This window comes from Callorhinchus milii, unplaced genomic scaffold (genome assembly GCF_018977255.1).
Source record: "Callorhinchus milii isolate IMCB2004 unplaced genomic scaffold, IMCB_Cmil_1.0 Scaffold14, whole genome shotgun sequence".
Classification (NCBI taxonomy): domain Eukaryota; kingdom Metazoa; phylum Chordata; class Chondrichthyes; order Chimaeriformes; family Callorhinchidae; genus Callorhinchus; species Callorhinchus milii.
Genome location: NW_024704755.1, coordinates 9,746,554 through 9,818,642, shown reverse-complemented (window position 1 = coordinate 9,818,642; position 72,089 = coordinate 9,746,554).

Here is a 72,089-nt window from a genome sequence, read left to right as displayed (position 1 = left end):
GCCACTTTGATCTCATGCTTCCAGATTATCCCTCCTTCTGCTCTCCCATCACAGCATCAAGCTGTTTCTTAAATATATCCAGTGTCCATCACCTCAACCACCTGAAATGAAGACCTTTTTTTTTTGCAACGTTAATTCAAGTGGGTGACAGACCCAATGCTTTCTCACTTCTTTTCCCAAATTCGATTCCTATTCCATGAAAAAATTCCATCAGAGTAGATGGTCACTATGGCCTCTTAAGTCGTAATGTTGTGAAATCAGCTAATTCAGTGGTAATCATTTTTTTACTCGTTTGTATGATGGGGGTTGGTGGGGGGATGGCAGGGGATTGGTGGGGGAAATGAAACACAGCTTCCATTTCAAAGCTTCATGGTGAGGCATCTCTAAATGTGTGGCCCTTCTCAAGTTATGTAGACGGTCCTTACTTTCCTCCATAACCAGTGAGCAGTGAACAGTGTGAAAGGCGCTCTATAAATGTAATTTTGTTGTTGCTGTGTGTTTGGCTTATCTTTAGCCAAGGCACCTCACCATTCAGAGCAGATCTAATGGTGTTTTGTAGTGCCTTCAATTTGTTTTATGAGGTAGTTTTCCTTCTCTCTGATACATGGCTTTCAAATCAACGTCACTGCCAAAAAGAGCCTGTATGGCTTCAGAGGAAAGGATCCAGCACAATGATTGTTAACCAAGTAACAGCTGGAGCAATGTAATAGGGAGGGGAAAATCTAGAAAAAGAGCATTGAAAAGCCTGTAAAGACTGACAGACATAAGCGATAAACTGCTTTTAGGGTTACTGACGAGATTCCATGAGAACAAGCTGTACTAGAACATCTGATAGAATTAGTGCACATCTAATAATAATCCTTGCATTTGATATACAACAAGAACAAAAAAATTACATTTATGGAGCGCCTTTCACGTCGGGAGGACGTCCCAAGGCACTGGACAGTCAGGGGTCAGGACCCGAGCATGGGGGAGGGGTGGGGTAGAGGTGAGGGAAGGCAGAGAGGTGGGAGGGTGACTGAAGGCACAATCGAAGAGGAGGGTCTTGAGACCGGCCTTGAAGGAGGCAAGGGAGGAAGTGAGGCGAAGGAAGTGTGGGATGGAGTTCCAGAGTGAGGGGGCAGAGAGGCTGAAAACCTGGCCACTGATGGAAGGGCGGGTTGGGCGGGAGACATGGAGTAGGCTGGAGCCCGCTGAATGGAGGGAGTGGGCAGGTTGGTAGGGAGTCCAGTTCAGAGAGAAAGGAGAGGGCAAGGCCATGGATGGCCTTGAAAGTGAGGACGAGGATCTTGAATTCGATCCTCTGAGGGATGGGGAGCCAGTGGAGTCGGGCAAGGGTGGGAATGATGGGGTCACGGAGCCTGATACGCGAGAGTACACGAGCTGCAGAGTTTTGGATGATCTGCAGCTTGTGAAGGGAAGAGTTGGAAAGGCTGATGAGGAGGGAGTTTCCATAATCGAGCCTTGATGTTATGTGTGAGTGGGTGAGGGTTTCGGCAGCCTGAGGGGTGAGGCAGTGGCGGAGTCTGGCAATGTTGCGGAGGTGGTGGTAGGCAGTGCCGGTCATGGCACGGATGTGGAGGAGAATGAACAGTTCAGGGTCAAACAAGACACCCAGGTTCCTGACTGGCTTAGTGAGGTTGAGTGTGCAGCCATGGAGGCTGATCCTGCCAGTGCCCGAGGTGTGGAGGTGCTGGCACGAGCCAATCAGGAGAGCCTCGGTCTTGTTGATGTTCAGGTGGAGAAAGTTGTCCCTCGTCCAGGACTTGATGTGGGACAGGCAGTCGGTCAGGACGCCAGTAGTCTTGGAGTTCAGGGTGGACGCAGAGAGATAGATTTGCGTGTCATCCGCATATATGTGGAAATTTACCCCGTGTTTGCGGATGATGTCACCAAGGGGGAGCATGTAGAGAGTGAAGAGGAGGGGACCAAGGCCAGAGCCCTGAGCAACACCGCATGAGACGGTGCAGGGGCTGGAGGAGAAACTGTTTGCTGCGACGAAGTGGAGGAGGTGTGAAAGGTAGGACCTGAATCAGTCAAGGACAGAACCTTGAAGGTTGAGGTGGGAGGAGAGACGGTGGAGGAGGATTGAGTGATCCACAGTATCAAAGGCAGCAGAGAGGTCGAGGGACCCCTGGTCAAACATGGTCAGGATGTCATTTGTGACCTTGACCAGAACAGTTTCCGTGCTATGGGCAGCATGAGAACCCGATTGGAGGTGTTTATGGAAGGATTGGGAGGAGAGGAAAGAGCGAAGCTGGTAGGCGATGGACCTTAGACAGAAAAGGGAGGCGGGAAATGGACCGGTAGCTGGATAGCTGTGATGGGTTAAGGGACGGTTTCTTCAAGGTGGGAGTGATATTGGCTGTTTTGAGGGAGGAAGGAACAATGCCAGATGACGGAGAGGTTGATGATGTCGGCGAGTAGTGGGGCAAGGAGGTAGAGCTGGAATTTAAGGAGAGGGGTGGGGATGGGGTCCAGGGAGCAGGTGACGGGCTTCATGGAGGATATGGTGATGATGACAGAAGAGAGGGTGACAGTTTCAAAACTGTGGAAGGAGCGATGGGTAGTGGTCTGAATGTGGGGGGGTAGGGAGGGGGTGGAAGTTGGGAGGGCAGTGGTGGATTCCCTCGATTTTGGACTCGAGGAAGTCCAGTATTTTCTCGCAGTGGGAGTCGGAGGAAAGAATCTGCGAGGTGTGGCGGGGAGGGCAGAGGAGCCGGTTGGTGATGGGCATATAATGCCTTATCATGTCTTCGAGACGTCTCAAAGAGCTTCACAGAATATTCTGTAAAGTGAATTGATGGTATAATTTTAATATTTTAATATTTATGTATATTTTTATATATATTTATGTATGTATATCTATCCTGGAATTTAAGAGTTATTTATTTACTTACATGTTAAGAAAAAGATAAACTCGGTAGCAAGCAATTGAAAATTTGTAAAGCAGAATCAAAGGTACACGATTTCTTTAAATTCTAAGTTGTTGTGTTACAAGTTTGTTTTACTGTAGCGTAACAGAATCTTTATCATTCAAGTTAAGATAAATGAGGTGAGTGGAAAGTCGATAGAACAGACTGTATTGCAGTTCATACAAGACAAATTTAGTTTTGAGACTATCTGGATCATCGGGAAGGGACTGGCTTTGACTTTACACGATGCATTTTGAGAGCTTGGTATTGACAGACATAGTGTTTAAGAAATACAGGATTACAGGAAAACAAAACAACAAAAAAGTTACTGCGTCAGAGGGAAGGAATGAAACCAAGGGCCTCACTGCAGCCGACAGATTAAATTATTGATCGGTTCTACACAAACATAGACAGCTTGGAGTACAGCTCCATCAAGATGTAATGAAGGTTTTGTTCACATTGTTGAGCTTGGGGAAGAGCAGGGTGATGGATCAAAACGTTCTTAAAATACTATTATTAATAATAGTAGCAATCCTTGCATTTGGACACAGATTAGATACAGCACTAATAATAATAATCCTTGCATTTGATAAAGCGCTTTTCACGTCTTCTAGACATCTCAAAGTGCTTCACAGAATAGATTGTAAAGTGAATTAACTGTATATTTGTGGGCAAAAATTAAGTTAGCGCAAATATATAGCATGCTCCACTCTGCGTACAGCAAAATGAGTTTTCCTAAGTTTCTCTGCGCTCCAGTTCTGGGCAGCAAAGTTTGTGACCATTAAGAGCATTGAAAACTTGGAACAACAACAACAAGATTCCATTTATAGTGCGCCTTTCACGTCGGGAGGACGTCCCAAGGCGCTGGAACAAGAGAAGGTACGTTCGGTCTCTGGGGCTCAATTCCTTCAGCAGTCAATTTCCACTATCATAGACTGTCTCCGCGTTACTTCATCTTCTGAGGAAAGAGAATGATCACAGGTGAAACTTCCAAGAAGGTATAAATCAGCGGAATTTCTTCCAGATCTCCAAAGGTCAGCTTGAAACAACTAATAGAATGCTCATCTATTGTTACAAACCAGATTAATTCCATCCCACAAATGACACGATCCCCACAGCACACTAACCATGGATTTGTTTACATCCACAAATATTCTTGCAAACTTCAATCCCATTTCTCATCAAAGCACAGCATTCATTTAGCTGCCTTTTAAAAGAGTTAATCAACATACAATGTATTGCTTTTGAAAGGAGTGTATTCCACATGGCAACTATTCTATGGAGGAAACAAATTCTTCCAATCTTTAGTATTGCTTGAGGCGTGTTAATTTGTACCGCTACCCTCTAGTTCTGTAATTGCACTTAAACAATTTCCTTACATCTGCAGTATCCATCCCATTCAGTATTTTAAAAGGCTGAGGCACATCCCTTCTCAAGTCGCTACTCTCCAATGAAAACAAAGCCCATGGCTAGTTGGCATAGGCTATAATCACTAAAACAGAGGAAGACAACAAGTGTAAACGTGAAAGCTCCATTTTACACATGCTGGAACTGAGGTTAAGGCTTCATTTGACTTGTTAGCACATAGAAGGAGAATTTCCTGGGCACATGTGAGTAAGCTAGAAGCAATATATTCAAATACAGCAGCAAGTCAGCAAACATGTACAGCACTCAACACTGCATACAGCGAAATGTCAATACTCAACTCTGATAAAGCTACTGTCGATTTATTTTTCCAGTGGTCTCTTCGGGCTGTTTCATATTATTTCATTATAACTTTGTATATTCTTCATCTTCAGATTATTCACTTTACTAATTTCAGTTATTATATCTTATTGTAGTGACTAGTGACTAGCTCAAAAAAGGGGGTTAGAGCAGAAGGTAATTTATTCCAGAATAGTATCTGACCACTTTATTCAGTCCAAGGATTTAACTATAACTTACTAGGAGACCACAACTGCCCTCAGATACATTTACCAACTTCTAAGTTGGATCATCCCAGAAAGGAACAGCAGAGTGAAAACCCCACTGGATACAGCAAGGTTCCAGAAAGTAATATCTAGCCTCATTAAGCCTGCAGCCCACATCACATTCAATGCTTTGCCATCTATGAAAACTATGTCAGAACCAATACTAGTGTGCCAGTTCGGCTCAGTAGACAGCATACTCATTTCTGGACCACGGTTTGTGTTCAAGCCTTTGCCAGGCTTTTAAATCACTATCTAGACTGCCACTCAAGTACAGTACTGAGGGGGTCAAAATACTATATTGCTGAAAGTGCCATCCTGATCAATATTAGACAAAGGTCCACTCTGCCTGTTTAGGTTATTGTTAAAGTTTTTTTAAAAATTTGTTTTAAATTGCTCTTTTTATTAACTACATTTTCCAGTTCTTTACCCACATTCCTTTATTCTAAGTACCCCTCTTGCTCGGGTCCAAATCCTTGATTGTCCAGAGCCTTGGGATATCCTCCCAACATGAAACGTGCTATACAAATGTAAGTTGTTGTTGTGGTGTATGATTCTTTCACATAAGTGGACAGTTCCACAATGAATCACCAAACCAACAGCTAATACTGGCACAGTATAATACTGTATACACACTAATTCAGTAATTTGCAACCTGTTTACACAAGGGAGCTGACAATTTTGCAATAATGAAGATACAGAAATAAAATTTCAATCTTTAACTCACCAGTTTAAACTGTGATTTAAAAATGCCATCTGAACAAATGTGGCTAATTCAGGATGTTAGGGTAATACTCATTAATAATAATCCTTGCATTTGACATAGGGCCTTTAATGTTGGGAGGACATCTAAAATTCTTTGCAGAAATTACCTCAAAGTGTAGTGACTGTTTATAATGTAGTCAAACACATTATTATACAAGGAAATCCTTCCTTCACCAGTACATTTTCTGATCTGAACAACACATTCATCCATTCCTGGTTACCTTGTGCCTTTTTTTTATATAAAAATAAAATACTTTCTACAGTTCATTTAACAACTCAAAATAGCTACGTGTAGAAATTGGCTTTGAGCAGCAGGGATCAGCACGATGTGACCAGTGCCATCAGTCTCCAACAGTAAAGATCATTGTCTGTTTATATCACACAGCACACACTCTCCACTGCTGAGCAAAAGGATTGAAAGATTTTTTAAATCAATATAGAATTTAGTTGATGGTCTACTATAAACCAAAGTAGAAGTGCAACTGCAGACTTTAGTGGGAAAACATTGCCTCTTGGTTAAAGAAGTAACTACGTGTGAAATAATGCACTTTGTCATATGCCTTGGGCACTGACATGCAGTTTGCTACTTATGTAAACGTTAGCACAATGTAGCTGATTCTCTGTCATAAAGCGAGTGTTTTTTATGGATGTGATCAAGTACAGTTGCACACACAGTGTAAATTTAAACACCCTCTGAAACCCTTTAAAGCCATGTTATGTAAGACTTAAGACTAATGTTGACCCAATAAATTATTTCCATTATCTAAAACGTGTTGCATTGGTCTTGTCAACCATGCGTCAGCTGAGTTTAACCAGTGGATTGCAATATGTAATATATAGAAAAAGCAAAATTCCTTTGATTTGTGTGTGCTGTGACTTGTGCCGTTACTCTGTGTGCTTTCCTTCCTGCACCAAGGTACAGAAAGCGATATTTTGTTTGTTGGTGTGAAGCGCCATTTCACACCACGGAATAAATATGCAAAATTTAATTTTCTAATATGTAATTTTTTGTTGTTCAGGCAGTTTGGTGGCTTTGTGCCTGCTTGTAACTCACTTGGAGGTACTGTAATGTGTCTTGTATCCATCCAATATTTGGGGAAAAAAACTTTGCTTCACCCTGTCTTCCTGGCATGTGATGATGTCCCACTGGGAGTGTTGAGAACAACAATGGTTGTTGCAGTTGCAGAAGATGCAAGTCGAAAGAGCAAATCCTGGCAGCAATAGCAATCATAGAATTCTGTCCTATAACTGTTAAATGATTGGCACGCTTTGGTAGTCATTTAACTGTCATCGCTTTCTCAAGATAGTTTTCTTTTTATGCTTTCAATATTTAAGATTCTGATTCAAAATACCACTACTTATTACGGTATTCGCCTGCTCTCTCCTCACATGTTCAAAGCTGCTTCAAGACATACCACTTTGGCCGAAATTTTGGTCATCTTTCCCTTCCCCACCATCTTCAGTTTCCCCTCCACCCCAGTGGCGTGAAGCACTTTGCAGATTCCTTCTGACATGGAAGAAGCTATTTAAGTGTAAATTGTACTGCGTCAAAGTTAAAGCTGGCTTCTTTGACCTGACTTCTCTACTTCAGTTGCATAGCAAGGGAAATTGCACAGTGAAAACACACTAACTACCTCCCATACCTTTCCTTGAAACAATTAATGCATGGCACTGATTTACGTATGGATTTTAATATCTAGACAAGTACTAAGATTATGTAGATTAATACTCATTGATTTTAATAGTGCAAGCAAATGGACATTTTGCATATATCATTTTGATATAGGTGAATTTGATTGTAGAATTAGTTTCCAAAAATGAGACTGTCAGATTGGAGATATATAGTCTCCAGGATATTGCCAGGTGGTGGAATCCCCTCATCACTTACTGGCAGGTGTAAAACAATTGAAAGAGTTTAATTTCTTTAACCTTTCATTCCAGCTACAGGTGCCAGCAATTACCTGTCTTTCCAACATAAATGCACACCATGGAAAGGACCCAGAGAACAGAGCCTGCGTGTACAAGAGCAAATTGGTCCAACAAGACAGTAAGATAAGCAAGGTCTGTCCCTCCATGGAGACAGTGCACACTCCATTCCAGAGAATGTTTCAGGTATAGGTGGCATATTTATGAGGAACTCTCAGTCAGGTTTGGTTACTCTTAAACACAGTGATGGGTATTTACAGGTCAGACACTTGGTTGACCAAAAAATAAGGCAATAAGGAACTTCAATTTGCTTCATCATCGAACCCTGTTGCAAACAGAAAAGTGTGAAGAAAATCACCTTAACACAAGGAGGGGTCTATTTGTTTCTATTGCAGAACTTAATCAGATACCTTTTTAGATACTGAAAATTTGGGGTGGGAGTTGTGGAAAGTGGAGGATATCTGAAAAGTGTCAACCTTCCCTGGTTTAAAGCCGTGTTAGAATTTGGAACTTTTGAGCCATTTGTCATTCTGGAAAGTTTTTCTTTTCGGGCTGAATAACTAGTTGCTGGAAAGCTGGTACATCCACTGATTATATTTGTTGAGACTTAACAAAATGTGCTCAATATATTATGTGTTGACTGACCTTACAAAACTTTAACCGAGTTACTTGGCAGCTGCACTTAAGGGACTGAAGGAATAGTGTAAGATTGCTTAATCAATCTTGCTTTACTGGTGGTGACCTTGTGGGACTTGCTGCATAGCAAAAATCAGTGATTGATCATTTCTCATTTGCTAGCAAGTATTTTTTACCTTTGACCCTGAAAAGCACCCTTTTCCATTTTCCAACCTGTGAATACTCAAAGCAGTTTGATTATTAGAATAACATGTTTATAACCAGAATTACCGAGTTAAAGGATATTTTTCCTAAAGTCTACAAATGTTTTTAAAAAAGCCCCATTAAAGTGACTCCCAAGCCCAGCAGATTATGGTCCTTGCCGCGACAAATTATCTTTCTGTTAGGAAAATGAAGAGAATAGTTGATGTGTGATTGTTTTCATTATTAATGTCAGGAGATTTAGTAAGTGTGGCTATACCGAGTGATATGAAATATTGCACCGAGGCTTAAGCTAGAAGATCCAGATTTGAAAGCGTATTGCTGCTTGTGCACAGCAGGCAATAATGATCCATTATCCTGGAGGCGGAGGAGCTTGCAGCAACACATAAATAAGAAGCAATTGGACCATCTGCTTTGATTTCAGAAACATCCCTAGAGAACGGGAGCAGGAGCTGACACCACGCTCCATCTGCCCTTACATTATCAATTACAGTTAAATTATGCTGCGTGCTATCGGGCTGGCAGAAATGGATTGAGCATGATGGCACTAAAAAAGAGGGAGAGAATGTGCACATGCTGCATGCCAGCTGTTTATTTACAAGACCTTGACATTCTTCTCACTTTGTCTGGTGCTTTTTGAAAGGACACACTTCCTGGAGACATTTCCTATTTTTGTGCGAACTCGAGAAGAAATGATCTATAGCAATCAAAAAGATCAAATGTACAAAAAGGAACTTGCACACACGTTTAATCCGTATGTTGCATCTTCATTAATTTTCAGTATTCGTGTCTCCCAGTTTCTCTACACATTTAAAGCCTGTTGGGTTCCTTTATTTATAGCGAGTTATTGCTGAGGACAATGCTGTGATCCTCGAAGCACATTGGATAAGTTATAGATTAGTTGATGCGGTTGCTAAGGTTTGTCTGCTGATAAATAATGTGTGCTGTATTGCAGTCTCATAATATACTAAAATTAAAGAGGAAGTAATTTTCTTGGAGAGGTCTCAAATTTCCCTTGTATCCCCCCATATATACACACAACATAGGCATTTATTGAAGATAATTAACTGGATTACATTTCTAAAGCTGTTGGTACAGTATAAGCTAAGTCAAATACTGGCTCTAAAAGGTCAGACTACATTAATTTACTTTAAAGTGCATCTTTCCAGTACTGTAATAAAACTCTGCCCTATTGATAATGAAGTCAACCTGTTGTTTCAATTACCTTCATATGCTAACAACAAAGGAATAACAAAACAGACAATGCCATAATTTCAAGACAATTTGAGCAAGACTTGATCTTTAAATTATATTTAGGAATGACGACGTGCTTTCTTGAATCATGGTACATTACAGATTACAATGTACGTGCAGAAGCATAAATGGGAGATCTGGTGAACTAGATATATTCAAATGCTTTCACAGGATACTTCTGGACACACTTTATATACACCATTGCAACCTGTAAAATATGAGATGTCCTTTCATGTTTCTTCCTGCAGGAGAGACAAGGCATCAATTAGACAGATTGTCCCATCAGTCTGAGTGCACTTATAATATAGGCTGGAGCCACTAACTTTCTACCTTGGCTGGAGCTGACAAGTTTAATTTGGTGGGAAAACTGATCACAGTCTGTTGTCTAGTCTGGATTATGGGACAAATGGGAACCATAAACATTGTACCTCGATTCCAGAATGATTCTGCCTATTTGTTTTTTCTTTTTTCCTATTAATAATAATCCTTGCATTTGATATAGTGCCTTATCGTATTATCAAGGCATCTGAAAGTGTTTCATGGGATTTTTACTGTAAAGTGTAGTGATTGTGAATTTGTAGGTGAACCCAGCAGCCAATTTGCAGACAGCAATATCCTACAAACAGCATAAAGTGAATTATTTTTTTTTTATCTGGGAGATTTTTGGCCAGGACTCTGGAACAAACTCTTTTCTCTTTTCAAATAGTGCCACAAAATCACAAAATCTTTAATGTTCACCTGAACGGGCAGGCAGGACTTTGGCTTAAGGTCTCATCCGAAGGTCAGCAGCTCAGTTTCAGTTGCGGAGAAACTGTTTTCAGTTTCGCCATCCCACGCAATATCTTGTTCTAGGTAACAATTTGTTACAAAGCTGTTAGGAGAAAAAACTTCTTGATGAGCATAAATGGGTATTCCACCAGAATTCAGTTGTTCGGCCATGGACTATATTATTATTCTCCCTGGATCATGTCCATTCTGTAGAGTAAACTGTAGGCTTTCAGTGAACATTAGTACTTCAACTTGACTGCTAAGAAAGATATACAAAGTGGTGAGAACATTGTCACAAGATCACAAGATAGGTTTGGATGAAGAAAGTCCTTCGGCCCATTTGATTTTATCTTTCCCAGATAGCTCATCCTACCATCCTCCAATCACAGCATCGAGCTGGTGTTTTTCATAAAATGAGCTCAGTGTCCTGGCCGCAACCACCCTCACTGGCAACTCTCTTGTGCCATTCAATTACCCTCAGGTTCAAGAAATGCCCATTTGCAAATCTAAACCTCTGTCCTCTTGTTTTTAGCTGCCTCAGTGTGTTCAAAAATATTATTCTGAACTTACTTTCTTAATCTATTTAGAATCTTATATCCCTCTATACTTGTACTTACCTTATTATTAGTGAATGTGAACCATAGCAATTGGCTGCTGCGTTTTGCCCACAAAATATACAGTCAATTCACTTTACAGCATTTCTGTGAAGCGTTTTGAGACGTCTCGAAGGCGTGATATGGCGCTAAATCAAATACAAGGATTATTATTATTAAAGCAGGAAGTAGAGATCACAAGAGAGGTTTGAATGACAAAGGCCCTTGAGGGTAGAGATTGTTCTGGAAATAACGCTGCTTCACATACCATAGCTGGCTTCTTAAAAAACATCCATTGTTTCCCCATATTTTCTCAAACTAAAGCTATGCTCTGCCATTCCCTTCCCTTTCTTGCCAAGTTCCTTGAATGTGTTGCACATCGGTACACATTCACCTCTCTCACCAGTCCTCCACTCTGCTTTGCAACACCCTTCACCCCACACCATTGAGACTGCCCTGGTCAAAGTCACCAGTAATATGTCGGCGACTGACACCATGACTCTCTGTCCCATCCTCGTCCTCCTGGTTTCTATGGCTCAGTGCCACACCACACAATACATTTCCTCACCGAGCCATCAAAGGGAGCATATTGTAAACCTCTGAAAGCTATTGCAAAATCTGTTAGCTAATTAGCAGTTAGACATCTCGTTCTAGGCTCCTTGTCATCAAAGTCTGTGCGTTGGAACTGAGAAAAAAATCTTGTTAATAAAATAAAAAGCTTGTTATCATCAGAAAGATAGTTTCACTAGAATAAATTTGGTAAGACTGTGGCAAGGACTGTTAAATGAATCCTGCTTTGTAAGGAGTAATCTTAAATGCAGTATTATTTCGATAGGGACAAATTATTAAGGAATATATTGTAGGACCATACTTTTCAAGTTTAATGTACAGCAATCAACCAACTTCAAATAAGGCCTAATCAAAGTACATTGGTATAATATGTCCTTGACCATCCACTCTCCTGATTTGCAGAGAAAAACTGATTGGTTTTGTGGTGAAGTTCATGTGATATAAAACTTGCAAACTTCTGCAAAGTATCCTTTGTATATTGTGACAGTCACCTTGTTTATTTCTCTTTTGTGCTCTAAATGTTTGGTATATTACAATGCACTTTTTCTCATTAATTCTTAACTTGACAATAATTGATCCAATGTAAGGGCGACCAAAAAGTCATTTTTTTAATATTTCAGCTACCCTATTAACTAAACAAAAATATCATAATTTCTTTAAGTTTTTATTAGACATTGTAATGGTATCACAACTTTTGGTCACCCTGTATAATAATATAATCTGCTAGTATAATGCATTTTAATCTGTACATTTGCACATCACACATTGTCTTAAATTGTTTGAGTTATTGCATGATCATCAAAAGTGCATGTACTTTAAAAAGAAATTCACAATAGAGTAGGAAATATTTTAATTATGAATTGAATCCAAATAAATTAACATAACAGTTCCTATATGCCGGATGATTTGATATTCAGTCATTAAAATTTGTAAATCTACTGAACATCTCATGTGTGATACAAGTTGGATTTGCTACAATTAGATTAGCATATGTAATTAAGTCTGCAATTAAGCTGCACCAAATACCACAAAAGAAACTGGGTTTCGGGTGTCTTTTTGTGACTATTGTACCTCGGTGTTGGGGGACAATATCTGCTTCATGTGGTCTTGATTGTGGGGTTTTGCATTTGTGAAGGGCAGCAGAATATGCTTTTCTAATAACAATTCTAATCAATATTAATTCGACCGTATGCAATTCCCGAGGTGATCATTGTCTTTTAATTGTGCTACTTGATATTAGAATAAATCAGGGTCATATTTGAAGAGAGCATTTATAAAGTAAATTGGCATTACTTATTTATGCCTTTTTGAAATTCTTTATTAATACATTAATTGAGGCTATTGTGACACAGCTGTAACATATAGAGCTTTGGCAATAGATGGGAATAGAATCTTATTTCAACAATGAGAAAACAGTATCCAAGCTATTCAGTGTTGCTGTGCACCACAATTGAATAAGAAGTAATCCACACAATTTATGATTTGCAGAATTTTGGCTGGTGTGTGCTACTCATAACATTTGCTCATCTGACGTTGTTTCATATAAGTTTTGAGTTTTACTTGAGCCTGGCACTTGATATAGCATCTGAATGTCAGGAGGGTGTCTCAAAGCATTTCACAGGATTTTTACTGTAAAGTACAGTGATTGTGTTTTGTAGACGGATGACAAGAGGTATTTCTAGTTCAATTCACAAAACTTCCTATGAGTCTGTAAATTGGCATGTGAGCCAAACTAAAACCACATGTGAATTTGGGTGCTGCTTGCTGTTAGATATCCACAGTTATGGTCTAAGCAAACAAAGAAACACACAAGGCAGCATTTTATGTTCCAAAGCACCTCTTCTGCTCCAACTAACAGAGAGCTGATGGAACATTCAGGATGGGCCAAAGTTATTGCTTTCAAATATCCTTTGATCAAGCAAAGCTCAAAGTCTATCAAATACAGGTACCTTCATGCAGAGGCAGCCTTCATTGGCCATTCACAATTGTTCAATCAGAACATCTGTTTTGACCCCATTTGTGTTATCTGCCATCGCTTACCCTATTGAGGCCAACTATTTTTCTAAATACAGTAGAAGGATATTCTGTTGCAGAAACATTTTATTTACATGGGTGCAGAATTGAATGTTTCACCAAAAGATTGGCAACATGTTAAAACAATATAAAATGAAGTTGCATATTGTGGAATTCAGAAAGGTTCTTGCAAGATAGATTTCATTGAGGGAGAAACTTTGGTCCATTGTTGCAGCATGCCAACCCTACTAGTTTCCCATTACAGAGGCAATTTGGTTATTATATGAAGCCAGTGTCCTAGCATCAACCACCCTTCCTAATAACCCATTCCAGACATTGCTTACCTACCCCTTTGCGAAATAAATACTTCCTGTGCTAAAGTTGCTCTTCAAAATTCTGAATTTATTCCTCTTATCTTGCTGCATTAACATATCTGTCCCCACTTTCTGGAACTCAATCCTTGAGTTCCCTTGACCCTCTCCTTCTCTCACTTCATTTTAAGATCTATGTCAAGATGTACCCCTTTGACTGTGCTTCCAGTCATTTTTCCCCCTCCTTTGGATCCTTCTCTCAGCACCCCCCACCCCTCCACTCCCAAGTGCCAATCAATGTTTATGCTGTGAGTCATCCTCCCGAAATGGTAAAGGCTAAATTTATATCTGAAAATATTGTTCCCGGTTTATTTTCCCTATCCTTTAAACCTCTTATATACTTGCATAAAATTAACTCGGAGACATCCTATAAAATTCCTTTTGAGATGTATCTTTTCAAGGCTGAATAGCCTTGTTTATCTAACTGTTCTTCGTAGCACATAGTCTAATGCAGGTCAAGGCTATGAATAGAATTCAACTGACTGCATAAATCTGCCGATATTTCATATTAATTTTAACACCTTTCAATTCTCCCTTTCAGATCTAATAAGAACTAATAGTGTTACTAGCTGAAAACTATTACCTTTGTGGTCAGTGGATGAATATGCTTTCCTTGTAAGCAGTGAACTGTTCTGAATGTTCCAACACTACCAGTGGAGAAGGCATCATATGTAACAAATATTACTTCTTTGAAATTTTTGAACCGTATAGTCAAATTGTACATTAATATCATGCTATTTGTTTCAATGCAATCAGTCTCATAATCTGTAAAATGTAGTTAATGTATCTTTAAGCAGAAGGATGTTATCTCTCAATGCAAAATATCAGCGTAAATGACTTTCTGGATTGAGTGTTGGTGTTAGACAGATGCAATGTGGAGCTCTCAATGCTACTTTAAGAATGAGAGTCAACCCTTCGCCCTCTTCTACCCCCACTGCCCCCCCCCCCCCCGAATACAAACACACTGTCACATACACTGGCAATATAAGCACACAAAGCTGTGCAAGATGGTTTCAGTGTCCGAAAGCATACTGTACTATTTATCTTTGCCATCCCTCAGTACAACTGCTAGATTAGTGTCTAATTGTACGCATATTTGCAATGAGAAATGGACTGGGACTACCAAAACAGATTTCACCAGAGACCATCAATGGCTATCAGAACAAGAATCCTTTTATTTCACTTGTCTGGAATGGATCCAAACCTGGGTCCCAGAGGTGAATGAAACATTTTTCCAGTCTAGTGTTCTGTCCTCTCTTACACAGTGGCCTATAATTAATGATTGGTGGTAGAAGCATCAGGATCAGTCCATTAACAGTACATTCCAGTTATGCTAAATTGCTAAGTAAGTGACTACAAATGAGTTGATAATTTGTTAATAACCATTTGCTTTTTTTTAAAAAAGTTCAATATTATAACTACATGTGTGTGGGAATTAGTTGTCTCTTAAACAACCACAAATTATTCCGTTGACCAGTCTTTGATGAGTTCACGAGCAGTTCACAGCCTGGTGAGATGTATAACATACTTTCTAAGACAGTGCTTCAAATGATTTCAGGCATCTGAGAAAGCCACAAGATCCAATAATCCCGCTTTCAGAAAGCCAGCGTGTCCTCAGAGATCAATCTCAAATCGAAACGTCAGATGAAGAGTGCATTGCTTAGACTGGGTTCCTTTTGAAAATCACTTGGAAGACAATATTAGACGTGATAGTGGATTTTTTTTGGAGCACAGGGACCACTGTAAAATGTTGTTGAATTCTGATATTTTTACTCCTGTGATTAAAGCCAGGGTTTCACTCTAAAAGCGCTTCTATTTTTTAGAAAAAACAATGGGAGTGACTTCTAAGCTCATTCTAAATCTTTTAGCCATTTGACATTATCTGTTGCAGCAGTGGGAGCAGTAATGATGTTGGGAATCATCTGGGGCAGCTTTTATGTTTATCTGTGTATGAGAACAAAGCAAGGTTTAATGCTGCTTCTTTTATCCCCAGTGATATTGTATTAGGAACTCTCTCGAGTACATACACTATTACACTTCAAAAAATAATGAAAGATTGTGATTCATGTCTCCTTTGCTCAACAGAAATTACAATGCTCTACAGAATGCATTTGTGATCTTCGTGTGGATTATGTCTTCACATTTGATATAAAATCAATTTAATGAAAGATAAAGAAAGCCAAAACTTGTCAGAGAAAAATACCATGTTGAGAAGCTGTTAGCATTAATTTTATTCCCAGAAACTAGTTAAGAATTTGCACACTGCTCTGAAACCATCAATGGCAAAGACAAGATTTTGCTTTATTTCGTAAGGATTGTGATTATAAATGGGGAGTGTATTTGTTTCACAGAAGAGTTGAAGTGGGCTTAGCAGTGACGAGGGAATAGCATCACTCCCTTCCCTGGGCTGGAAGGATACTGTAATTTGGCCTTTTTTGTTTTGTTTTGCACGAATAATATTTTGAATAAAATTGATTTTGAGGAGAGTTTTTTTTCCGCTGAGAAACCTTTGATTCGACAGTTCACATAGACAGGCGGCAGATCAAGTTGAATTTGCAGTTCGTACAGAATGATCAAGTATTTTCATACTTCATAGGGATCAGAACAAAGAGGGTTTAACAGCTTAGCAGAAATTCCATCACACTTCATACAGAATAGAACAAAGGGGGGGGGGGTTCAGATTACTTTTAGGCATCATTCATCATGTATGCAGTAACACACCAGGTAAAGTTTACAACTCGCATGGAGTGATCGCTCAGGTAAGATCTTGTGCAGAGACTAGAACAAAGGGATGTTAAACAAAGCAAGTACTATATCTAATGGCCAGTTATGCTGCACTGGTCGTGACGATTCACCATGAAAAGTAAATCAGGGCTGAACAGCTTGATCTGAAAGCAAATTGGGTTGGATCCAGGGGTACGAGCTAACTAACAAAATCCTTGTTGGTTGAGCAACACTGTTGTAATCTAAAGGTATCATTAGGGCTAGAAAGCCATCACAGTATCACATGCGGTGTTGTCGTCTATCTTTGTGGTCAACAGTAAAAAACATTTCTAATATGTAATGCAGATTAGGATAGAACTTTAAAGATCATTAATAATTTTGACAGCATCTTACATGACTTTGGCGAAAAAAAACAGGTATGAGGGCAAATGCAGCTTCAAAGGTATAGAGTAGAAGGGACGAACACTGGAAAGACTGGAAGGAAAAGAGAATGAATGGGCGAAAATGAACAGGGGCGAGGTCGAAGGTTCTTGTTGTAATGGGAAGACGGCAAGGCTGGTATTCTAGAAGGATTAATTTGGGCTCCAGGATCTTCTTCTGGATTAAACAAGATCATTGAAGCCAAATGCCTTATTTGAGTCAAAATTTGGAGGAACAAACAGAGGGAGGATCAAACTTGCCAGCCGTCAGAATCGAACTATGGAAGGGTGTTCTTTGGTGCAGTGATCCCCACTCAGAGAGAGGAAAGGAAAGAAAGTGAAAACTTGCATTCTAGAGTTTTATGTCTTAAAGCCCTTGATGCCCCAAAGCCCTTCACAAAATATACTGTAAAGTGAATCGAAAGCATTCCACTTGTATATCTGTGACTATAGACATCTTTCAATGCTAGGTTTTACGGCAGCCACTAGCATTGACTGTTCGCACTCCTGGTCTCCCTCACTCTTGGAGAACCAGCAAAGTATCCATGAAGCCTAACAGACAGTGGGAGACGGTGAATGTCACATGATTGCAGATACCCCGATGGCTCAGATAGTATATCAAGAGCCATGAGTTTTGTGCTCCGAGTGAGCTCTTTTACATTTTAAGGTCTTCAAAGTGGAAGAGGATCACATCTGCATTGCAAAACTGAGATCTGTGCTATATCTCAGCAGTTGCTTCAGTTCCCTCTGGCATTTTCTCTTCCTTCCCCGTGGAGTGAACTGTGTGCACACATTAAAATGAGGCTTGCGTATCATTTACATGTGATTACCAGACACCCACTTGTCATTTGTATGAGGCTGAATGGACAACCCAAACTTTGCACAGAACGATTTGCTTCTGGGAGTAGGGAGCGAACCCTTTATCAATTTAAATATAAATGTAATATAATGTGTGCTTGTACCATTAAAGCGAACAGTCATCCTATTGTTGACGGTAGCTTTAACTGGTTGAAAATAGCACTGCTTGTCACATTTGTGCTACAGACCTGCCTTTGTTTCTTGTGATTTCATTGCAGAAAGCATTCTAGACTGTTGTTGGTGTACTATTAATATGTACAAGTAAAAGTTTGTTTTATGAATATTGACATTTATTGATCAGTCATAACTTGTGAGCTAAGCAGCGTTTATGATGATGGCTGTTATTGCTTACTAAGAATAGATGGTCGGGTCAGATCGAAGCTATTTTGCTTTGGCGAGCAAATTAAGAATGAAAGCAAAACTCAGCACTTTGGGGCCTGAGGCCAGACGTCACTGATACAAATATGTCACATAAGCAAAATATACAAGTGCAGCTTATTGTTGTAGTTTATTGTTCACAGTTTAAGAGTCTTATTTTTTTCAGATTTGCCACTGATTCTGCCTGGATATTCACATCATCTCTTTCATTTAAATAGGGGGCTAATAATTGATGCTTTTTATGTTATTCATTTGTATTAAGATGTGAGAATTGGTTAATTTAGACCTGTGCATGTCTTTGTAAATGTTCTGATATATAATACGATCACAATTTGGAACAAAAACCATAAGTGTGTTCAACATTTGTATTCCAGACACTGAATGTTTCCCACATTAAGCAGCTTGTTGTTAAATATGAGGAAAGTAGAAAACTGCTAATTGGATGCTGGCTATTTTTTATTGAACGTCCACACTTCATCCTGGAAAAAAAACAAATTGAAGTCTTTCTGAGGCTTTTATTTTGGTATGGCCGGTCATTCAGCTACAATTAGCAATGTGTCTAAATCCTACTCCTGATAGCTGAAACTACCTTTTTGGTCATAACTTTGCTTTGCCTTTCTACCTTTAAATACAGTCTGAGAAGCTTGGTTCTGCACACAATTCTCTGAAACTCAGGGTTGAAGATGAGATGGCTTGTGAAATGTTTTTTGCACTAAACCACCCCAGCTTCTCCTTTGAATTTTAATAGCAGCAGAGGATCTGCGTGTGGGATCAATTCTTACAAGACAGAAACTTTTCTTTTGCATTTAATTTCAAAGCTAATTTCAAGCATGGTTCAATACATATCTTGTGCCTAGGCATCTGTTTCGTGCAAGTTCAATGGTTTGGGTCCATTTTGTTCTCTATAATTTTAGAGGTTTTCACCAGTTTATTGCATTGATCGAATGGAAACAGAGCTCTGCCAGTCTGGGCATGGGTGTGTATCTAAGTCCCCGGTGATCTGAAGAGAGATTAGAATGTGTCTTATATCTGGTGATGTACAGACATTTGGAACATGTGCTACAGTATGGTTGAAAGCATGAATTTCTGAGGAAACGAGTTGTAGGCTTTACAAAACTAGACATTTGAATTTACCCAAATCTTCATTCATTAATCATGAAAGTTAAAGCCTCAGTTTTTATTTGGGTTTTTGAGTAGAAATGTCCATAAGTTTGGTGTTTGTGCTCAGATTCAGACAGACTCCTGCACCTGTATAATATATAATAGCTGCACTATTGCACCTGTATGATGTATAATAGTCGCAAAGCAGCATTGTTGTCAAAACATGACCAAACACTCACAGCTGTTACACAGTTCACAACTGTTTATACAAGACCCCGCCAATGAGCGGAGGATGGAAGGAGTGAATGCTAACATCACAAGAGAGTTCATGAGAGGAGACAAAAGATTTGGCATATACTAGTGATGATTTACTCTTTATGTTTGAAAGACTCATTACTGAACGTCCTTGATTTATAAAATGTTTACGGGTGATGGAATATTTAGAGCATGTGAATACTTGGTAACTATCTATTTCCTCTCAATAGTGCCATTGGGTCAGGGTTTAAAATCATTCTCAACACAAGCAGTAACTTTTACGTGATGGTTTATTTACTTGCAATAAATTTTCCGGTATGGAATATTTATACATATGTATTATTGGCAAATTATGCTCTAGTTTATGGTTATTTGGTGCAATTTTATTCTTTTGTTGAACAATTACAAGCTGCTGAATGTAAGATGGCTCTCGACAATTTTGAAAAGCAATGTAAGAGTATCTTTCATAAAAGTTATTTTATGTTTTTAAAAAATGTTCAGTTGATCCTGAAGGTTTTTATGATAATTAAAGAGGCTTTAGGCCCATTTATGCCTGTAATGATGTAAAAATGAATAACCATTGGACTCCATTTAACAGAATTTTGTGGACAAACACTTGACTTGCACTGATCGCATGGAGAAAGCAATGTAGAGCCAGCAATAGAAGTCTGATCTGCTACCACACATAGTCCTAATGCAAACTGGTGCCTGTTGTAAAACTGCCCAATTAAAATACCAAGTGTACTCAAACAGTAAATAAATCTCCAATAAATAATAACTATTTGTTAAGATAGACACATAAAATACTTTATTCCTTCAAGTCATTTTGCAAATCTTATTGCTAAAAATCAGCTTATTGCTATGACATCTATCCAGCTGTTAAAGCAGTACTTGCGAAGCTGAAATGAGCGTTGTTTAATGTTGTGGTAATTCATTATCATATTACGTGGACCAACAATCAATACAGATGTTTTTAAAAGTAAAAAGAAACTTCTAAAGACATGAGTGCTTTCATTTATTGTAATACTTTAACATGTGGCTTACATTTGGTAATTTGTTCTGTTACATGATTCAATACGTATAAAATGTAAATTCAATTAATTTACTTTGAAATTGATGATCTGTCCCCATTAACTTATGTTTGTAATGAATTCCGTTACATTAGTAAATAGACATGCCTGATTAATCATTAATCCATGTGTGCCCTTTACTTTCCAGTGCCCTGCTCTTGCTCATTTGCTGTGGAGCATTGGCAGCAAAGCTAACCATCCCAACAAGCCTAACAGATCAAGTGGAAGACATACTCCTAGCTCCTGAATCAACAACAACAACAAGAATTTATTTATCCCGAATCAAACTTCGGGATAAATAAAATGTGCAACAGCTTAATCTGTCAAAACTTGCGAACCATTTTCTCGTAGTTTTGGTTGTCAGCTCATCTCATGGTGTGTAAGTCACCTGTTATAAATGTTACAGCCCCACAAGGCAGCAACGCTGAATATTTCTAAACATCCGCAGAGGTGAAGAAAATGCTTTAAGCAATTATGTCTGCAAAATGTTGGTAGCTCCTATCATGTGTGTTTAGGCTGTCCCCACCATCTGTTCATTTGTATTACAGGGTCTTTTGCAGAGTGGTCTCGTGCTGAAATACTCCTAAACAGAAATGGCCCTAGTATTGGGAGAAACATATTTATAAATCTAAACAGTAGTGGTAACTAACAGGATACAATTTTAGCTTTAAAACATGCTTGACTCTGTGTGATTCCCATTGAGAGTAGAGACATCAACTTGCATTTACCCAGCGCCTTCGTGTAGGATAAAAACTCAGAGCTCTTTGTAGTTGAGGGGATAGGACACTGAGGAAGGAGGAGAGGGACGTGACCATAGATGCAGTCGAAAAGGTAGGTTTTAAGGTGGGATTTGAAGATCGACATAGCGAGGCACTAGCTTCACCAATATCAAAACAAATGCTTCAAATAATAATATAATAATAATAATAATCCTTGCATTTGATATAGCGCTTTTCACGTTGGGAGGATGTCCCAAAGCGCTTCACAGAACACACTGTAAAGTGAATTGACTGTATATTTGTGGGTGAACGCGGCAGCCAATTGCGCATAGCAATGTCCCACAAACAGTCGTAGATTGAAAATGACCAATTTAATTATTGTTTTTGGTTTTTGGAGGGATTATTATTAGGCGTGTGGAGTAAGGAAACTTGCCCAAGGTTTCACCCTGCCTGGAATTGAACTCAGGTCTCTCGCTTGCAAAGCGAGTGCTCTAACCACTGAGCTACAGGACTCCTTGTAAATCCTAATGTCACACAGACCAAAATGCTTCACTACTTGGCAATTCCTTTTCCAATTTGCAATTGTTCAATTCTGATTGCAAGTTCATTGGTCAATGAGAGAGGAGACCGTGGGAAGTCAAGCTCTTAGACAGCAACATGCCAATGATGTTACTTGTCAAAGTTAACTGATCAGGAGCTTGCAGAATCCTTAAAATCACACATGGCATTAACTTTTTTTAAAAAAACTGATGGATGCTTTTTCACAAACACTAATTAAATGTAACCTTGCTGGAGATCTTTTTCACTTGACTCTTCTATTTGCACACTTAAGACAGAATGTTAAAAATAGTGATTCTCGCAGCCTTGTGCTAACACGCAGCTACTTTCACAGCCTGATTGATGGCTGCTAGTTCGGCTGTTGCCAAGCAGGTGAATTTCAGCAGCTGCCGTTTCGTCTGCAATTCAGTTAATTCTCAACAAAGCCACTAAGAGGGAGCGCTTCCCAGATGTACACAGCCTTAGGGGAGCACAACTGACCTGGCTGCAGCAGAAAGACCTGACCATGGTCCGATTCAGTAACCTAAGCAGAGCACGGACTGGTCTAATGCAGTCAATACGGAGGTGAGAGGCCCCATCACATTGTGGAGAAAGAGAGAGAATGATAACTCTGCATGGCTTGAAGATCACCAGTGTAGTTCATAACTTATTAATGTAGCTGCAGGGTTTTCATTAAGTTTTATACTTAGAAGAAAAATGACCAAAGGCAGGATAACCGGCAACAAAAAAAAGTGTTTGATCTCTAACAGATACTCTGTGTTAAAATTAGTTTTGTTTAATCCTGCACTGGAAAAAGTAGCAGGATGTTGTACAGAATGTGTGGTTTGAGGCACACTGTACAAAATGAACTTGTTCCAATTAATTTATACTATGTTCCAGATTTAATTTGATTTTCAGCTAGTTGCTTCCCTACTCTTAGAATATAGCAAACCACTATGTATACTCCCATTTCAATACATTGCGTTCTGATTAAATTCAACTGGGGTAAAAGTAGCTTGAAAATATAATGGAAGTTCAATTTTAAAAATCTGTAAATCAGGAGAGACTAAAAATGAAACTGCCTCGTAAACTGTAGATATGTCAAATAACCAGTACAGAACAATAATAGTCCTTGCATTTGATATAGTGCCTTATCACCTCATTGAACGTCTCAAGCCGTTTCACAGGATTTACTCTAGAATGCAGTGACCTCCAGCATAGCAACCTCTGGAAGTCCTTTGCGTCTATCCCTGTGCCTCACCCTCTCTTTATCTATCTTTAAATTACACCTTAAAATTTATCTCTCTAACTGAGTCTGTAGTCATTCTGAGATGTCATCCTATCTGAAGGGTGCTTTTGAAATGCAAATTGTTGTTGTTGTGACTATTTGTAGGGAATGTGTTGCACTGAATGAGACAAGAATGTATTGTGTTGAACTGCCAAATGTGGTCAGTTTTAAGTTGGGAGTTGCCTTTCTTGGAGTTCAATAGGAGCATTGTTGAAATCGATGAATGTGAAAATATACTACTTGGGTAGAAAAATAAATAATATCCTCTAAAGTTCTTGTGAACATGGAAACGAGTTCTGAAGAAACCTTGTGTTGCTTTATGTGCCTAATCACCAAAATTAATTAGGCAAATTAATGATATTAGACTTTCATTCTATGCGATGCATAATTCATATTAATCGATTGAACTGTTTCAAAAATACCTTTGAAAGAAAAATGATCCCATTAGGGTGAGTTTAATCCAAATCAGAGCAGAAGAAGCACAGCATTTCAAAACCGTACTGAGCCTTGTTAATTGTCATAAGCATTTTAAATTGATTATTCCTACATTAGCATGTGACATTTCATTTGTCAATGCTGTGTTCAGAAACAAATGTCTTTAATGGAAAAGCTGGGGGGTTTGCATTCAGCACGTGTATTGTCCCATTATAGCAAATGAGTAGCTGGAGGGGCAGTCAATGAGTACTCTTTTATTGGTTTACACTGGAAAAATACAGTTTCCAATGTACTTTTAATATAAGCAGAAGTGTTTAAAATATTATTCTCTGGTTTTCCTAATGTCGATTGATATTGAGTCTACACTAGGAAATAAAGGCACTTTTAAAGTACTGCATAATCCACTGTAACTCATACCTGTCTATAAATCATGTATCTATGCTTATGGTCCCTTATTATGATGTGCTAAAATAAATTGCTTTTAGTTTAGGATTAATGTTCAATGATAAAACATTCCTTGGCTTTTTGGGAAAAAAAGTTTAGGAAAAATCTATCTTTCCATTTCTGAAGTCTACTTCGGGGAATAACCATACAGCATTGAACATGCTAAACAAATCCGCAATGAGTTTCAGGTATCCATTAAAGAAAATAGTTTAACTACAGAATATAAAAGTTACAATTGGGACTTTTAGCAAAGCATCATTTTTGCATGATTCTTCATTCAAACCTTCCTGCATCTTGTTTGATTCAACCATCAGTGTATTTTAGTTCCAAACTGCTTCAGGGATTTACACCCTCGATTTTACCTGACGTACTTATTTCATTTCTCACCCCACTTTCAAAGGGAAGAGTATGGGAATTATTTCGAAAAGATAACTCATTCTATGCAGATATTTACCTACTAATTGTAATATACCCATTATCTCCCTCCCACCCCGTTGAAAATTTATGTTGCAATATTGTACAAAACTAATTTGTGCAAAACTATTTTAAACTGATCAAAAAATTTATTCTCAGTTGTGTCAAGCACTTGAAGGCAATTTGCAACCCCAATTGCATTACTTGATTTCAATGACACCAGATACGGTGTTAGAACATTTTTTGTCTTGTTCTGCAACTTTACATTTGCCAGAGGCCTGAAGCAAGATAATGTTTAATGGTAAGAATCAGTCCATGTATCTGTCACGTTCACTCTTCACTGTCGAGCATACATATTTATTATACTTTAATTGGTGATAGTACATTCAAAATCTGTCTGTAGCTTTTCCTTTCTCAGAAGAACTATATTCTCCTACAAAATATAAAATCACTATTCTTTACAGTATATCCTAGGAAGCACTTTGAGACTTCCTGATGTGAAAGGCACTGTATCGAATGTAAGGACCCGGGTTCGATTCCCTGGAGGGTCCAAACCTTGGGCAAGCTTCCTTACTCTACACGCCTCTATTTACTCAGCAGTAAGTAGAAACCCAGTTATCAGACGATTGGCAGATTGCTTTCTAGGGTAATAATTCCTCAAAAAAAAACTTGGTCACTCAATCCACGACTGTTTGTGAGACACTGTTGTGCGCAACTGGCTGTCGCATTTCACCCACAAAATACAATATATATTCTGTATTACAATATATATTACAATATATTCTGTGAACCATTTTGAGATGTCTCAACAATGTGATAAGGCGCTTTTTCAAATGCAAGGATTATTGTATTTGTTCCCTGGGGTTGGGCAATAGTTTCCCTGATTTTGTTGATGGTATGAATCTTAATAGTAATTTACCCTCAACTAAGTACAGTGGGAATGAATATTCAACTAAATTGAAGCTTCTGGTCTCTTTTTGTAACCCAGCTGATGAGGCAGGTAGGAAAGCTGTTGCTAGTGACTCTTGGCACTGACCCAAGTAGCTGTATGATAATGACTTGATGGATGTTTGAGCTTTGCTCACATGTACAGGGACCAGTACAAGCAGACATGTGGAGTGGTATCCTGATTAACTGATAGATAATTAACTCTGGTGTGCACATCTTACTTAAATTGCAACTCTACATTGTATTGAAATGGGTGTGAACAGTTTGCTCACTTTAATTTTCACTGTCTTAAATTACAAACAGTTCACAAAGCATGTGACTGATGCCCAGGTTGCAGTTGTGGTTTCCTAGCACTGCAACTTGCCATCAACCCTTCTGCTGAGCTGATGTTTGTAATTCACAGACGAGGAATCACAGAGATTCCACTTAGCAACAGTCTGATTCTTGTGACCCCTGTTATATCATTCGGCTTCAATATGTCCTTCTATGTACCACCAATTCCAAGTAAGTTGCACAAGAACGGTACTTGGTTTCAATCCTATACTGTGGTCACACTCTTGCAATTTGAAAATATACTACATTCATTACCAAAAATTATTATTTTGCAACTGTCATTACAGTTAAGAAGTACCACAATCCTGTACTTGAGGGTGTAAGATCAGAAAATAACCATTTTGAGCCCAGTATCAATAACCTCTGATGATCACTGAGTGTGTGTTGAGTAAATGTGAATACAAATGATTTGAATCTTATTTAATTAGAGTTGCAAAGGGCAATTTCTGGTCAGACACCAGGAAGTTTTTCTTCACTCGGAGGGTAATTAACCATTTGCACAGATTGCCAGAAAGGGTGGTTGAGGCAGGACACTGGGATTCATTTAAAAAGCAGCTCGATGCTGTGATGGTAGGGTGGGTATTCTGGAGGGGTGAGGTCAAATGGCTTGAAGTGCCATCTTCATCCAAACTGATCTTGCCATGGCACTGACTAGTTGGGCCAATGGCTTATTTCAGCACCGTATCAGTCTATGTAACTGTAAACCTCATTGCTGTGACATAAATGTGGAATATTATGTACAAGGTCGGGCACTACAACTTCAAAGGTACATTGATGTATTGGAAGCAGTTCAGAGAAGCAGCACAAAGGTGAATCCAGGTCTCACATACTAAGTTAAGACGAATAAATGGAATTGAACTATTTTCCTTGGAGAAAAGGAGATTGAGAGGGAACATGGTACAGATCCTTTAATGTCGATGTATGCAAGTCCTGTGATCATAGGATCAGATAATACAAGCACAAAATTAACAAGCTTCAAACAAGTAAACTGATAGAAGAGTTTTTTTTCCCTCCCTCCAAAGTAGTGCATGCATGGAACAGACTCCCATTACTATATAAATATTTAATACTAAGAATTAAGTCTTATGAAAATTAATTGGTCCCATATCTAGTTACAAATGGGATTGAAGGACATAAGAATAAGTGTACAAATAGCTCATCCAAGACAGAGCGTGAGTATATCTCCAGCACTGCTGGATCAGGGATAAATAATATGCAGCTGCTCAGGGGTGAATACAAAAACTTTCATTGTGATTTTGGTCAATTATCTTGAAGGGTTTACTGTTCAAGAAGTGTGTCACACAAATGTCTCCCTTTGGAAGTTCTACCTATAGTTATTCACCTCGCTCAAGAGGGTAAAGAAGTGAAAAGAGAGGGTATGATGTGCACAATAAATGTTGTCTATTGAAAGGAGACAGCTTGGTGGAGACAGTAGTTAATTTGTATTCCATACTTGATGTTCAGCTGCCGTTAAACAACTACACAACGAGAAGCAAAACAGCATGTCAAAATAGAGGCTCACTGACACGGGCAGTGCTGAGAGATTTCACGCTTGACATTTGAGCTGAAGGTTCAAGTGGCTTTAAAGTGATGTACCTACAACTGAGCTTCGTGGAATCTGGGCAAATAGTTTAAATGGGTTAAGTGTTGCTGTTTTCATTTTGTTTTGTTCATCTTTCTTTCCAGCCCCAGTCTGGCTGTCACTATAAGTTACCTCATCAGCTCAGGAACCCAAATCTTTTTTTTTTACCAGATTTTCACCAGAAGGGATGTTTTTCTTCCCTGTCAGCAAATTGTTTACAAAACAATTGTACAGTAATTTGGTCGTGCATCGTCAAGCCAAATATTCTAGTTCTTGAGAACTGAATACTCTTAACACTCATGGATGCCCCTTAGCAACATAAAGTGATAATTTTTTGGTAGGTCAGGATATTAAGGGATATGGGAAGAAAGCAGGAAATTGGAATTGAAAGGATTAGCTGAGGTACAGATCAGCCATGATCTAATTAAATGGCAGAACAGGCTGGAAGGGTTGAATGGCCTACTCCTGTTCCTATGTAAGTGCTCCAAGGTCAAGAAAGGCAGAGGCATACTTAAGAGCAAGGCATTTATTTTACCTTGGATTATTGTATCCATACAATAAATACCTAATTATAGCCTCAATAGCTTAAAGATACTTTTAAAATTCCAGAAAGACTGAGCGAATGTTATCAAACTGAAAACTGTGTGTGTGTTTAGATAAAATTGCAATATCACTTAGAAGCAAAATCAGCTACGAGACCACCTGACTTCCAGCTAAACTGCTATCTCCCATTTAAAAACAATTAAGCTCATTTGCTGTTGCTGCACCTCTTAAAGGGGTCTTTTATGCTTGTTGTGGTGGAATAGAGAGTGAGCACATTGAACACTATCACTATTTTAAATTGCAAAAACAAGCCCACGAGCAGAGGCTTAAGCCAGCTGCTCTACACTAATTCATTAATCCTCCACTCCCCCAACCTGAGGCACTGTGACTTCTGCTCAGCACAGCCCAACACTGCCCCAGCAGCAGTCTGAGAAATCTACACTCACCCTGTCAACTGATGATACAAACATGCAGAGATAAGGTGGAAGACGAAACACAATTGCAAATCCACCTGACTCGAAATGGAACACACAAGCCAATGGCTAGTCAAATCCCAGGATTCATTGTTGATGCCAATGTGAAATATTCCCCCAAAGCATCTGCCAAACAGCTGCAAACAAATTCCTGTCCTGAACATGTGAAAGCCAGATGATGACAAAGAGCAGAACAGAACCCCCCCCCCCCCCCCCACCCACCCAACTCAGGAAAAAATCCTGTTATAAAAAGGAATTCTCCTCTAGTAGTTGCTAGTGCTGAGCCGAACAAGACTTACACATGGAACGTGCAGCCTGAATACATAGCATGATGATGCAGACCTTTACCATTCAGCGGGTAAGTATTGATTCTCCACTAATTATAAGTGATAAATTCTAATCTGTTCCTGTCCTGATTATTTCATGATGTATGGCATCTGCTTTGAATATGGAAACATTCTGATGCTTTCTTCTTTGATCTGACCGAGCGCATATAAAATCATGACAATTCATTCCACTACAGGCCGGACTATTGCGCAATTGTACTGCGACATGTTGGGATATTGGTGTGGTTTTGCTGCAGTAAGAAAATGCAGCTTTGATTTCCCTCTCTTGCTCTCTTTGACTGTAATGCTCAGATCCTGATATCAGCTTCACAGAGTAGAGGGATATGTTACTCAGAGGCCACAGGTGGAATGAATATCAGAGTTGACCTAGTGACTCCTGCACATCTCGCAGTGCTGCGGTGAGATAACAGAAGTGGAGACCCATAGCTTCTCAACTACTACCATTTTCAGTTTCCCTTTAAGAGTTTCGTGGCCTGGAGAGGACTTAATAATAATAGGAACTTAAAACAGAAAAAAGAAATAAACTCAACAAAAAGAGCCCCCAAACTGGAACTTGATGAAGGTTTTCTGCTATCAGCAATGCATCTAACTGTTTTTCATGATACTTGATCTCTACGTTTCACATAGTGAGTAGATTGTGGGAGTCGATAATATTTTTGTTGTGGTGACGTATGTATGCATGCCTCTGTTAAACCAACTGTGACGTCACTTGACTTACCAACTGTATTTACCAGAGGCGTAAACACTGAGTGACAATGGGATATCAGCACCCCTGAAATAACACACAGATTAAGATTACTTATTACTTTTCATATTGTTTAGCTCTTGATATTACATGGGATTTGTGGGGCAGATCATATTTACAAATATCTTTAAGGTACACATTAAGCAGGAAAGTCAAACTGAATCCCATGGGATGCAAAACTATATTCTATTTGAGCAGAGTAAATGAGGAATTTCCTGCAGAGAGCGGTGAGAATGTGGAATTAATTGCCCGAAGCTGTGATTGAAGTAGTAATTCAAGTAGTGTCATGGAATATTTAATGTCCACCTGAACAGGCAGATGGAACCTCGGATTAATATCTCATTTGAAGGACAGCACCTCCGACAATACAACTGCCCCCCCACCAGCCCAAGTACTGCATTGGAGCATCAGCTTCGACTACGGATTCCAACTCCTGACATGGGGCTTGAACCCACAACCTTCTGACTCAAAGGCGAGAGTGCTACCACTGCGCCAGGCTGATGGCATTAGTATGAATGCATTACAGTAGTATCTCTCACTATAATTGCACAGAAATTGAAAGCTTAAGCTGCAATGGTCTAGTCAAGTGTATGTTGCTGGGCTCCCAGTGATACAAATTATGTATTGTACTTAGTTTTGACATGTGTTGCAAATAGAATTGATTGCATATGGTAAGACAGAAAGATTACTTCAGTGAATATCTGGAAAAGTAGAATAATGAAGCCTTTATTGACATTCTGTCATTTTAGCTTTAAGAGTGATACCATTTGCAATTCTCCATAAATCAGACATATTCTGAATTTTGTATCCTTTCATTTTAGCCAAAATGTTACTGAACTCATTTTAAAACTACTGAAAGGAAGAATAGTTGGTTTAAAAACCCTTGGCATTGATTCTGGTTATAAGCTCGCACCAAGATCTGCAAAGGTATTGACCATCGAGCATGCTCGCTCACCAAAATCATTTACTTGTTCAAAGTAGATAGATGGTGAACATTGTCATCTGTTGCACCCCTAAGGGAAACCAATGAGGACTGAGCTCCCTTTACAACAAGAGGGATAAAAAAAAAGGATGAGGGATAACTGAGGTCAGATTGCCAAAACAATGGAATAAAGGAAGAAGTTCACAATGGGGTTTAGTTCCCCGCTAACTCATGTATCCCCCTCCATAATTATAATGATAATAAACTGGTCACTCAATCCACAACTGTTTGTGGGACACTGCTGTGCGCAATTGACTGCCACGTTTCACCCACAAAAAGTAGTCAATTCACTTTACAGTATATTCTGTGAAGTGCTTTGAGACATGTTGAAGACGTGATAAGGTGCTATATCAAACGCAAGGATTATTATTCTTCACATCTGAGCTGGGATGGAATCAGTCTTCGTCTCTGAATGTGAGCGAGTCACGAGCTGATGTGCCCTCCCACTAATTTCTTTCAGCACCTTCTTCCTCCCATTCCCACGCCCCCCCCCCTTCTCCATCAAGGTGTTTGGAAGGTGAAGGAAATTTTTTTTTGAAGATTCCAGAATGGCATTGGAAGTTTAAACAATCTCAGGAATATGGAGCGCAAGACAGAGTTCAGAGATCAAGTTGGGGGTGGGGTGGGGGGTGGGAAATGAGTGAGGAAATCAATCTCTCTGTTTGTATTCATCTGCAATTGCTAGATACGAACTTGCATCCAGTATTTTTCTGATTTTTCTTTTCATATCTGTGGATTTGCTTTTATTCCATCCAAGAGACAATATACCCAGTAAACAACCAAGGAAGAAATTAGATTCCGATCTTTGAGGTGGCAGATTGATTGATCTTTAAGATTTGATAACTGAAGTTAGCTCCAGCTGAAGTCTCATTCACTCTGTGTGAATCAATACAAGGCTTGTATGCAACCTTTTTTTTTCTTGCTGGAGGCAGTTCCAAGCCACCTACCTCTGACATAATAACAGCTGCTAATTCTTCCTGTCAGTTTTACTTGAACACAGTTCTTTGTACTTGAGTACAACATCCCCAGCTCAGTGCTTTTGTTTCCCAATCGTGTTATATTTTAAAGATTTCTGCATTTCTCTTAGCAGACTCCCACTTTGGGATCTGTTTTTAAAGCATGCTGCACTGATCTCTACAGTAGGAATGGAGAGCTGTACAAAACTGAGATTCAGTGTGAAAACTACATTACTTTCTAGTAATTTATTTGTTCGCTTAATTCCTTCTGTCTTTCCAGCTCCAGCCCTTCTCTACCTCCAAAATCTGAATAATTGGAAATTATTGGTGCCAATACAATCCTATGTGTAAAATTTAAATTTCTGCCTGACTCCTTAACTTCAAGACTGAGGTGGGTAGATATTTGTTAGGTTGGGGTATTAAGGGATACTGGGCAAGGGCAGGTAATTAGACTTGAGGTACAGATCAGCCATGACCTTATAGAATGGTGGACTAGGCCCGAGGGCTGAAAGGCCTTCTCCTGTTTCTATGTAACTTATCCCATCGTTATTTAACCAAACTTGACCTTGTTGAGTGTTCCAAAAGGAGGACTTGTTGGAGTAAACCCATGCACACAGTTCATAGGAATGGGAGAACATAGGATCATTCAGTGTTTTATAGGATTTAGATTTCCAAATGATGATTTCCAAATTTGGATAATTTTATGGAGGGAAAAATGGCTGGGAGTGGTGTGCCATTGTTTTCTCCTTCCAGAGGTTCATAATTTGAGGGGATCATGATGGCCTTATGTACCTGTGCAGTCTGTGATCATTCATTGTGGAGGGTTATTCATTCTAGAGACTTGTCTTGAGGAAGAGGCACAGGTCAAGGTGTTCTCTACATGGAGACTGTGATCCAAATGATAGTAGGTTTTGAATGGATATGAAAGTAATAGTGGTGTTCAAACACACCAGGAAGTTGTCCATATGTAATCACTAATTATGGTAAACATACTTCACATCAGTTTTCTTCTTAACGTGTTCGTTTCTGCTCCACCAAATCAAATAATTCACCAACTTGCTTGATTCACCTCTGAATAATTTGGAAACTGAGGAGGTTGTTCTGGTGCCTGAAATGTTATTGATGTTGAGCTAGAAATGATTGGCTGCCGGTCAGATCTGACACTAAGCCTAACCTCGGGTGACCCCGGAGGTCAGAGGGGAAATTGATTCTCGGAAGGCACACTCCCAAACGATCCTTAAATGGAATTGCAGAGCAACACTTTTATTTTTTGACGCAAACATAAGCTTGACACAAAGATGAGCTTTTCTTGTCACCATTGCGCAAGAAGATGCGTTTAAATGAGATGTAAATACGGCTTGCTCTCTGAGCCACAAGTTCACTCAGTCACAGGGAGCAATAGGCAATCACACAACATAAATAGCCATTCAACCCTTTCAGAGTGAACAGTCATGTGAGGGAGAACTTCTTTCAAATGACAACACTGTTTGTACAATATTTCTTTATCCACCAAAACAAAAGAAACTACTCGCATTTATTTAGCACCTTTCAAAGTGGATGATGTCTCAAAATGCATTGCAGAAACCCGGCCCAGGTGTCAGATCAAATCCCTGGGCAAAGAGCAAACGGACATAATCGCCCAAATTTGTGTTCATTATGTATCTAGTAATTTTATATTGTACCTAGATGTAACATATCAGCCTCAAAGAAATACGCTCAAGGCAGTGAAGATACAACACAAGATTACATTTGTATAGCGCCTTTCACATCGGGAGGACGTCACAAGGCGATGATAGTCCCAAAATAGACAACATAGCCTTTATCTTCTACTCCCCTCTTCCCCCCACCCCCCACCCCCATTCTGAATAATACACTGCTACAATGAGCTGGACCCCAGGTCAATTTCCAGTCTGTGTTCAGTTAGCTGGTCTCAGGAGGAGGGGGGTGGTGGGGGAGGTGGACAAATAATATCTCACTTACAGCCTAAGCCATTGAAATCTTCCAAGTTCTTTTATACAAGATTATGAATTCAATGCAAAGCTATGTCAGTCATGTAAACTTTGAGTCTCCTACAAAGAAAACACTTGAGTATTGTAGGGAGCCTCTGAGCTTCTACAGTAATTAGAATATCTAAATTGCCAGAGAAAATGCAATAGATAGGAGACAGAGAATTGGAAAAGATTATCATGCATGGCAGTTGTGTCAAATGGATGTCATTGACAATGAATATCATTTCATGTTGTTTGAATTTCATTATCTAATGTATGAATGAAATAAATCTCCAATTATCTCTTGCCATGTGTAAGGAAATACTTTACAAACTACAGACCAAAATGAGATTACTTTATTCAGTGCCGTTTAGCAATTTCAGGCTAGCCTTGCAGTGTACTCGTTTGTTAAAACGTCACCCAGGGAGAATATTGCTGCATATCTTATAGGTACAGTAATCAGGAGCTGCCAATGGGTCATAGTCTGGTCACCCAATCAAGAGAACTGGGTAACATCAAATACTGATGCTTAATAGATGCTACTGATCAAGCTTTCTAACACAGTGCCGACCATATGTTCTTACACAAATAGAAACTGTGCCTGTTTTTGTTTATATCTTCTCTATTTTTATGTTCTCTTGGTACCAGTTGTCATTCCCCGACAAGACAAACTTTACGATAGCACAAGATTGGTTTGGATGTAGAGGGCCCTTCAACCTAGCTGATTTCAACCTTCCAGAGTACCCACCCTACCATCTGCTCATTGCTGCATCAAGCTGCTTGTTAAATGAGCCCGGGGAAATGGCCTCAACCACTCTTTCTGGAACCTGATCCAGTCGTTCATTACCCTCTGAGAAAATTTCTGGTGTCTGTCCTGAAATTGTCCTTTGGAACTCTAAACCTATGTCCTCTTATTCTACTGTTTTGGTGCATCTTAAAGTATTGTTCTGAGATTACTTTTTCAATCCATTTTAAAATTTTAAACACCTCTATAAAGTCCTCTCTGAGATGTCGTCTCTCAAAACTTGTATTTATATTCCTGTTTAATCAGATTCTGAGTGTATAAAGCACCATTTTAAAAAAAAGATTTAATGCCTTTTGAGAATTTTTGGAATATTACAGCAAAAAAAATGAGAGACAGACAGATATTTGATGAACAAGGTACTTATTTTACTTTTGTTTCCCTGCATTTCGCTTATCTTTCTGAGCAGAGGATGACATGAATGGGATGGATCAGAAAACAATCTAGATCCTTCTTGCCTGCTCAGGTGGACGTTAAAGATCCCATGTCACTGTTCAAAAAGAGGAGGTAGTTTTTCCCGGTGTCCTGGCAAATAAATCCCCTGATAAAATTGATCAATCACTTTGTGGCTGTTTATGGGACACTGCTCTGTGCAAGTTAGTTGTTGGGTTCACCAACAAAATACAGAATCACTACATTTCATAGTAAATCCTGTGAAGCACTTTAATATATTCTCCTGACATGAAAGATGCTGTATCAAATGCAAAGTATAATTATTATTAATATACTGAAACTCCTAGTTTAGTAAACCTAGTCAAGTATTGAGGAAGCCTCAATGGCAAATTAGACAGTTCATGATAATTTCATTACAAATCAAGTGCAGTGCTTTCAAAGATATGCAGTATTTGACGATCTGATGTTTCCATGAATAAACTGCCCTCCCCCCCCACCGCCACCACCACTTCTTTAGCAGGACACTAATTTAATGCTTACAGCCTAAAACTTTAAATAAAATCACATAAAGCTTCAAACAGACAAATGATCCAATTTTGGGGTACAAGAAAGTGGTGGCAGTGATTACTGATGTTCATTTCTAATTTGCATACAACATAAAACTGCTGTGGATAACATATTTAAGGTAGCACAGGTGTGTTTTTTTAAACTTTTTCAATTAAAATAGTGATGCAGTGATTCATTATGATATTGCCATCTGGGTTAAGCATTTTAGAAATGAGTATTATTCAGAAAATAGCTGTTATAAACAGATAATAAAATCATTAGCAGGTTATATAGTCTTCATCTCAAACCTCTTCAACCTGGTTTGATCTTAAATGTTATCACTGGTAAGTTTTTGCACTCAAAAGCACATTTGTACTCGATCGATAAAGTATGCTTTCCCGTGGCAATTGGAACCTGTGGAACAACAACAACTTGCATTTATATAACACCCTTCATGAAGGTAGTATTTCGGAGCACATTTCGGAGCAGTAAGGTTAGATGCTGACCGAAGAGCGAGGTGACCATAGGTACGATTGAAGAGGTAGGTCTTCAGGTGGGATTTAAAGAAAGATTAGAGTTGGATAAAGGATGTGGTGTTTGAATACTGGATTTGCAAGTTTATTTTTCCTGGTTTGTATTTGGTTGAGAATGTGTTTCTGAATACACCACTACATTGTCATGATGCTTAACAAGCTAGATGTCGTCACCTTGGATTAAGTACTTAGACTGAATGTGATTGTGACTGTGCGCCTGTTTTCATTCATAATATGATTACTTCTTACAGATTCGGCTATTATGCTCAGCACCACACAGTTGACATAAATTACGAGAGGCACAACATAACTGAAAGTGATGTAAGAGTGTTAAAATACTATTTTAATTAAATTCTCGAAGACGTGCAAGTATTATTGTTATTATTTTGAATTGAGGCCATAGCTGCACAGGCTGCTTGACCTCTTGCTGTGTTCTCTTTCCTCCCCCAGCTGCTGAGGTCCCAGTGTCCCAATGACTTCAGCAAACAATAAAGGACAGAATGGGAGAAGCTGCTCACACCTGTGACAATGATTTTTTTTTACTGCCTTATGTACTTTCTGTATTGTGGTCTGCCATTATTTCTCAGGTGATATACAATATCCACTGTGAACAAGTAATTTAACTCGTCATCAAAAATTATACCACTAATTGTAATTTACAGCTGAGAAATTAAATATTTGTAACTTGTGGGAGCTTTTAGAACTTGTAATTAGCAACACTTTTTACTTGTTCTTTGTACCTCAATACAATTTAAAGGTCCACTTCCATCTGGTCCGAAATACAATGAACAAAGTTAACCATGACCGAAAGGCCTTCAATTTCGTAATGTTCAGTGCTTTAGTCTAAATTCAGGTATCCTTGAAATGTTTATTTTCAGGCTGTTTAGTTTATATGAAGATATACTTCATCTGGTTCACTGTTCCTTCATGAATCACTAATTCTTAAGTTTTTTTTTAAAAACAAAAAATGTGTGACTGACGGCACCTTCCTTCTCTTGTATGTTTCTGGTGCTCACCTTCTCTTCAACAATTGCTCACAAAAAGAATCAGGTTTGTATTGTTTCAAAGTGAGAGACCTTCTCATCATATCAATAGCTAAAACGTCCTACACTGTATAGTCCCTGACACTAACTACTCTACCTAGTAATGGTCCCCAAGGCCATTTGGCAGCATCTGGGATCCAGCTGTTGCAGTGTGCGTCAATGATCATGCAAGGCTCTGGCTTTGTTCCAAACTTAAACAGTCCAGACTATTGGGTGTAACGATCTTTGCTAGACAACAATTGTAATATAATCCCAGACTTCAGGCTTGCACCTGAACAATGCTCTCACTCGCTTCATTCAGTGTTTTCTTTCTTAGTAAGGTTTTGGCAATGATTGGATGATGCCACTGATATCAGCCTGAGAAGACTTAATAACAATAACTTATTACTGTAAAAAGGCAGTTTAGAAATGCTTTTAAAAGCTAAAGTTTGTGACAGTCTGAGTGCAATGACACAGCACAAACCCACAGTTTGTTTCGCTACCCATAGGCTCTGTTAATTCCTGTTTATGGTATGGTTATCTCATACGCTTTAGTTGGGCTTAATAGCTGTCAGTCACAACTTTCTCTGTAATGTTACTATGATTTAAACATAAGCGTTCCAGCTGTAGGGAAAAACATTTCCAATAAAGCTGAAATGATTGGCATTGCCGACCGTTCACTATCCCTGCAGAAGTTTTCTTCATTTAAAACAGACACGTGGAAGATATAAAATTGGCTATAATTGGAGATTGGGGTTCAGTGAACCTATATTTTCAAGCTGAATGTAGCCCTGTTTTTGAAGGAGAAAGGGAGGAATCCACATCCACATGTTTGATCTGTACCTCGTCTCATTTGTGTGCCCTTTTCACAAACTCACAGCAGTCGGGCTTGCTGATTGCTTGGCACTGTGTTCCCTAAGCACAGTGCATTAATTCAGCGGTTTGTTAATTTGCCACCGTTCAACATTCCCATCAGCCAAGTGAAATTCATAGCTAAAGAACACAAAAAGTGTTGCTCTCACTATCTGCTGAATGTTGTCTCTGCGTCGTTGCGATCCAATATCTATAACTGGGTTCCATTACAGAAAACTACATACAGACAAAAAGTATGACTGTATCCAGTCATGACTTTGATGGTGAAACAATCCTAGGACTAATGACAGGCTGTTTGTAACTTTCTGTGCTTAAAAGGCCTTAGAGCGAAAGGGGATTTTAGCATTTTTTTAAAAAAAGTCAACATTTACAGTAGGTGATCACTCTACACACAAGTTTATGGAAATATTTTGTTTTAGTGTCAAAGATCTCCTGTTTGTAATAATCTGTTTGGACCTGGTAGTGCTTAAGTCTCTTGAAAGATATTTATATTTATAGTTGACCTTTGACCTGCAGTGTGCTTTTTGGGCTCCACACCTTCCTTATTAAAATGAATATTTACATAATTTTGGTTTATCGTAAGTCACGGAACTTGTGGGTTCCATTTACTGTGGCCCACACATGTAATCATGCTCATCTGTTTACAATAAAAAGATGGTCTTAAAGTCTAGCATGAAGAGAAATTTGCTCAGCTGGCCTTTCATCATGTTGTTTAGAGTAAGCGAATATACAAAAAAACAATAGTTTGAGTTGTCAGCGGTTGAAATCTCGTCCTTTTTGGGAGATGTTCGAGATTAATCAACACTAAACCTTTCCCTGCAGAAATGTGATGCTGCCCAATATTATCCAAACACCCATTCTGATCGCAGGTATTCACAATTCTTACAGCCCTTGGTCCTTCAAGCAGTGTTCCTGAAACTGTGGAGGAGGTAGGAAGCGTTTAATGGATTTTCAGAGGAAACTCAACTCGATGTAATCATTTGGGAGAAGGAAATAATGGGTGGGCTTGTGAGGAGTATAAACACCGGCATGGATTAGCTGGGCTGACTGACCTATTTCTGTGGTGTAACACTCTGTGTAATTGTCCCCTGAGATATGAAAATTATTCATTCTGGTTTCCCGTGCTCGCTAAAATACTTCCCCCCACCCCCCACTCCACACACACACACACTGAAATTGAATGACTAATCTTCAATACAGCTTTCTATCTCCTATGCGTTCAGGTGGACTTCTGTATGGAATTGATGTGTTTGACCCCTGCATCCGATGTAGTCTTCTCTTCTGGGAGGTTACTTTGCCCTACTTTTAGGACTTCCATGATCCAGCACGTTGTGGAGCAGGATTTATCTTCTTGCTCTCCTTTCCGCGATCTAACACTCTACAGGCTGGCTTTGGTGCAGCATCTTCTCCATACCCATAGCTGATTGCTCATTGGCGTGTTACCACTTGCAGTAGGTGGCCTCGCCCAATAGATGGAGCATTCCACCTGGTGCTCCATGAGACGACAAGTACAGTATAAGCCTTCATGGCCAACTAATGCTTTGGTAACTGACAGCAAGAAAGATCTGAATTCAAAACACACTAACTAAAACATCAACACTTCATTACAGGAGATAGCTTGTTAATCCCCATCCTCTCTCTCTTCTGAATACCTCAAATCCTTTTAAGTGTGAACTTGGGCATTTTCCTTGCCCTGTCCCTCACAAATTAGAATTCCCGAGCAGGTATGAGAAGCAGGTTATTGGTTTTATGCTGTTGAGTGGCTGGATTTCAACAACAAATTACATTTGTATAGTGTCTTTCATGTCGGGAGGGCATCCCAAAACAATAGTCAATTCACTTTACAGTATATTCTGTAAAATGCTTTGAGAAGTCGCAAAGACATAAGGCATTACATCAAATGCAAGGATTATTATTATTAATATTTAATTAATAATAGGGTTTGATATAGGAGGTGACCCACAGAATTTTAATTTCTGAAGTCCAGGATTGCACTGGTGGTCAAATTCTCTGCTTGCTTTTCCTCGAAGAGGACTTTCAATGATCTCTCCTGAAACATGCTTGCCTTTCTCTTTCCGTTCCCTCAAAAAACAAAGTAAAACAGCTGCAAGAGCTCGAGGCTTTGTTAAGCTATCTACAGCATGATGCTGTGCGTGTGCCAATTTTCCATCTGCAGAAATGTGTTTGATTTAACCCTGAATAATTCAACAAAATCTCCAACAACAGACTGTGACATTAAAAAGAGCCTAAGAACATTTTCACAACTCCGTTCCTGCTTTATTTTTCAAACTTAAAAAAACGTGCCAAGCTTTTCAGTAGCCTGGAAGGCTTTGCTCTGAGGAACTTTTTGACATCAGAAGAACGTTCTATTTGCGCCATCTGTTTAGATGCTTTACATTTTATCCTAACGCTTTTGTCTGCGATGGGTTAAAACAAGCAAAAAGGATTTGAAAGATATTATCTACTTTTGACGGGAATGTTCATATAGAATTTCCAAGCTCGTCGTAATAGTAATCCTTGCATTTGATAAGCATGTCGTTGAGACCTCTCAAAGCACTTCAGGATTTCCCTGTGAAGTAGAAACTGTGTATTTGTAGGCGAACGTAATGTATAATATATTTGTGACAGACCTAAATTTTGAAATGTTTTGTGTTCAGAGTCTTCGAAATCTGATAGGAAATGTCTTTTTAAACGGATGTTCACTTTTAACTTCTTTACTAGTTCTTTGCTAACTGCTGGCGTGTACAATATTTTAATTAAGCAGAACAGCACAGAGCTGAAACTAATGACCACTGACCAGATCAGTAATGAAGAGCATTTGGTACAGTATTGAGCCAGGGAATCGGGTGAGCTTCAGCAGTGGGAGCTTAGATCAGTCTTAAGCTTTGCAGGTGCAACAAACTAGGGACTGCTACCTTCAACTCTGAGCTTTGAAGATTGCTTTTTTAAAAAAAAATTAAACTCATTCTCTTTATAATAATCACTCTGTGCAATCGGTAGCCTTTATGCCAGTTGGAAATCCAGTACCTGTTTCACTTTAGGAATTTTGATTTACATTTAGATATGACTGCTTTCTGTTTATTGTTTAATTAAATCCTTTAAGGAATTCAGTGATCTACATTCTGCTTCCAAATTAAAAGATTTGACTACATTTTAAATACTGGTCACTCAAGTTTTAATATGGAAAATACTCCAAAGATTATTGGAAACTTTTTTTTTATTAGTTTGGTTTTATTCTGATTTTTTACATTGATCTGCTTTTGCAGATAACATTTCATAGTGAATGTTTCTTTTAAAAGTTGGGGAAAGCATTCAGAGCAGTGGGTTAGTACAATACACTTGGCTAATAAAGGATTTTATTTGTTTCTATCAGTGTCAATGCAACCAACCTAAAACAGGCAGACTTAGGGGCAAACAGTGGACAGATCATGAGCTATAAAGATTATCTGTATCGCTGTTAGACTGCGACTGTGTGAAATTAAATCACTACAATTATAAACAATATCATTTTAAGTCTGTCATGCTTCTTACCTTTGAAATTGTTTAATTTTTCTAAAATCAGACAATTTTTTAGACTACATTTGTTATATTTAATTGGAAGAGAGGTGGAAAATTAGGTGCACTATTTTGTTTAATGTACAAAAGCAGGACTTATTGTAAACTTGAGTCAACGAAGAGTAAGATTTTAGTCTACGACTGTTTTCATAAAAGTAGTGTGTATTTTGCATTTATAAATAATAATAATGATCCTTGCATCTGATGTAGCACTTTTCACATCTTCTAGACATCTTAAAGAAATTCACAGAATATACTGTAAGTAAATTGACTGTATATTTGTGGAAGAAATGCGGCAGCCAATTGCGCTCAGCAGTGTCCCACAAACAGTCGTGGACTGATGGAACAAATTAATTTTTTTGTTTGTTTTTTGAGGGATTATTATCCCCAGAAAAGCGATCCGCCAATCGACTAATAACTGGGTTCCTACTTACTACTAGGTAAACAGAAATGTGTGGAATAAGGAAACTTGCCTAACATTTCGCCCCGCTGGGAATTGCTTGAGAGGTGAGTGATCTAACCACTGAGCTACAGGAGTCCACAAATGACACCTTCATAAAAAACTTCTGATTAAAGTTGAAGTTAAATTGAAGTTATGAAGAGCTGTGCTTAATAGAAATTGGTAGTTTTCTGAAATAAAAGATAAAAAGGATTTTTTAAAAGGGTAGAGATTTGCACTTTCAAAAAGCGGTGCAAAGTATCTCAGAAATAGCTTATTTTAGATGTGAATCCTGCTCTTTATTCTGTGTACTGAATGCAACTTTGTGTTTTATCATGAATTCAAAATGTAAATCGTTTTCATTTTAAAGCTCATTTGCTGCCTGCAGTTGAACAGCTTTTCAGTCAACTGAGTTGGAATTTACAGCAGAAAGGAACGAGGAAGAGAAACTGGGCAAATTAAACTTTTGAATTCCGCATGCAGTTTCTGAAAAGGTCAGAATCCCTGGATACGACTTGCATTTTATGTAGTGCCCTTCATCCAGGAAAGCATCTTGGGCCATGGATAGCTTAGAATCCTGTATCATACTGACTTTCTAATGAATTACAAATGCATAAAAAACATTTTAATCTGACATTGGGAAGGGAATTCTGAAGTAAATTGGAAAATTTTAACTTGATACATACATGAAGGAGAAAGGGGTATCAGGGAGAGGCTGAGGCAGTGTGATGACTCATCTGAAGTATAAACACCGGCTCAAATTAGTTGGGCTGAATGGCCTGTTCCCATTCTGAAATGTTCTATGGAATGATTTAAGATAACTGACTCCTTGTACAGTAATTTATGTGTTTTAAGATGTGCGTCATACCATATATTGACCCTCATTCCCCCTTCCCCCTTTCTCCAAAACCGAAACAAATTCAACTATTTTGTTTAATGATTTTATTCCTTCTGATGGCTGAAATCTCCACAGCAACTGCATTGTGAGCTATACGTGGCCTTTATATGTTTACTCATTTACACAAGGTTCAGTCATTCAAATGTATATAATAGTTAACTCAAGTGGAATCAGATGCAGGTGACTGAAGTATCTTCTGAGATGCCTTGTGCTGCATCTTGGGGAATCAATGAGTTCCTCTGCATGGAGTGGTGAGCTGGTGGTTTGATCTCCAGCTTTGCTGTGTTAGATGGGATTGACCTGAAGGAAGATGCAAGGTCCAGAGTCAGAGCAGCAAAGAGCAACCAGCAGTTCATAACTGCTGAAAGCCTATTGAACACCTCGGCGAGGCACTTCAGCACCCAGGAAAAATGGTCTTTCCCTTTCACCCGCTATGTGCTCGGCTGCTATCTCTGACATACAAATTCAGCTTGACCACAGACAAATCAAGTGTTAGATTGCTTTAAATTAAACCCAAAGCATTTTAAATGAAACTGTATGATGTGTGCTCAGAACGTGCATCAGCAATACAGCTTCCTCTGGCTGTTATAAAACCCACTTGAGTGCTGTTTGGAGCATGTGTTCAGTAGAATTATCAGAGAGACGTGTGAAATATATAACTCGAATGAGGATGCAGAATAAATCAACCCTATTTCCCTCCCATCTGGACTGGGAAAATAACAAAAAGGGCACTTAGGATTTCCCTTTCTGTAAATGGTGAATATTAATCTAGTCAGATTGTTGGTCATATGGGAATGAAAATAAGAACTCGACACAATATGTTATCTATTTCAGGGGGTTCTGACTGTGTTTGTTTTGAGTGACTGCTTGTCTGACATTTCTCAGTTTCTTTGATGGTTTCTTAAAGATTTCACTTCATCATCATTTGTCGAGAGTCTGACCTTCCCCCTGCTCCCCCTTGTATTCATACTGTCATAACAGAAGTGTTCTGCGGTTATTGGGCACCATCCACCCCCAGGCTGTCTATAGTAATATGAGCTCAACTTGTCAACAGCACTGCACAGAGCAGATATTTGCTATGATTAGGATATTGGATTTTTGAAACCATTTAATTGTTGTTTGGTCTGCCATTCAGTAAAACATTGATTATCCAGCTCATTTGTTTGATACTGACTAGAATAAGATTCATAGAAAACCGTTGAAATGCACAGAGTTAGGAGGTGAGTGCAATGCTTTCCCGATATACTGCAGGATTGTGCAGCAGTGAAGGCCTTACTTCTCTGAGGTTACAGAATAAAGTTGCGCATTTGTTGCCTCGCAAGTCACTTAACAGTATGCTGAATCAGGTTTTATCATTCTCCCAGTTAAACTGCTGGATGGGTTCGTCCGTCGGGAGGAAAGTTGCAGAGTTTAGTGTCGTTCCAATTTAACGTAGAGTAATACAACATGCAAACAACCCATTTGGCCCCATTTGGTGCTTGTATTCCCCTTACCTATGCCACTTTATTTCATGAAACAATCAATCAACCAGGATGTGTAACTGTCTTATACCAGTGAAGATAATAATAATAATAATCCTTGCATTTGATTTAGCACTTTTCATGTCTTCTCGACGTCTCAAAGCGCTTCCCAGAATATGCTGTAAAGTGAATTGACTGTATATTTGTGGGTGAAACGTGGCAGCCAATTGCAGACAGCAGTGTCCCACAAACAGTTGTGGATTGAAAATGACCAATTTATTATTGCTTTGTTTTGGAGGGATTATTATTAGGCGAGTGGCGTAAGGAAACTTGCCCAAAGAAGATACATGGAATGGGATGGGAATGAAGACCGTGCTCAGTAAATTAGCCAAGTAAGTAAGCATCCCATTTTCAATGTTACGTCCTCTCTGATGTCTGTGTTGCTTTGGATTTGGATTAATTCAAATAAATTATTGGATTGGGGGCATCACTCGTTATTGAGGCATGTCATTACATGGATGGGGTAGTGCTGCCTCCCTGGGCTTCTTTTAAACAGGTACTATGTTTCCTGTTCACCATCCATAAATTCTTGTTCTGTGCGTATCTGAATGGACTTGTTAGCTTGGGAAACATTTCAAGGAATTTGTTTGGGGGAAAAAACACCATCCCCCGGTCCCCTCACATTCAAGATTTTTAGGGACACAACACCGAAACTTAGAGCAAATATGAGAGTCATAAACTATAAGGATTTTGTGAGATTTATAGGCTTTATGTGCATTTCATACATGAAATACTCCCATCTTAAAATAGGGTCACTCAGGCTCAGTTGGTGGCATTCTTACCTCCGAGTCAGAAGATTGTCGGTTCAAGCTCCATATCAAGACTTTGAACTCACAGAAAAGACTAACACTCCAATACAGTGCTTGAGAAGCACTACAGTGTTGGAAGTGCCGTCTTTCAGAAGAAATGTTTGACCGAAGTACTGTCTGCCTGTTCAGGTGAGCATTAAAGACCCCATGGTTCTGTTCAAAAAAAGTACCTCCTGATGCTTTAGCCCAACAATCCTCTTGATAAAATTGGTCAATCACTTAATGGTTGTTTGTGGGGCGTTGCTGTGTGCAAATTACCTGCTGTGCCTAAAAAAAATAGTCGTTACACCTTACAGTAAAAACCCCGTGAAGCTCTTTGAGATGTGCTCCTGATGTGTTGCATTAAATGAAAGGATTATATGAGGATTATAAAATGATTTGGATTTGAATCTCCAACAAGAAGGGCAACATCAGGTTTCTCTGGACAGAATGCAGTGGTATTATTTTGCTGGTTGTTAGCCTACCTGTAATACTTGGGCTTTCGGGAAGCAATGTTCAAATGAAAGACTAGTCTTGTGTGTAATCTAGCAATAAATAATAACCTCGTTAAATTTCAGCACTAATATAATTCTGTAACACATAAAAGAACGACAACAGATTGCAAGAGCGTAATGAATCACAGCAGCCGTGCACTGTCACCAGATTAATTTAAGAACATGCTCAACTCGTCTACAAATTCCTCGGAGAACGAGTGTAAAATGTTCTGAATAAGTGTGTAATTATGACATCTGCTTCTCTCTTAGTACCTTTTTGTAGAACACTGACAAAGGAATAACGGGTTTAAAGATGTGTTAACACTTTGATAGCAAATATAATTGAAATTTAACTAAAGTGTAATGATTGAATTGGAATTTTTATACCTATCCACTGTAGAAGATAATTGAACCATAGTTTTCAAGAGTGTCTTAAGGATAGTACTGATTAACATTTATTGCAGATGGTTCTATGACTTGTTTTTATTACATTTGAGAAAGAAGCCTCATTTACTGGCGGAGTGGTTAAAAACATAAAAACATCAACATTTTTTTTGTGAGAATGAAAACAGCACTTAACCGTTTTCACAATTTCCTACTCTGCAGCTTCATTGTTTTAGTAATGAAATGCACGGATCATATATTTGGTTTGTCGCCCCCACTAATGAAGTCTAGAAAGGTGAAGTTTCAATCAAAATATACATTTTACCCTGTTTTTACAGGGAATTTTCTGTTTGTTGAAATTAATAAATGGGTGTCTATGAGGAGCGACAAAAGTATGTTCTTCTTTAATAGTAGCTGCTCTGTATCCAAAGGAACTGACAGACAGAGCTTGATTAAAAATATCGAGCTCCTTATTTTTCTCTTTTTCCCCAACCAATAGATGTGAAGTCACTGCACAAATGCTTGACTTTGTGCATTGAGAAAGTGACCATTAACCTCAGTGTGCAGATGTGTTCTTTTCCCTCCCAATTCTAAATTGAAAATGGTGTCAATTTCACGTGCTGAGCATTGTCAGCAGACACAGCAGTGCCTCAGGCACAAAAGCTATGCACAATGGTTTCTTCTGGAAGACCCCACCTTTCCCTGAAGCTCATACCAGCTTTGTGACTCCCATTGTTGCAAGGGAGAAATACTGAAATTGGAATGCAAACTGCTTGTGAACAGTGGTACTTGTTGTTTAAACTGTGTCTCAGAGCAGTCTCACCTTTGAGACAAGAGGTTGTGGTTTCCATCCCACATCAGGACCTTGATCTCATAGTTTGGGCTAAACTTTGGAATGTATCACTTCTCTCTGGCAATATTTCTCTCAAGACCAAGGTAATATCAGTGTAAGCAGGATGGCATCCTGCCTTCCTCAAAATGTCTGTTTCTTTTAACAGTAAACCAGAAGATTGGGCTGCTCACAGAATAAAGATAAAGTAACCTTCACAATGAAAAGAGGTAATTAATTGGCAATGCATTAGTTACAGGATTAAACCTTTATATGTATTGTAGTTTGCGACTGCCATGCTATCTTTGTTGGGATTCCAGATGACTAACAAATATTGTCAAGCTACAAGCTATTGAAAATGCCAAACCTTTGAGAGCGTAAGGAATTGATTAAAAAAAACAATGAATCAATGAATCAGTCAATCAATTTTTATTTTTACACCGTATCCTAGTTACACAAACTGTGTAAGAGGTTATGGGCTCATGGGGACACTTGTCAGTGGCTGTGCTTCTAACAGAAGGTAGTAAGAGAGCAATTGCAAAGATATAAGAGATGAAGAGCCATTTTTTTATCAAAAGAGGTTTTTGTTTCTATCAACTTCCCTCCATGTGCATAATGCACAGTCACTATACTTCACAATAAATCCCGTGAAGCGCTTTGCGATGTCGTCCTAACGTGAAAGGCGCAATATTAAATGCAAGCATTGTGCTGCAGCATCGCTGACCTGATAGAATGATGGACAGCTTCCTTCCAGATCTCCTGCTGTGTAACTGATCAGGAGCAAGTGTGTATGTGAGAGCTGTGCAAGTTGACACACTCTCAACAGTTCCTCCCTGGCTCCTGAAGGCATCATCATGGCCTTTGCTTGGTGCCTCTTTCAATCAGCTCCACTGATTTTGCTAAAAACATCATGTAAGGCAACAAGAACAAAACCTAGATCTGACTTCTGTTTCCTTACTGTGGAATATCATAGTTTCTCAACCTAGCATCCTACATTAAAGCTTTCTCTTAGCCTGTGATAAGTTTCCATTTGATTCAAGCGGCTTATATATTCTTCCATCTCATTGAGTTCTCAACTCATCAGTGGAAAGTCTGAGGTAGGTACAGTTTACAAAGAAATGGTACCAAAATAAACTGATTACTGTTGTGTAGTGTTTGGGCGGTGGGGAGGGGGGAAACAAACTGTCCATTCTTCATCATCAAAAGATCAATGCACTGAGTTTGTGGTCAGTTATTTGGGGCAACGATTGACAGTTGCAGAAATGTCTTAATTTCTTTTCGTTTACCAGCGGGTGGTGCTAGATACACTGAGTAAGGGTCGAAAGCGTTGTCAGATGCAACAGATAAGGTTAAGTGAAAGAATGAGAGAAAAAGACATAATCTTGGGGCAAATAATTCAGTCAAAGATACTATTAATTACAAATTCCCTGGTTATTTTTTTAGAAGTTTGCAAATGGGGAATGTAGGTGGGACCTATGATGTAAATTATGCACATCACCTCATCTACTGGCTCCAGGTTATTTACTTGCATACTTACACATACGTATAACACATACACTGTGACAGTGCCAGCTTTTCAATTTTTTTTATTCAGGGATGGGATATTTTTGCTACTTAAAAGCAGATATGCAGGAGTTGGAGTTAAAATTTCACTGGGTTAAAAGAATAGTAATAACTATAATCCTTCTATTTGATATTGAGTCTTGTTATATCACCGAGACATCCTGAATCGCGTCAAAGGTTTTAAAAGTGTAGTAACTGTGTATTTGTAAGCAAACACAAGAAGCTCATTTCACTTAAGCTCAGTACCCTTGGTGACATTGTTATGCATTTCGTCCAGAAAATATACAGTCAATTCACTTTAGTGTATGATCTGTGAACTTCTTTGAGACATCTCAAAGACATGATAAGACACGATGTATCAAATGCAAGGATTATTATTATTTTATCTATTTGTAATTTCTAAAGCTATAGCGAGAAAAGTAAAACTCTGACTTTAAAATTAAAACGTGAAGAAAAGTGATAATTGCTAAGAATTGGGTCTGGACTAGGTTCAAAGCTCTGCCTGATTTAAAGGTTTATCATGATGGCAACTCCAATCACGGTGTCTAAAAGCTTTGCACGTAGTCATTCTGCTGAAGTTTGGGAGAGGCAGGTGCGGGGGTCACTGCAAAATACAGTCACTACACTTTGCAATAAATCCTGTGAGACATACTCCCAACATGAAAGACGCTGTGTCAAAAATAAGGACTACTCTGACATGATAATTATCAATTGATTTTTGACCCCATCCTTTGTTGGTGATGATTTTTCACTTCTATTGGTCCATCTGTTTTGGATCTTCATTTTAATGTGTGTCTGATTTCCAACAAGCGTTTGTTAAAAAGAAAAATCGGCATTTTAATATGTTTACACAATCGAATAGTTTCTCTGAATTTCTTTTTCTCAAGCTAACAACTCAGCAGTGCCATCTTCCCTAATCTTAGAATGTTAGAAAATGTTACTGTGTGTGTGTGCTGTTCCCAAGACAATGCCACTCTGCACAACGGAGAAAGTATTTTATAAATGCACTACATTCAGAGGCTAGGAAATGAGGCTAGTTCATGATTGGGAGGGGAAATAAAAACTATTTTGAACAATAATGGAACTGCAGGATATTTCAGTCATTGTTCTCATATTGCACAATCATTTATTATTTAATTGTTTGTTCAATTTAGAAGTAGAAATTTGCTGCTTTTTATAACCTGTACATTTTGACTACAATAATTTATACTGATGAATCTCATTGAAGCAAATAATTTGAGAGTCTTCTTGTTCAAATAGACTGATTTTCCTAAAACTTTGAAAAGTATGCATTTGGTCCTGGACCATAAGGGAGTGCTGTTCCTCAGATGAGATGCTAAACCAAGATCCCATCTGCCTTTTCAGGTGGACGTTAAAAATCCCATGGCAATATTCAAAAACAGAAGAGCGTTTCTCCCAGTGTCCTTGTTTATACCCTCCTGAAATAAAAGGCGCTATATCAAATGCAAAAATTGTTACTTATTATTAAATAACATTAATACCCAATCATAGAGGTGTCATTTTCTTTTCAGCCTACCCCTCTTCCTGTAAGGTGTACTTTCTGTTGAAATGTGATTCTATGGGTAGCTATTGCCATAGACAGCAATTCTTTGTGTGAGAGACTGGCCAGTGAGTGCTAATGGGTTATTCAACAAAGTGGACTATCAATGGCATACACACACAGGAACTGTTTTATTTGACATGTTGGCAGTGTCAGTGGGTCTGGAGGAATTGCTCCCAGAAAGAAGAGTTTTGTTCTGTTGAAGTACATCTCCAGGAACTCATTTGTCACCAGACTACATGATAGAGGTTCAACTGTTTACTGAGTGTGGAAGTGCAATGTTATCAAGCTATTTTATGGCCTGTAGCCTTTTCACAAACTGTGGCATATTGACTCTGGTGATGATGGACATTATGAGGGCTAGTTACAATGGAAGAATGGAATTGGTATTTTCGATCTCCTATCTTCCTTTTTCCATTTAAGAATCCTCGGGATTAATTGCCAATAAAGTGACATAATCCTGGTAACCAGTTCACTTATTTTGGTGGAGTGTGACCTTGCGAAGGTAGTTGGCAACCTGTTAAATGTCAAAATGCTGCTTAAAAATACTTTTTGACGTTTATAGTCAGTAAAATGCTGATAAGGTAGAGTTTTATGATGTGTCTTATTATCAGTGAAGGGCTACTGAGATTAGTTTCCAGATATCTCGATTCACGGAGTAAAGGATTGGAATTTTGAAGAGTACAGTGTTTCAGTTCCATATATGGACATAGAATTAAGTGAAGTCTTTCCACATACTACAGAAATTCTGCTCAAATGATTATATGGAACGTATAAAGAAACAAACTCCAGCTTCACCTACATGCGCAGGCTACTGTCTGGGAATAAAGATTTGTACATTTGCTTTCCACGGGGTCAGTGATTCAAATCCTGTCATATTTACATTGATATTCTCATAAAACTGGATTGATAGTTTCTAACAAATGGCTGTCACATAAGGATTATTTCCTTAGTTGCTGAGGAAAGCAGTGTTACATGTCATGGAAATTTGTGTCTCCTTATTCATTGCTGAGCCATCAAAGTCTGACTGTTCAAGGCAATACATTACGTACAATATATGTGTTTCCTATTCTCCACATACCGAAACTAACTGGCTGTACATAATATTTTTTTTCACATGTGGTACCACTCCTTATGTCTCCAAAACATCTCAAAGTACTTCACAGGATTTACCGTAAACTGTACTGACTGTATTTGTAGGCAACCCTGGCAGCCAAACTTAAGTGTCAGTCTAACTCAGTCGGTAGCATTCTCACCTCTGAGTGAGAAGGTTGCTGTATCAAGCCCCAAGTCAGATATTTTAACTCACAGACCAGGTGAACTCTTCAATGAAGTGCTGGGGGGAAGGGGACAAGGTCCTGCATTGTTAGAAGTGCCGTCCTTTGGATGAGACATTAACTGAGGTTCCATGATTCCACGGCACTATTCAGAAAAGGAGTTTCTCCTTATGGTCGACAATACCCCGGGTAAAATTGATCATTCGCTTCATGCCTGTTTGTGGGACATTACTGAGTGCAAATTAGCTGCTGCGTTTGCCTGCAAAATTCACTGCACTTTACACTAAATCTTATGAAGCACTTTGAGGTGGTGTCCTTACGTGAAAAGTGCGATATCAAATGCAAGGGTTATTATATCTTAAAAATATTACCAGGAAGGGTTGCTGAGACAAGGATGCTAGATTTAGTTCAGAAACAGATTGATGTTGTTATTATAATAATAATCCTTGCATTTGAAATAGCGCTTTCTCACGTCTTCGAGATGTCTCAAAGCGCTTAACAGAATATACTGTAAAGTATAATAGAAGGATGGTAGCATTATGTTTTCTGGAAGGTTGAGATCAAGTGGGCCAAAGGGCTGTCTTCATCCAAACCTCTTGTGCTCTGATGAAAAAACAAATCTTTGCTCTTTTATTTCATAATCTTGTGTCTCCATGCCTAATTGAGAACATTAATTAAAGGAGTGAAATTATTGCTCATTAAGGATTTGGGAGTTACTAAGAAAGGCTGTTTCCCTGAACACAGAATCAGCATGCAGTTTAAAGTCTTCCTTGGCTGTGAGTCAGTTGTTAATGCAGAGCACATATAGCAGCAGTCCTGCTGATCAGCTGTGGTTGTTTGCCTTTTTCCCTCTCTGTTGCATGCCCTCCCGCAGGGCATAGGGAAACGAGACCGAGTTGGTCAGAATGAGCCAGTCAGGCTTTAACAAGTTAGCTCTTGGCCACCAAGCTAAATATGCCATGTACAAGTTTCAGAGTTCAAGTAAGTATTAACTTTACATTTGGTGGATTTTTTATATTAAAATTTTTAAACTGCAAATATTTATTTGTAATTTTGTTTGGGAAAATTTCAAGCCGCTTTACAAAACTATCTTTAGCATGTAAAGCGCAGTGAGAAAGACAACTTTTTTTATATATAGCACCTTGTCGTATCAAAAGTCTCCCAAAAGATGCTTTATAAATAATTACTATCAAATGTAAGGACGTTTTGTCGGCAAACATGGAAGTCACTTGCGCCAGGAAGGTTCCTTAACAGCCTCGTAAGTGAATGATAAATTAATCTGGAGGATTGTTGGTCAGGAGAGAGGGAACAGATTATCTCCTTTCAAAACGGGATCTTTAATTTCTACATGAGCAAATGGATGGGACCTCAGTTGAACATCTCATCTAAAAAGTGACACCTCCAACAGTACAGCACTCGCACTCCCCAACCCCCTAACGCCTCTTGAATTGTCAACCTGGACTGTGAGCTCAGGTTCCAATAGGAGCTTGAACTGAGAACCTTTTGACCTCGAGGTGAACTTGCTACTAACTTAGCAAAGCCAGTGTATATTTAATGTAACTTAATACATTAATTTGGCACATCAACTCACTCATGGAAAGATGTTAACTAAAAATATTTCATTCATTTAAAGGGACGGGATGTGGCACAATGGAATATTGTGTTCATGTAACTTCATCACAGGCTTCAGGTGCCACCAACTCTCCCTGGAGCATTACTAGACGAGATTCATTTGACAAGAGTCCCAGGATCCATATGTACACCTGATGTCACATACTGGAGAGGATTATTCAACATATAATTCAATCATTCACTTGACCTGATGTGGTTCAACACAAAGCAATTCATTAGCAAAATCATTTGAAAGCCAACAATGAAATACTTTATGTAAACTGGATTTTCAATATTTGAATTAATCCGATAGTTGTTAGACAGGCTTGCGGCATCCATTTATTTAGGACTACAATTACACAATAGGCATGTAATGAGAACTAATGAGGAGTCCAATTTCCTAGCAAGTTATATAACAGATGTCAGTTTGTCTGTGAGGACAGAGTCGAAGCATGTAAACCAAATGCTGAACTAAGGACCAGGACAGATGATCGGAAGAGTTAAAACTTCTCCGACAAACATTTCAGTATTGCACGAATTGGGATGAGGACACAACTTACCTTTATTCTCTTCTGGAATGTGTTATATATCAAATTCTGAATTGTTACACAGGGTTTAGCATTGCCCTTTGCTATCTTTGTAAAGTAAAATCTCATAAATCTTATCATGTGCCTTGTTTGTAGATTGGTATTAACTGCAAGAAGTGAGACCTGATTGTCCAAAAATCCTCCCTGGAAGATAATCAACAAGATAAATCCAAGGACAATTTGGAACTTCTGTTATCCTGTTATCATTGTGACGAGGCCTGGGGGTTGGGTTATCTTTATCCATAAGGTATTGCTATGGCAGGAAGAACATTTATCTCTCAGAAAGTGCATCACAGCATCATAAGATTCCACTAAGTTAAAGATTTATATTGCCCAAAATCCCAAATTGTAAAAACAATCCAATAATGTATTTGGAGCGCAGCGTATTTTAATTTTCAGACTGTTTGCTTAGTGTTTTTAAAAGAAAAGATGCATTTGTTTTCCATTGCAAGATAATAGCAATGGAAATCATGAAAAATATCCTCAATAATCTTGTACCAGAGAAATGCTTCATGGATCGACATCTCCAAGCCCTCCTGGAGAACAGAATTTTGAATTAAAAATACTTCCTGGTCTTGTTTATCAGTTCAGGTAACCATCTCTTCATTATTTATTTGTCAGTGTGAGTGGTTCTAGGAATGTTAGATTTACCTGGTTGAATTATTAGATAGCTTTTCTGTCTTGAAATCCCTCTAACAGATTCTATGAGAGCAATCTAGGTAGTGTCTGTTCATAATGAGATACAGAAGATCATGTGTTTGAGTTGTAAAGATCGCATAAGGTGCAAAATGTATGCACTCTGGGACATTACCCTGTGTAAGGGGTGCTATATTAGTGCAATTATTGTTGTTGTAGCTGTAAAACAATCCAAGAGATCTTTTGAATGTTTTGAGTATTTATCGTGGTGAAGTTGATATAATTTCTATTATTCCATAAAATTAATTTTGTCCCTCCTGAAATTCCCTGCGATATTCCTTGTTGGGTTTCCAGGTAAAATGTGTTGTTCTTTCTACACTGAAGAAAGATGTTCTTTAGAAATTGTGAATGAATCTGACTTGAGACAAAGGCAACACAAACAGCATACATTTTAACAACAACAAATTACATTTATATAACTCCTTTCACGTCAGGAGACTTTCCAAGGTGTGCTGGACAGTCAGGGACTTGGACCCGAGCAAGGGGTTGGGATCACGAGTAGTGGAGGGTAGGGTTAGGAGGGTGGCTGAAGACAAGGCCAAAGAGGAAGATCTTGAGACATACCTTGAAGGAGAAAAGGAAGGGAGTAAGGCGAAGGGACTGTCGGATGGAGTTCCAAAGAGGGAGAGACTGAAGGCCCAACCACTAATGGTGGGGCAGGCTGGCTGGGGACGTGGAGCAGGTTGGAGCCTGCTGAGCAGAGGGAGCAAATATGGTGTTAGCAGGTCACAGAGGTAGGAAGGAGAAAGGCTGTGGAGAGCTTTGAAGGTGAGGACGAGGATTTTGAACTTTGCTAATGTACCAATTTCACCAAGCTAATGTATTTCATACATAAGCGCCAACTAATCCAGTTTTGTACCTTTGTCGCCTGTGTGGCTTAAGCCTGAGCTGTGCGGAAGATGGAATTTGCCACATTGTTTGAAATTGTTTCTTATGTAACAGCTGTAAACTTAACCTTTTCCTTCTCTGGAAGCTTTATTGGTGAACTGAAATACCTAAAGGCTTTTTGGTTGAATGATGCTGTTAATGATGCTGTGAAGTGCTCCGAGACGCCGTCCCACGTGGAGGGCGTTATATAAATCCTTGTTGTTGTTGTTGTAGTCTCGTAACAGGCACATACTGTTTCAACACATGTGAGGAAAAATTTCAACTTGCTTTAGATTTGCTCTGTTTATTCGCATTTTAGAGCTTCCAACATTTGCCAAATCATTGAAGTCTTTCTTAACTTCGAAGTGGGTTTTCTGTAGTCAATAAAATAAAGTTGCAGAAAATGGGCTTCAAAATTAAGGCTGTATTTAAGAATTTGCCAAATACTGGACGTTCTAAAATGCTACATAAATAGAATCAATCTAGATCCAAGTGGCATTTCTCTTCCCATGGTGGGTGGCTCTTAATGCGTTTTGAGAGGAGTTTATCTGTTATTAACCACATTAACAAAACAACTGATACAGGTCACACCTAAGTGAACACTGTGCCCTGTTTTAGGTAGATCTTTATAAATCACGCCAATGGGAAATTACTTTGATATATAAATCATTCCCCTAAACTTTAAGAGCTTACACACAAGCGTCACATATAGACATAGAACAGTTTTTAGTGTAAGTGATAACTTCCTTTTGTCAGCAGTGTACAAGGCAATAAATGGCTCCCACATGGATTAAATGTTGAAGCCGCAGGCTGAGGGATTTAATCAAAGCGTGACGGGAATTTATTGCTGAGGACACACCAGACAAACGGAAGTCATTATTATGGTACATTTTAGGAATTAGAGATTTGTAATATATTGAAAGTGCTTGCACTTTCTGAGAAGTGCATCCCTAGAAGCTACATGTTACATCAGAATGTATAGATTGGTTTTGTGCTCTTTTACAACTCGCATCCATTGTGCTGTTGCACTTGCTCCATCAAACAGCCTTTGTTCCTGATCGTCAAGAGTCTCCTCCTTTCTCTCTCACGTGCATTGGCCATTTTTCAAAACAAGGAAAAAAAACGACCACAATATATAATATTTATTATGTCAAATAACAGATGATCAGGGCTGAATTACAAACAGGCAGGAGGCTCTTGCACACGTCACTCATGTCACTGATCTTTTAGCAACTCCTCAGAAATCTTGGGAAGCATCTTCCAGTGTCCTGGTCAACAATTCCCCAGGTAAAGCTGGTCTTTCACTTTATGGCTGTTTGTGGGACACTGCTGTGTGCAAATTGCCGAGTTCGATTACAAAGCACAGTCACTGCACTTTGCAGGACGTCCTGTAAAACACTTTGAGACATCTTCCTGACGTGAAAGGCTCTATATCAAATGAAAGTTTTATTTTAACTAGGCATATCCTAGCTGACGTTTCTGCAAAATTCTAAGTCATACAAACCCTTACTTTATGGAGCTTTATAACATTGAAATGAATTAATAAAATTATATAAAACTGTTAATTAAGACTTCTATCTACCATTGGTTAATATCATCCACAATATCAAAACGTTAGTGTGTATCAGACACACAAGTGCTCCAGGCTTTGTTACAATTATATTTTGGATTCATTATTGTAAAAGAAGATGATTTTCAGGGTCCAATTCAGAAACTGTCCAGCTCTGGAGTATTAAATCATAAAGAATATGTGATCAAAAAATGAACCATGGCACATCTCTGTTTTCAAATGTTAGAATTCATTCAGAAGTGAATATGTTTTTCGCAACTTAATTTCTACATTAGGGTCATATTAGTGGAGCCAAGTTAATAGCCTCTTGAAATTGGTTCAGTTTACATCCCTACCTTCGTCTTTAAATCAAATCTTCTTTCATATAAAAATACAAAGAATGGAGGATAAACTAGAGGGCCTGGCAATTCACTGAAATCTAAACCTTTGCTCTGAGTGGCATTGTGCTCCTGACACTAAAGAACAAATGTATTTTGAATACAGACCCTCAATTTTCTCCAAGTCCAGGTTACGTAGCTATTAAGAGTCATTTATCAGTTTTTCTCCTCATCTCGAAAGGTAAACAGAGGTGTGTAGAGTAAGGAAACTTGCCTAAGGTTGCTTGTGAGCCGTGTGCTCTAACCACTATGCTACAGTACTCCACGTCTTGCATACTGAGTACATAAAATTGAGACAACCAATACAATGATCGACATTGGTTGTCTCAACTTCATGCACTCAGTATGCAAGACGAAATAGAGGCTCTTTTCCCTCTTGGTCTATTTATCTACATTGATGAATCTGTGTTGCAAATTGTTTTTGTTTTTTTTAAAAAAAAGGTTCTCGTTCATTAGTCTCTCAGTGGAGAAACTTAAGACAAGACAAATAAGGCATTTGCTGCACTTAAGCAAATCTGTGTGTAAAAAAAATTTGAGTGAGCAGTGGCTGAAATTCAGTAACCTTGCCTGTTTATTGAATTATCAGGCACAAAGCTGCTTTTATTATGATGACATAACTCAACAGGGGGTCTGTTATTCGTGGTAACTTAAGTTTTCTCCCAGGTGTTTCAGTTCACCACTTAACAGGAAATTACTTTTCACACCTAATTTAATTTTGAGGTACCCACCGTTTAAATGTACACTGTGACCCGTTAATGACTAACACATTGTAAGCAGATCAATTGCAATCTCACAGTGGAGTGGCAACTAATCAAGTGACACCGAGTGCCTCATTTCATTCATTCCCTTCTACTGCAGGTGTCTTGCAAGGAAATGGAAATTCTGGAGGTGTGCTTGTGGGTGGAGTGGGAGGGCGGGGGGTGCTTGTGGGTGTGTGGGGGGGGCGGGGGGGAGAGAAGTCCCATGAACTGCATCTATTAAATTGCATTGAATCGTGGTAATTTATGGTTTCAAACGCACCTTATTTTGTTTCTGCAGGTTAATCACCCAGGCCATTTGGGATATGTGTGTGTATGTGTGTGTGTGTGTGTGTGTGTATATATAATTCTACTAGGATAGTGTGGAAAGTGTGTGTTCACATTAAACAAAGTCATGTAATTGGATAGTGTTGTCATGGGGGATCATTGTCATGGTTTATCGATGCCAACTTCTTTCTTTGCAATCAAGGAAATAGTTGAACAGGGGTCAGAGGAACACAATGTTGGAATCAATTGTTTTGTTCCCTTTATTTCCACAACAAATATTTGTGATGGTTGTGATGGTGAGTGAGGATATTCATTACAGTGAATGCAACTGATATACTTTTAGCCCAGTGGGTTTCTCCTGCCTAATGGAAAGGAATGCTGCAGAATTTTCAGTCAAGGCTTGGAATTTGGAGTTACTGTGCATGATGTAAAATGCTAACTTGCATGGGTGTATATTAAAAAAATACAAAACTAACCTTATCCAGTACATCAAGTGTAATAATAATAATCCTTGTATTTAATATAGCGATTTTCATGACTTCTAGACGTCTCAAAGTTTCACAGAATAGACTGTAAAGTGAATTGACTGTATATTTGTGGGCGAAACGCGGCAAACAATTGCGCACAGCAGTGTCCCACAAACAGTCGTGGATTGAAATGACCAATTTATTATTATTACTGGGAATCGAACCCAGGTCTCTCGCTTGCAAAGCGAGTGCTCTAACCACTGAGCTACAGGACTCCACTAATAAATTTGTTTATGGACCAATTTGTTGCTTTGAAAAGATTATTCGACAAGAGCACAAATATTACATCTTCATTCAGTGCATTATTCCATGATGCAACTTGGCTTTTTATTCACGACAAAATAATGTTTTGATCTTGTTTTATCCTCTGTGTGCTGCTGCCTGAAGACTGATGAGCAGTCTGGATCATTTAGTGTAAAAGGAGACTGATGACAGAAGTTTGAACAGCTTATCGAAGAATTTTGCACAGTAGACTAACCATAAGTGATACTGCAGTTTCCAAAGTATACAATCCTATAGTCCTGTACTGTGATATGTCCTGGGAAGTTTATCCAGCCTTTGCTGAATGGCTTTATTGAGTCTGACAGAGACAAACAACTTTATAGAGTTGATGAATGGAGAGCTTTGAAATCTTAGCTTTGAAACTATTAATATTGCACTAGTTGTACTAACCAGATTGTATTCACTCACTCAGAATTCTTGTATTTCATTAGAAATGAGTCATATGTTTCCCACATTCACGTACACAATGCAGAAACAGATGCAATGCTATTGTTAGTGAAAACTAATAAAATGTGATATATATCGGACTCAATAGATAACTAAGTTAGCCGCACATTTAACCATTTGAATACAGCAGTTAATAAAGGATTTATGTGTTAATAAGCAATTAAGCAGTCAATTCTTAAAACATTTTTAAAAAAGCGAATTCAGTTTTTTTTATATATGTATATATAAAAAATGTTGTCATTCAATCCATGACTATTTGTGGGACACTGCTGTGTGCAATTGGCTTCCGCGTTTGACCTACAAAATATACAGTCAATTAATTTTACAGTATATTCTATGAAATGCTTTGAGACGTCTCAACGATGTGATAAGACATTATATCAACAACATGAAATTATTTTCTGAAGGATAGAGGGATTAAGGGATATGGGGATAGGGCGGGTAAATGGAATTAGGTTAGATGATCAGCTATGATTTTATTAAATGGCGGGACAAGGTCGAGGGGCCGAATGGCCTACTCCTTCTCCTACGTATTATGGTCTTATAGCAAATGCAAGGATTATTATTAATACTGATTCCCTTTGTAAAATTGTCACTGCTTGTATTCCTCCCTTTCAGTCAGCCTTGCTCTGTCCACTCTGTCTGGGACACGATTCACATTATGATTCCTTGCAGCCTTTCCAATTTACATAAGCAGCTCGCTACCTGACTGTTATTGATCTAGACCTCAAAAGATAAGTCACCAATTATTACTTTGTTTTTTTATTCATTTTCTACCTATGTTGTTTCTGACAACTTACAATGTACTATTCCACCCATTCCATATCTTTTATCACGTTGTAGCAATAATATCAAACCTCTCATCTTGATAGGACTACCTTTGTGGAATCGTTTGCATCACCTTTGCTTCATCTCTTGTCCATTTTCTGCTGGCAGACAAGTTTCCGTGGTGCCAATAAAGTCAATATTTCCACTCCATGTGTAGATCTCTAATACCAGGAGTTTATTCCTAATGCAACCTTGCATTAGTATAAAACCTGTTAAGCTTATCGTTCAACACCTCCTTCACTCTATTTGACCCTTTGGTTACATTTGCATTTCAGTATTTAACCTAAACATAACATTTTCTTTTACTTCTTGATCAGCAATGACCCATTGCTTATCTATGCTCAGCAAAGTATCATACTTTCACTCTGTGAATAGATTTTAGATGAATTCTAACTTTTTGATACTTTTTTTTACACACCAAATCTTTGGCTTGATTCTCTATGTGATTATGTGCAGGCATTTCTTCCTGCTTGATTTTATTCCACCGTTTAAAACTCCTCCAGTTATGTTCTTTTTAGGTTACAAAGTTAGTGTTCGATTGTGGTTCCCGCGTCAAATTGGAGCTAAAGTTTCAGCACAAATCAGTTTTTTGGGGACATTGATAGATCTTGGAGCATTGCTCCTGACACTACCTTCATCTGAATAAATCTGGCTTTATTGCAGCCTATTCCTAATGTATTTTCATACCTATGTTTGAAAGGTTTGGTGTAGTTATTGTGCAGCACTTTGTTCCCCACATATCAGTTCTAGTTCATATTAAGGAATTTGCCCCATGAGTAATTGGTTCATTGAATGGGAAGTGAAGCGGAAGCAAATGGCAGTGAGCCAAAACCCCTTAGAAATAAAAATAATTCTTGCATTTGATAAAGCACCGTTCACGTCAGGAGGATGGCTCAAAGGACTTCACAGGATTTACTGTAAAGTGTAGTGACTGCGATTTTTGGCCAAGACAATGGGAGAAACTGCCATTTTTTCAAATTGTGCCACAGGATCTTTAACATTCACCTGAACAAGCAGATGGGACCTCAGATTAACACCTCATCTGAAGGATGGCATCTCTTACAATGGCAGAAGTCTTTCACTATGTTTCGTGTGCTGATGTTTAAACACTTTTTATAGAACAACAGTCAGATATGGGGTCATTTATAGTGACCTAGAACACAAGATCACTTTTAGAAGGATAAAATTAGAATTGAGCAGAGGAAAAGCATATTTATTAATCAGTTAACAACAGGAGATCCAGAAAGTGAATTATTATTGACGTTATAAGGTACTTCTGTGGGAAACATATGGTCATCACTATTTGTTGAGTAACAAAGAGTTAACAATGAAGTATGCCACCAGGGGAAGATAGTTGCTAAACAATAACTACCTCAGTAATGCAAAACCAAATGAACTATTATACAATATTTGAAGTTACACCCTCAGTGGGATTCACACTAAAAACCTATTGATCCTTTGTTCACTAATATGTCAGATGCCAAGTGACTTATATGAGTTCAAAGCAATAATGAAAATGATTCACAAAGAGTTGCAGTTAAGGCTGGCAAATTGACAATAAATTTTGGACAGCAGTTAATGTACAGGATCGCAACTTAATGACTTTCCACCCTTTAAGCATTTATGGTTGCATTGCAGGCAATTTAATTGTGGGTTTGGAAATTAGTAATATTCAAAAGCAGTTTTAATCTACTGCACTTGATATTGACGAATAGATCACTAATCTTCAGCTAAATGTGAAACAATTTGAGTTTTCTAGCAAGGTTTAGTTATATTTGCTGGCTATAATGTTCTGTTATTCCTTAAGAGTACATTATAAGGTCTGAAATATTTTATGGGGCCTGAATTTTTTTTATTGTCAATCTAGCCTTGTCTTGTTTGGAATTGAGAATGTGAACCGAGAAGTGAAAGGTGATACTAGCGAAACGGCAGAAGCTGATGGAATTGACGAGAAGTGGTTTGGTTTTCTGTGGTGGAGAAGATGGCAGCGTTGTGTCATTGGGATATCTTTTTAAGGAATATATTGAATGTTCGTTGAGAATCGGTTTGGTTTGTCTTGTGTGGCAACATGATAATTTTACTTAGAATTCAAAACAAAATGGCAAAAGAAATTGAATGAACTTTGTGGCCAAATAAACTGCCCAGCTAAAACATTTTTTTTTGTCTTTTTGGAATCTTTTCTGAATGAATTAACTGGTATCTGTTATTGAATTATCATTTGCTTTATATCGTATGAAACACTTTGAGACGTCCTCCCAATGTGAACAGCTATATTGTATGTAAGGATTATTGTTGTGATTCTACTGTTATTGAATTTCTGCAGGACATTTAGCCCATTAAGTATAATGCAGTAGGAATTTCTTTAAGATGTTTATTGTGTTTATTTAATCTCTCTACGAGTTGCTTTTTTAAAAAGAGTTTAGCTAGTCCATCTCTTAATTGCCTTGTATTTTGGATCAACTGCATTTGAAGTCACCAGGACTACCAGCAGATTGCATTAATCTGACTGTAATTACTTGTAATTTACCCATCAGATTATTCTTTATTCAGTGATGCTACACTCCTTAACCTCAGACGAGATGTGGCAGGTGCCCTTTGCTCCGTTTCACGATTGACAATCTCTCTTGTAAGATCAAAGGGATGCTGCGTTGGACTTGAGACTTAGATGCAGGGCATTTACATAGTAGTACTCGGAAACCAGATCAATATATATTGATTTGGTGAACATATAAAAACAGATAATTCCCATTCTGGTAGAAAGTTATTTGCCAGCACTAACGTGAAATGAACTATGTAAAACATTATTTGCTTTTCAGCAAATACCCAGAGCGCAAAAGCATTGAGACAATAGATGTGATCTTGTGATACCTTGTATTGAGTTTGGTTGGAATTTTAGACATGTGCATTACTTATGTCTTTTTTTTGCTTTATTACTATATCCCTAGAGGTACCTTTGCTCTCTTTGATTCTTAATATTTCCTGATGGATGCTTTCATTTATACAGTGATTGTGCCACCTTGATCATTGGAATGGATTAGTCTTCTATAATGAGTCTGGTTTAATTGTGTGTTTTTCAGTTGTAATATTACCTATGTAAAGCTGACACTTGCACACGTTTGTAACTGTGCCATGTAGCAATTATACCCTAGTGTAGCAGCTATATCTGAGACGCCATCCGGCGTGGAGGGCACTGTATAAATCCAAGTTGTTGTTGTAATATTAAATTTCTACTCCGTATTTGCAAATTGAGGCAATTTGTCACCAAACGTTCAGTATAAATCCAGGTTGAGCCCGTGCGAATTGCGCTGGAGCCCAACCCTGACATCACTTGGTAGAGATGGTTCAGGAGCCCTGTAGACTACACTGGGAGTTCACTTCCAGGAAGTTCACTGAACTGTGATGGATTCTTCAATAGTCTTTTTAAATACCATGAAACAGTCGTTCCATTTCTGTAGTATAGTCAATTCACTTTACAGTATATTCTGTGAAGCGCTTTGAGATGTCTCGAAGATGTGATAAGGCGCTATATCAAATGCAAGTATTATTATGATTATTATAGACAGTATAGAAGTATAGTCACAGTATAATTGAGAGGTCAGTAAATAAGTAGTGGCTAATACCCTCACTCAGCACATTTGCTCTCTCATCCTTTGCCCCCTCCAGATTGATATCCTGAAAGATATTAGTATTCATTAGTTTATTTTGTTAGAAATTCATTTTTACCTCACAAACTGCACCTGTACTACAGTAGTGCTGGCACCGGTGATATTAGTAGCCATATTGTGCACAATATACTGACCCAGGAGGATGGAGTGGGGTGCAGAGAGAAACTGATGTTGTGTGTGCTGTCTCTGTACAAACTTGAATTGCTAGCTACATCCTTGTCTGGTTTAACTATATCCTTTGACCTCTGTTTCAAATTGGTTACATGAAAATGGTCTCGCTGGAATGTGTAATTTTACAAATAATACTGTTTGCAGTTAGACTTGCAGTATCAATGTATAAAAGATTCTTTATGGAACATGAGCTTCTCTTTGCCAGCAGAGAAACCAGAAATTGCAACAGATTCCAGCATAACTTTATATAAACATTGAGAATACAGGTACTTTATTAGCGAGGCTATAACAAGGCCAGCTAAAGCAAATGGAAAACATTTTCTGTGTCGTCAAGGTCTGCCTTGATCTTTGTCAAAAATAAAAAAAAATTATATAACTAATTTCAATGTTATGGTAATGAGATCTGTCCACAAATTGGAATGATTAATTGTTCTAACATACTCACTAGATGTAAATAGCTGCATCTTCTCAGTCCAACGATTGGATCATCACGTCTGCATTAGTGCTTCAAAGGCACACAGTGAAGAGGGAAAGCTGTTATTCTATGGTGCACATTGTAGGTAATACCATGGACTTGACTGTGAAAACTGCAATTAGGATTCTTAGATAGTTCTTTTCTTATGACTCCTGTTTTAGATTAAGAAACACGGTTCGACCTTGCTCAGTTTCATGAGCAAACATTGCTAATTTCACCGATCTGAAACATGTGAGGCAGTGCTTGGGAGTGCGTAAACACACTGCTGATGCTGTTTTGCTCAGTCCAGCATATTCTAATACCCTGGTATTATTACAGAGAATCTTCATGTTTGTCCCCTACCTTGAGCACTGATTTCCAGCGTTACTGTAGCCTGCACTTCTATCTTTTCTGTGACTCTTTGTGCTCCTTTACCTCTGCCAGTTTCTTGCTGTTGATGAATGTTTGTGTGCCTTCATTCGCTTATTGTGGTGTAGCTTCCCTCTTATTCTACCACTTTCCCTTCTGTGTAACTGGCTTGAGTGTTGAAGCTCAATGCTTTAACCTTACTCCTTGGTACAGATGATTCATTGAAGGCCCAAGTTCTTATAGTTCAATACAATTGATTCAAATTGACCACAGTGACTCCCGTCAATGTAAAGCACTCCGAGATGTTACTCTATGTGAAGGGTGGTCTATAAATGCAAGTTGTTGTTGTTTGTTGTTGTTGTCAAATGTTCCCTTCAACCGCAACACACAGTGACTTACATTATATCCTGTGAAGAGTCTCCTAACGTGAAAGACTCTATATCAAATGTAAGGATTATTATTTGTGTAAATAAATTGCCTTTCACAACTATCGTGGGAGTTGTTTCTTTTTTAATGTAGGAGTTTCAGAATCTGTGCTTTGGGTCCTCAGCTTCATTAGACTTGAGTACCGTTGGTACAAGTGACATAGTTGCAACTTCAAAGTGTTGACGATAAGAGAGAAAACTTTTCATAGTGTCTCTTCACATCAAAACTTCTCAAAGAGCCACTTAAGTAATTATTATCAGGAGCAGGAGAATTACCCTGAATTAGCGTAATTACTTCAAAGAAACCATGAGGCAGGGAATCTGTTATTACGTGTCAGGGCAGTTATAGTTCACAAATATAATTTACCAAATTACTCAATAAAGCAAACTTTCTTCCATGACCCGTGGCCTTGGGTGATCATGTATATTTGAAATAATCTGCTGCTTTTGGATATGATTGGTGGCTGTTTTTTTTCCTGGCCATAGTTTAAACGAATGTAAAAGTTAAAGGCTGATTCAAAACTCCGTGTCACAAAACATTTTTTTCAGAAAATCTCACTCCTTCTACGTGCAGAATTCAAATAGATTTGTTCAGGATATTTTAAAAAAGGCATTGATATTTAATTGGAAAAGTTCATATGTTCAAATATATTAAAGTTCCATAAAAGCTCTCAAAGTTATTTGTGTAACAGTAAAATCATTCTGGATATGCGTTACTATAGAAACAGTGTTATTTCCTTAAGTTAATTTTGTTATGTTTACCAATTTCTTTCTAAAAAAAAGACTGTTTAATATTACTGTTAACTAACAAACCCTTACTGTGTGGCTATATTGAAAATGAACCAGAAGCAGAGAAAGTGAGAGCTGTTAAATTTCTGATGATTAATGTACCTTTCTGCCAAAAGTCAAACCCCCTTTACCTTCCACACAATGACAACACAGTAAGCTGATTTTAAACTCTGGATTTTATCCACCAACTCTGCAGTAAAGATAAGATTGCAATAGTGAACAGTTTTCAGACTAAACAAAGGCTGTTTTCATAAAAAAAGGTCAACCCTGAGGTCTTGTCATTGTGATAACAGGAAAGGGAAATGACATATTAACTGCAGTCTCCATCTTGGTGGTCTTTGCCAATGGGAGTCGGCAAGTCCTCGTCGACCAAATTCATGTTGCACTAAAGTAAAAACTAACACAGGAGCAAATAAGTCAATTCCAATTAATAAAAGCATTGCATAGAAGGTTACAGCACAAAAGCAAGCTACTCAGCCCAAGCCAGTGTTTATAACCACATGAGCCTCCATCTCGCCTAATCCCCTCTTCTGCACCCCTCTATTCCCTTCATCAAGCTTCGTCTGCGATATGTTGATGATGCTTTTTCCTTGATCACATTTTATGGCAGTGAGTTCCACATTGTCACAACCCTTTGCATAGAGGAGTTCCTCCTGAACTCCCTTTTAATTCTTGTATTTTATGTTCCTTCGTTTTGGACTCACCAACAAGAGAAAACAACCTACTAAAGTCCACCTAATCATTTTAAATAATTCTATCAAGTCTCATCTCCAGAGAGAAAAGCTTCAACCTGTTCAATCTTGATTGCTGTATCCACTATTCTTTGGTAACATCCCAGTAAAGTTGAATACTGTAGCTACATTCTACCAGGAACGAATATCACGCAGAACTGTGGAAAATCCTATTATCCTGTTACAGAACACTTTTCATTTCTCATCCTTCTTTAGAAGGAGTGGGGTGTTTTGAACCTCAATATTCTCTACCCTTTCAAAGGGGCCTGAGCAAGGAAATGCCACTAACCCAGTTCTCCTTTGATGGAGTATTACACAACCAAATCTGGGATAAAATGGGTCTAGATTTACTTTATTTATATAGCATTTCAGTGTGTGCAGAGTTTGGTAAATTGTTGAATTCAACTTTACCTTTGGAGTCCATTGTCTGTATGTCTGAAAAGAACTTATAGAAAACCAGTTTCAGTATAATAATAATACTTGTATTTAATGTAGCGCTTTTCACGTCTTCTAGACGCTTCAAAGCGCTTCACAAAATATGCTGTAAAGTGAATTGACTATATATTTGTGGGTGAAAAGCAGCAGCCAATTGCGCACAGCAGTGTCCCACAAACAGTCGTGGATTGAAATGACCAATTTATTATTGTTTTTTGAGGGATTATTATTAGGCGTGTGGAGTAAGGAAACTTGCCCAAGGTTTCATCCTGCCGGGAATCGAACCCAGGTCTCTCACTTGCAAAGCGAGTGCTCTAACCACTGAGCTACAGGACTCCACACGTATTAAACATACATCAGGAAATTAACTTGCTAAAATTGATAAATTCCTATTTCCATGTTTGGCTCACCCTCCTCAACCCCTCTCCTCCCCACATCTGGCTCTTTACTGGTCATGAGCACAGGGTGATTGATGAGCAAGATCAACCTTAGAGCCTCATGTATCAGATCCCACACAATTGAAAGAAATTAATAAAGAACTGCAGAAGAACAGCTTTCAAATCAAGACCAAACTTAAGAATTTTAAAAGATTCAGCACAATCTTAAATCTTAAAGCAAAGATGTGGATAAGTTTGGGACCTATTGAACACAGTATAAGACTGTGTTCAAGTGTTTGACAAATTCTGGATGCCCTGAAATGTTATGTTAATCTAGACTAAATAAATCTAGACTCCGATGGAATTTCTACCCAATTGTTGCTTCATCTGGCAACCTGGCCACAAATTGCCAAACTCCACCATCACCCCCCACCTCCCTGCCATAATCCGTTTGGTACATATCATTAAGCGCTGTGAGATACTACCCTGCATGTAGAGCGCTATATTAAAGCAAGTAGATGTTGTATCGTGACATGGGAATAAATGTCCTATTCGGAAGTTGTAATTATTGTTTTGGAGTGGAAAATATCAGGAACATATCTGTTTGCATTCATTACTTTTCACGTGCATTGTTTGTACTTCTATAGTTAATTGATTGATTTGATCACAAAACTTTTTGGCACGTAGCACGCTTGTAATCTCCATTGTCCAAGGGAGAACTAGAACAAAGAAAACAGTATTTTTAACCTTTTCAACAGAAATATTGCAGAAGTTTAAAAATAAGTCCATTGATGTATGAAAACATTGTGGCCAGTTTACATATCTCTGGGATCTGATCTAATTTGTACAATTTCACCACAACCCAAGTCACCTACACAAGTTGGTGAAATTTCTGCGGAGCAGAAGAGGTGACTCGTTCGGTACTGTTAGATTTAAAACCGATTTGGTACAAAAATTAATGGCAATAGTTAGTTTAATAAACTGCCTGTGATGATCGATCACAAACAGATAATAATAATCCTTGCATTTGATATAGTGCCCCTCACATCGGGAGAATGGGTCAAAGCACTTCACAGGATTCATTGTTTAGCTTTGTGTGTTTTAGGTGACCTAATGTCGCCTACTGAGTTTGTATAACTTTCGGTCCCTCAAACAATATTCCTGTTGAGAACATCATGCATTTAATCGCCAGTCACGAATAATTGGCTTTTAAAGGACCATAACTTGATAAAGGATTATCAAAGCGAATGATTCAAAACGTATTGAATATGAATGACACATAACAGCTCAAATGTTCGAACAAAGTTTTTATTACCTTGATTTGCCGTTTTTTCATGCTTTCTACCTCATGCACATTTTAGTAGCCATGAATTAAACTTTAGTAACCACTATGAGATATAAGTAGATTGATATTTTTTATTTTTAAAAATCGTTTTTATTTAATATTCAAAAGCAAACTCTTATATCTTAGAGTGTCAAACTATGTTTGTTTCTATTTATGTGATTAGCTTCAGGGAAATGAAAAAAAACTGACCAATATTAAGAAATGTACAATTTTATTTACTTCTGAAAATATGGCAAATAAACAACTCGTCTATGGGTCAGTTAATGTGAATAAATGCATCATCTACTGTTGCACTTTGGAAATGCATAAAGAACGTTTGTGAAGATGTGTATTTAGCAAGTAGTCTGAAAATTCAGTTCTCAAGAGATTAATACACATGTCTGCAATATTCGATTTGCTCCAATTTTTTCCTGCTGGAGTAGAAGCCTTCACAGGTCTGTATAAATCTGCGCATACAAGATTTTTTTTTTAAAAAGCTGTACGTTTAATTGGGTATTTTGGCATAAAGGTTAGCAAATAGCATTACTCAATAAATAGCAGTGTGTGACCTGTAAATAAACAGGATGTTTGTCTTAGAAGAATTTTAGCATCCCGCACCTTTGGGGATAAATGGATTCAAAATCCTGTGTTAAAGCTATGCGGATCGAGTCCAACCACATTGGACTGACAGTACAGTATTGGTGAATGTTTCTGTAAAAGGATTTAATTTGCTTTGAAAATGTACCAACCTATTTAAAAATCATTTCAAATTGAAGGCTGTATATTCCAAGCTACAGGAGAATACCTGGTATCCTGCTACAAGTGTTAAGCTAAACGTTATACCCCACCTGACCAGCAACACTAATACTAGGCTTACTATGCTGTCATTTTAAGTCCAAAGGAAAAAAAATCCTATTGCATTAACAGAAATGTAAAGATGTACAACTCCATTGTTTTTAGAATGAAATTTTGCAATTTGTTGTCCTTTTATACATGCGCAAAAAAATTTGTAATACTTTTAAAATCTTGTTAAAAACTCTTCATATAGTCCTACTGTACCTTTTTGGTGGTTTAACTCTGCTGACTTGCGGACACTGTTTTTATTGTGATAGTAATAAGAGCTGCTTCGAAATTGTGTTGAATGGCAGACTAATCAAAAATCAATAATTCCACTTGAAAAGACCCAATATGCTATGTTGCGGATTATGTAATTTGATAATATCAATCATAATTGAGTTACATGCAATCCATCTGACTTTCAGTACATTGGGGTCAGCAGGGGCCACAATGCCTCACTTCCCATCAATTACCACATATTAGGCGAGCTCTGATTTCACAGAGCATTTCCACTGAAAGTCTACCTCTATAAATAATATTAAGAGGCACAGCAGAGGCAATCGATAGAGTACAGTTCTACTGTCACAGCTTTAATGGCAGCTGTTACGCTTCACCGTTTGATCAATACTCAGTCTCCTCAGTCACAGACTGAAACCACAACATCTAAAGACCGAGTAAATGACACCTCTGTTATGATTCAAGTATGACAGGGCATTTCACTCATGGCTCTGGCTACTTCTGACAGGAGATGTTAAGCTTAGGTGTGTCTTTTAAAAACCACAAGGTTCTACGCGCACTATTGTATGCTCTGCATTTAGTAAATACAGTATCAGCAAGTAAATATCGCATTTGAACTGCAGTAGACTGATATATTCGGATGTTGAATAAGGCTGGAAATCAAGTGTAGAAGCTAAAATCAATATTGTATTAGGATTACCAATAACCCATATCAGTAGTGATTATCCTTTTTTTTGACTAAAAGGCACAGTGCAGTTGGAATGAGCAGAAATTCAGTATTGTATTGGAAGTCCAGTAAAAGTCACTTAAATCTTGCGTAATGATTGTTTTCCACTTTAAGGGAGCTTGTTGGTGGTGGAACATGGATCGTTTCCCTAAATTGTTGTGGCTTTTAACTTTATTAAGTTATTGGTAAAAGAGCCACTCTCATTTTAAGCCAAATCCCTGACTCAGAGAGGCCAGAGATTACTTTTAATAAAGCACCAAACCTCTCAACTTTGTTATAAACTCTCCACTTGTTTCTTCAATATACATGAGGACACTTAATTCTCTTGCATTCTCCAGTAAAAATTCAATTTGTCTTTGCAAACATTGTTCAAAATTGTCTGCATATTTTTGCACCTCTATTGCCTGCTGATGTAAGGTTGCCGCTTCTAAATTGTGGACCTGCAAAATTGTGAGCCTGTTATCTACTGTTCTTCAACTTATAGAAACTTCTCACTCTTATGGTCTCGTCGAAGATAATGAGAATATTTTAAGAATTGTGCAAACCTTGTGTAAATGATGGGATCTATTATGCTGTTTGTTCAAGCTATGCGCACACAGGTATACAGCAGGAATTGCAGGCGCGCCCTTAATTATCAAAATGTATATCTTATTATATTCAATTTAGTACAAATGTATGCAATTTGCGTAATAAACCCCAAATGACGGACAGGGTTTAGGTCTGATCCCTGAGATCTGTAATATTTGTCGGATTATTGTCTTCGGTTTTATCATATTATCCTAGTTCTTCCATCTCAAAGCAGTGTTGGGTAGTGATGCTTGATATTGTAAAAGCATCACCTGAACCATATAGGCAGAAGGTTGCAGCTTAAATTCCTGTGTGTGCATTGCTGGCTGACCTCGCACAGTAGTATTTGGGGGCAGTCTTGCACCCAGATGGAAAGTGTAAGTGAGTATGCAGAAAGGGAGGCTGTGATGCTGTTCATATTTGAATATCCTTCTGACAATTACTGTCTGGACTCCCACTTGACCACTTGGGCAAGATACCAGAGGGCTTTCATTGCTCAATGAATTGCATGGTAGCTTATGTAAGCATTTCCTGTAGAAGTAAAATGTGTGGCCTATCTTAACTTAATTCACGTATCTAGTTCAAATCAAGGGTTCTGAATCTACACTGTTGACAAGTGTTAAGCGAATGAATAAGGCTGATTAACAAAAATTGTTGCATTGGAGCTTGACTTTCCCATCCCTGCATCATTGAATAATTACCTCTAACAAGTGCCATTAAATGTGACCCTGTCATTTTGGTGCCCTGAGAAAGTGAACATACAGAATTCATCTCAAATACAAAATTCATCTCTGACTACAAACAAAACTCTTTTAACTGTGTCTTTGGTCACCTACCCTTCAATATCCACTCCCCCCACTCCGCTCACCGAGTTGGACAGTGCCCCACACCTACGTATAAAGTCCCTTGAGACGTTCTCCTATATGAAAGACGCTATATAAATGCAAGTTGTTGCTGACGAGATTTTCTATGCTTCTACGTTTTTTTACCTCTAAGACACACGGCAGAATTTCCCACCCATGTGTTTGATATGCCGAGGTTAAAATTTCTTTAAAGCCCTTTGTTCTCTTCGTTCCCTTCCCCCAAACTTGATAATCATGCTGACAGATTTACAAAGCGAGAGCCTGAAAGTTCTTAGAAATGTGTGATTTACGCTGCGAGCTACAAAG